The 72,089-nt window shown below is 38.1% G+C and overlaps 2 protein-coding genes and 3 pseudogenes across 2 annotated transcripts; 1 reads left to right on the top strand and 4 right to left on the bottom strand.

The window, feature by feature from the left end:
• On the top strand, positions 9,757 to 10,668 carry OR8D24P (olfactory receptor family 8 subfamily D member 24, pseudogene; annotated as a pseudogene).
• OR10D1M (olfactory receptor family 10 subfamily D member 1M) lies at positions 36,857 to 37,789 on the bottom strand. Its single transcript, NM_001390695.1, has one exon. The coding sequence runs from the start codon at positions 37,787 to 37,789 to the stop codon at positions 36,857 to 36,859; it is 933 nt and encodes a 310-aa protein (NP_001377624.1).
• Positions 37,790 to 57,297: 19,508 nt separating this feature from the next.
• On the bottom strand, positions 57,298 to 58,233 carry OR8G3M (olfactory receptor family 8 subfamily G member 3M). Its single transcript, NM_001390009.1, has one exon. It carries the CDS (start codon positions 58,231 to 58,233, stop codon positions 57,298 to 57,300), a length of 936 nt encoding a protein of 311 aa, NP_001376938.1.
• On the bottom strand, positions 63,488 to 63,904 carry OR8G59P (olfactory receptor family 8 subfamily G member 59, pseudogene; annotated as a pseudogene).
• On the bottom strand, positions 68,079 to 69,014 carry OR8G44P (olfactory receptor family 8 subfamily G member 44, pseudogene; annotated as a pseudogene).

The raw sequence follows: 72,089 nt of genomic DNA, 5'->3' as shown, positions 1-72,089 counted from the left end.
ATCCAGTATGAGTGAGAATTAGAACATACAAAACATAGACACATTAGCGCCTCAGCAATTTTTATTAGTAAAATATTAGTCTGTAAAAATAATTGTGGCATATAGAGGGGCTACTTGGACTCCAAGAACAGAAGATTAAGAGGATAGTTATACTCTGCTCTTGGAGTTTCCCTCAATATGGAGTAGGAGCTTTAGTGTAATCACCTTGCCTTTCTCTAGCCATTACCTGATTGGGAAGAATATATACCTTCTTCTCCTTTTTCATTTGTTGTTCAGTCACTCAGTGGTATCCAACTCTTTGAGACTCCACTGATTGCAGTATGCCAAGTTCTCTGTCCTTCACCATCTCCAGGAACTTGCTTAAACTAATGTCCATTGAGTAAATGATATCATCCAACCATCTCATCCTCTGTCATCCCCTTTTGCCCCTGCCTTTGACTTTCCCAGCATCAGGGTCTTTTCTAGTGAGTTGGCTCTTTGCAACAGATGGCCAAAGTATTGGAACTTCAGCTTTAGCATCATTCCTTCTAATGAATTTTCAGGATTGATTTCCTTTAGGATAGACAGGTTGATCTTGCAGTCCAAGGGACTCTCAAGAGTCTTCTCCAACACCACAGTTCAAAACCATCAGTTCTTTGGTGTTCATGTGCTCTGTTGTGATACTGTTTCCCAAACATAAAGCCTTCCCAACGGCAGGGAGAACTAAGCCTGGTGAATAGATTAACAACTATATAATCATGTATTTGGAAGTGTTATGAACTTAAAATTAGATACAATTTAAAAAATGCTGAAAATATGAATCAGTTCAGTCACTGAGTCATGTCCGACTCTTTACGACCCCACGAATCGCAGCATGCCAGGCCTCCCTGTCCATCACCAACTCCCAGAGTTCACCCAGACTCATTTCTTTTGAGTCGGTGATGCCATCCAGCCATCTCATCCTCTGTCGTCCCATTCTTCGCCTGCCCCCAATCCCTACCAGCATCAGAGTCTTTTCCAATGAGTCAACTCTTCACATGAGATGGCCAAACTACTGGAGTTTCAGTCTCAGCATCAGTCCTTCCAATGAACACCCAGGACTGATCTCCTTTAGAATGGACTGGTTGGACCTCCTTGCAGCTCAAGGGACTCTCAAGAGTCTTCTCCAACACCACAGTTCAAAAGCATCAATTCTTCGGCGCTCAGCTTTCTTCACAGTCCAATTCTAACATCCATACATGACCACTGGAAAAACAATAGCCGTGACTGGATGGACCTTTGTTGACAAAATAATATCTCTGTTTTTTAATATGCTATCTAGGTTGGTCATAACTTTTATTCCAAGGAGTAAGCGTCTTTTAATTTCATGGCTGCAATCACCATCTGCAGTGATTTTGGAGCCCCCCAAAATAAAATCTGACGCTGTTTGCAGTGTCTTCCCATCTATTTGCCATGAACTGATGGGACCAGATGCATGATCTTCGTTTTCTGAATGTTGAGCTTTAAGCCAACTTTTTCACTCTCCTCTTTAACTTTCATTAAGAGGCTTTTTAGTTCCTCTTCACTTTCTGCCGTAAGGGTGGTGTCCTCTGCATATCTGAGGTGATTGATATTTCTCCCAGCAATCTTGATTTCAGCTTGTGCTTCTTCCAGGCCAGTGTTTCTCATTATGTACTCTGCATATAAGTTAAATAAGCAGGGTGACAATACATAGGCTTGATGTCCTCCTTTTCCTATTTGGAACCAGTCTGTTGTTCCATGTCCAGTTCCAACTGTTGCTTCCTGACCTGCAACAAATTTCTCAAGAGGCAGGTCAGGTGGTCTTGTATTCCCATCTCTTTCAGAATTTTCCACAGTTTATTGTGATACACACCGTCAAAGGCTTTGGCATATTCAATAAAGCAGAAATAGATGTTTTTCTGGAACTCTCTTGCTTTTTCCATGATGCAGCGGATGTTGGCAATTTGATCTCTGGTTCCTCTGCCTTTTTTAAAACCAGCTTGAACATCTGGAAGTTCATGGTTCACGTATTGCTGGAGCCTGGCTTAGAGAATTTGAGCATTACTTTACTAGCGTGTGAGATGAGTGCAATTGTGTGGTAGTTTGAGCATTCTTTGGCATTGCTTTTCTTTGGGATTGGAATGAAAACTGACCTTTTCCAGTCCTGTGGCCACTGCTGAGTTTTCCAAATTTGCTGGCATATTAAGTGCAGCACTTTCACAGCATCATCTTTCAGGATTTGAAATAGCTCAACTGGAATGCCGTCACCTCCACTAGCTTTGTTCATAGTGATGCTTTCTAAGGCCCACTTGACTTCGCATTCCAGGATGTCTGGCTCTAGGTGAGTGATCACACCATCATTATTATCTGGGTCATGAAGCTCTTTTTTTGTACAATTCTTCTGTGTATTCTTGCCACATCTTCTTAATATCTTCTGCTTCTGTTAGGTCCATACCATTTCTGTCCTTTATCAAGCCCAAAGTGAAGTGAAGTGAAGTGAAGTCGCTCAGTCGTGTCCGACTCTTTGCGACCCCAAGGACTGCAGCCTACCAGGCTTCTCTGTCCATGGGATTTTCCAGGCAAGAGTACTGGAGTGGGTTGCCATTTCCTTCTCCAGGACATCTTCCCGACCCAGGGATTGAACCCAGGTCTCCCGAATTGCAAGCAGACCCTTTACCCTCTGAGCCACCAGGGAAGCCTATCGAGCCCATCTTTGCATGAAACGTTCCCTTGGTATCTCTAATTTTCTTGAGGAGGTCTCTAGTCTTTCCCATTCTGGTGTTTTTCTCTATTTCTTTGCATTGACCACTGAGGAAGGCTTTCTTATCTCTTCTTGCTATTCTTTGGAACTGTGCATTCAAATGGATATATCTTTCCTTTTCTGCTTTGCTTTTCACTTCTCTTCACAGCTATTTTTAAGGCCTCCTCAGATAGCCATTTTGCTTTTTTGCATTTCTTTTCCATGAGAATGTTCTTGATCCCTGTCTCCTGTACAATGTCACAAACTTCCATCCATAGTTCATCAGACACTCTGTCTATCAGATCTAGTCCCTTAAGTCTATTTCTCACTTCCACTGTATAATCATAAGGGATTTGGTTTAGGTCATACCTGAATGATCTAGTGGTTTTCCCTACTTCTTCAATTTCAGTCTGAATTTGGCAATAAAGAGTTCACTCTTTGAGCCACAGTCAGCTCCTGGTCTTGTTTTTGCTGACTGTATAGAGTTTGCATCTTTGGCTGCAAAGAATAGAATCAATCTGATTTTTGTGTTGACCACCTGGTGATGTCCATGTGTAGAGTCTTCTCTTGTGTTGTTGGAAGAGGGTGTTTGCTATGACCAGTGCGTTCTCTTGGCAAAACTCTATTAGCCTTTGCCCTGCTTCATTCCATACTCCAAGGCTCAGTTTGCCTGTTACTCCAGGTATTTCTTGACTTCCTACTTTTGCATTCCAGTCCCCTATAATGAAAAGGACATCTTTTTTGGGTGTTAGTTCTAAAAGGTCTTTTAGGTCTTCATAGAACCATTCAACTTCAGCTTCTTTAGCATTACTGGTTGGGGCATAGGCTTGGATCACCGTGATATTGAATGGTTTGCCTTGGAAACAAACAGATCATTCTTTCGTTTCTGAGACTGCATTTCAGACTCTTTTGTTGACCATGATGGCTACTCCATTTCTTCTAAAGGACTCCTGCCCACAGTATTTGATATAAGGGTCATCTGAGTTAAATTCACCCAGTCAGTCCATTTTAGTTCACTGATTCCTAGAAAGTTGAAGTTCACTCTTGCCATCTCTTGTTTGACCACTTCCAATTTGCCTTGATTCATGGACCTAACATTTCAGGTTCCTACGCAATATTGCTCTTTATAGCATCAGACCTTGCTTCTATCACCAGTCACATCCACAACTGGGTATTGTTTTTGCTTTGGCTCCATCCGTTCATTCTTTCTGGAGTTTTTTCTCCACTGATCTCCAGTAGCATATTGGGCACCTGCCGACCTAGGGAGTTCCTCTTTCAGTATCCTATCATTTTGCCTTTTCATACTGTTCATGGGGTTCTCAAGGCAAGAATCCTGAAGTGGTTTGCCATTCCCTTCCCTGGTGGACCACATTCTGTCAGACTTCTCCACCATGACTCGTCTGTCTTTGGTGGCCCCACATGGCCTGGCTTAGTTTCATTGAGTTAGGCAAGCTGTGGTCCGTGTGATCAGATTGACTAGTTTTCTGTGAGTATGGTTTCAGTGTGTCTGCCCTCTGATGCCCTCTTGCAACACCTACCATCTTGTTTGGGTTTCTCTTACCTTGGACGTGGGGTATCTCTTCACCACTGCTCCAGCAAGCACAGCCGCTGCTTTTTATCTCGGGTGAGGGGTATCTCCTCACGGCCGCCCCTCTTGACCTTGAACGTGGAGTAGCTCCTCTCGGCCCTCCTGCGCCCATTGCTAATACAGCTCCTTCTTAAATCTGAATCCTGACTTTCTCTTATTCACAGCCTCTAATAGCCTCAAACTCTTGACAATTCTTCCAAAGCCACTGTAGAAATGCCTGGAATCTCCTGACTGCTTTGCTTTTTAAATTATAATTTAAAAAGTATTTGCTTTTCATGGTTAAAGAGAGTGCCCTTCTTGATGAGACCCTAGAACAAACACTGGTTTTCTCAGTGAATACACTCCTCTACTTTCATTTTGTGGGTAAGGGTGCCTGTTACTTTGGGCAACATTGGTATATACAGGTAAAGTAAACTCAGAACATATTTTGTAAGTGTAAGAAATCACAAATGATAACCCAGTGGTATAAAGTTTTCAGATCTCTGTACAAGTCTTTATCTTCATAGCTACTTTTTTTTTCTAGTTGAGGAAACAAAGATTCAGAGAGAGTAAATGACTTGCTTTAGTCACACAAACTCTATGCAAAGTGCTCTTAGCCCATTCTTGAGACTCTGTGTGTTATCACACAATCATAGTATTTAAGATTTGAAATTGACAAAGATTTTGTTCTAAGTCATACAGATGTTTTATAACATTTGCTTTGGATAAAGAAACAAACAGGAATATCTTCTTTTCACAATATTTGAATTCTATGAAGAATTAAGCTTCATTCTCTACTCAAAAGATTAAACCTTATGAATTATACTTTCTTGACAAAAATACCCACTTCATCAGATCCCAAAGGGACAGACATCTGCTTTCCCAATATTATTTGAGATTTGGGTATCAAGCCAGTTTTTTTCTTCTCTCAAAGTTACATCCTAGAAAGAATAACAGGATTTCCCCCATAACTATAACTCTCTATTCCAGATCCTGCAACAAAGTAGTTTAGGAAAATATTATTAGTGTTATGTTATCTTTCAGTGAGAGAAAATAGAAAATCAACATCTGCCCTAGATTGTCCTACATTAAAAAATTAGGACTTGCAAGAAGAGTTTTCTTAGATTTGTATTGTTAAAGAAACAAAACTTTAGAATTAAAAAAAAAATTAATTAGGCATACGGACACATACACACAGACATATACATATGCAAACAGTACAGTCCATAGAATGTATGGACCCAGGGATGGAACCCAGGTCTCCCACATTGCAGGTAGATTCTTTGCCAGCTGAGCCACAAGGGAAGCCCCCACTTATACTGTTCAGTTCATTTTAGTTCCATTGCTCAGTCATGTCTGGCTCTTTGTGACCCCATGGACTGCAGCATGCCAGGCCTCCCCGTCCATCACCAACTCCTGGAGTTTACTCAAACTCACGTCCATTGAGTCAGTGATGCCATCCAACCATCTCATCCTCTGTTGTTCCCTTCTCCTCCCGCCTTCAATCTTCCCAGCATCAAGGTCTTTTCAAATAGTTTTCTGGAGGTCTCTTTTTTTTTTTTTGCTGTTAAGCTTCTCTACTTGCTATCCTGAACCTTCTTTCTCGTGTCTCCCCTCCTCTTTTAAAATTCTACCTTCATTCTGATCATGGAGAATGTTTGTTAGAAGTATTTCATAAGGAAAATAATAACAGGGCACTAAGAGAAACCTAAGTGTATTGGCAAAGGGATACATTTTATTAAATGACATTGTGACATTTATATTAGTGTCTTCAAGGTATTTTGGGCTTCCCCGATTGCTCAGTTGGTAAAGAATCTGCCTGTAATGCAGGAGACCCCATTGGATTCCTGGGTTGGGAAGATCCGCTTGGAGAAGGGATAGGCTACCCACTCCAGTATTCTTGGGCTTCCCTTGTGGCTCAGCTGGTAAAGAATGCGCCAGCAATGAGGGACATCTGCATTCAATCCCTGGGTTGGGAAGATCCCCTGGAGAAGGGAAAGGCTACCCACTCCAGTATCCTGGCCTAGAGAAATCCATGAAATACAGTCCCTGGGGTCACAAAGGGGACATGACTGAGCAACTTTCACTTTCACTTTTCAAGGTATTTTTACTTACATTAAGTTTCTTAGCAAATTGTAAGTCACTAGGTGGAGAAGGAAATGGTAACCCACTCCAGTATTCTTGCCTGGAGAATCCCAGGGACGGGGGAGCCTGGTGGGCTGCTGTCTATGGGGTCGCACAGAGTCGGACACGACTGAAGCAACTTAGCAGCAGCAGCAGCAGCAGCAGCAGATCAATATCTCCAAATAAGTGAAGAGTTACTGCATGTATATTGCTTTTCTTATTCTACTGGACTCCATCAAAGCATAATCTAATAATGGGCTTTGTTTACTTGACAGATCAGCAACTTGAGTCTCAACATCAACAGGAATATTTCGACAGGGAGATAAATCATTTTTGGTTCTGACCTCTGGACAACCTTTCCTACTGGTAATAATTTTAGTATTATTTTGGATTAAAAAAGGAATTTTAGTCAGTTTATGTGTGCACCTATTAAAAAAATGTGGTACTCAACCTAAAAGGAATATTGGTCTGAATAACAAAAACCTCCACGTTAGTCTTAATTCTGTTCAGACAAATTCAGAGCGTCTACTTGGAGATGCTTGAATTTCATGGTCTTTGCTAATCTGGTTACCTTGAGCTTTACCCTGGCAACTCTGATTCTCTTTTTTTTTAAGGTTTATCTAATTTTCTCAATTCAGAAACATTTTTTTTCTCATATGTTTTTTTATTTTTATTTTCCATTGTTGTTTACTACAGGGTATTAAATATAGTTCCCTGTTCTATACAGTATGGCCTTGTTGTTATTCTATTTTTTATTTAATAGTGAATGTCTGCTATCCCAAACTCCTAATTTATCCCTCCCCTACCTCCTTCCCCTTTGGAACCACAAGTTTGTTTTCTGTCTGGAGTGTGTTTACGTCTCACAAATAAGTTCATTTGTGTCATACTTTAGGTTCCACATCTAAGCGATTTCAAAACATATTTATTCTCATGTGCTCTCAAAGATAATGACCCTGTGTAATTAAGCCTTTTAATCAACACATATATTGAGCACCCTCAACATGTTGTGGAAGGTAGAGAGAGAAAATAAATTGAAACAAAGTTTCATAAATTTTTGTTTGTGATGAAACAGAATTTGTTTTTATTTTTCATGCAAAATAAAATCAAATTCTGTGTCACTCTATGTACAGATTTTTTTCTCCATTGATTTTATTTTCATTCAATGGAAAGTTATTAAGCTTGATTCCTTTAGGTAATAAAGAATGCATGCACTGAAAGCAGGAATCACTTTACCCTGATTCATCTTTAGGGGAAACTAAGTCAGTGAAGGAGAAACCCCCAGTTCTGATATAACAGCTTTGAGAGAGAAAGTTCAGTGCAAGTTTGGCCTCTGATTATGGACAGCAGGTAAGAGCCAGGATGAAACACTGATTTGCTGATGGCTCAGGAAATATTGCCTGGAGAATCCCATGGATGGAGGAGCCTGGTAGGCTGCAGTCCATGGGGTCGCTAAGAGTCGGACACGACTGAGTGACTTCACTTTCACTTTTCACTTTCATTCATTGGAAAAGAAAATGGCAACCCACTCCAGTGTTCTTGCCTGGAGAATCCCAGGGACAGGGGAGGCTGGTGGGCTGCCATCTATGGGGTCGCACAGAGTCAGACACAACTGAAGCGACTTAGCAGCAGCAGCAGCAGCAGGAAATATACCTGAAAGCTAATCTTACTTCTTTGCTGTTTCTTGAACAAGAAAGTTTTAAAATATAGTCTAAGAACAGCCTTTGGCACCATATTTCTGGTAATGACATCTGCTGACAGAAGATGAAAAAGGTTTCCTGGCTTAACTAAAGTCTTCCATCCAGAGAACAATAGAGAGATAAGTGGGAGTCTGAATTCATTAAAGCCATTGATTGAATTTCTTTTTGTATAATAAGCAATCTCTTTAATAAGTTTGTTATGTTTCTAAATTCCCTGTTTTAAAGAATATTATGAGAGGGTGGGATGATTTGGGAGAATGGCGTTGAAATATGTATAATATCACATGTGAAACGAGTTGCCAGTTCAGGTTTGATGCATGATACTGGATGCTTGGGGCTGGTGCACTGGGACGACCCAGAGGGATGGTATGAGGAGGGGGGAGGGAGGAGGGTTCAGGATGGGGAACACATGTATACCTGTGGCAGATTCATTTTGATATATGGCAAAACCAATACAATATTGTAAAGTTAAATAAAATAAAATTAAAAAAAATAAAATTAAATATTAAAAAAATAAAGAATATTATGCTGACTTATATAGATGGGTTGAGAAATCCAAAAAATAATAACTTTTATTTCATTAGAGCTAGATTAGAAGCCATGTTTCAACCATAATTGAAGGTTCTATTCATATATGTCAGAGAAAGGGATGAGCAATATTCCTTTAAGGATACTAAAGAAAAAATAATTAGGTCTTGAAAGTTTGTACTTTTTTTTTCCCCCCAAAGTGAGGTACTTATTGGCTTAAGCCTAGGAGTTAAATGAAAAAGCTATGAATTATGGGGGTTATTTGAGTGTTGGGTAGAACCAAGGCTCTGGGCTATACTTCTAGTCTTTGTCTTTGAGTATTTGTTTGTTTTTGTTTTTTGGTAGATTATTATGCCTTTTTAATTATTGTTTTTTAATTGGAGGATAATTGCTTTACAATATTGTGCTGGCTTCTGCCATAAAACAAATTGAATCAGTGATAGTTACATGTTTATCCCATCCCTTTTGAGACTCCTTCCCATCCCAATACTTTAGGTCATCACAGAGTGCCAGGCTGGGCTCTACAATGCTGGCTATACTAACTGAGAAAGTAGCATTGACATATATACACAACCATGTGTAAAATGGATAGCTTCCCACTAGCTATCTATTGTACACATGAAAGCAAAAATCGCTCAGTCATGTCTGACTCTTTGCAATCCCATGGACTAGACAGTCTATGGAATTCTCCAGGTCAGAAGGGAATGGGTAGCCATTCCCTTCTCCAGGCGATCTTCCCAAGCCAGGGATCGAACCCAGGTCTCCCACATTGCAGGCAGATTCTTCATCAGATGAGCCATCAGGGAAGCCCATTTTACACATGGTATTGTATATATGCCAGTGTTACTTTCTCAATTCATCCCACCCTCTGCTTCCCCAGCTGTGTCCACAAGTCCACTTTTTATGTCTGTATCTCTACTCCTGCCCTGCAAATAGGTTCATCAATACCGCGTCCTTGAGCTTTTAAGAGATCACTGGAAAGGATGAAGACAAGGGACAGATGAAAGATGGACCCAATCAAGACAGGACCTGTCATGTTGCTTTGGGAATCAGAAAATAACTCGAATGTACCTATTTTGTCTCACTTCTTTCTGCAGATAATATTTTGTAAGGAATGACTAAACCATTCTTCAGGGAGTGAATTTATCCTTGAAGGGATAACAAAATGCCCAGAGCTTCAATTGCCACTCTTCCTCCTGTTCCTTGGAATATATGTTGTCACAGTGGTGGGGGACCTGGGCATGATCCTCTTAATCTCTATCAGTTCTCAACTTCACTCTCCAATGTACTATTTTCTCAGACATTTGTTATTCACTGATCTCTGCTACTCCTCTGTCATTACTCCAAAGATGCTGGTGAACTTTGTGTTAGAAAATAATATTATTTCCTTCCTGGAATGCATGGCCCAGCTTTACTTCTTCCTTATTTTTGTAATAGTAGAAGGTTATCTTCTCACTGCCATGGTATATGTTCATTATGTTGCAATCTTCAGCCCACTGTTTTACAATATTATCATGTCCCATAGGGTCTGTTCCATAATGATGGGTGTAGTATATTCACTGGGCTTGTTTGGGGCCACAGTTGATACTACCCGCATGTCAATGTTGTCCTTCTGTGGGTCTCATATTATCAGTCATTATTTTTGTGATATTTTTTCCTTTGTTCAGTCTCTCTTGCTCTAGCACCCGCATTAATGAGATAGTGTCATTTATCATCTGAGGAGTTAATACCTTGTCACTGATACTGGCTGTACTCATTTCTTATTCTTTCATCCTCTCTAGCATCCTCTGTATTCACTCAAGGGATGGTTGAAAGCCTTTGGCACTTGTAGGTCTCATCTCATGGCTGTGGGTGTCTTTTTAGGGTCTATAACATTTATGCACTTCAGTTCCCCTTGTAGCAATACTATGGAGCAGGAGAATGTGTCCTCCGTGTTCTACACCACCGTGATCCCTGTGCTGAACCCCTTGATCTACAACTTAAGGAACAAGGACGTGAAGAATGCACTGAGGAAGTTGCTTGGGGAAAAGTAGTCACCCCAACAGAGGAGATTTTCACAGAGAGGACGATGAAGTGAACCAAATGAAAAGTTTTCATGAGCTCTGTGTTATTTCTTTCTCTCCTGTAGAGACAAAATTCACTGTTAATTATGAAATATATATTTGTACTTGAGAATGTTTGAGGCATTTTGGTCATTTTTTATCAAACAATAAGTAATAGCCAATATAATCTTTGGAAATTTTACTTGTATTCTAGGAATAGGATTTAACAGAAGAGGGAGGGCACATGAACAAGAAAAACAAAAAAGAATTTGTTGAAGATATTAATTTTGAAAGTGCTTGATAAATAAGGAATGGATTTAGGGTTGTCTTTGAAAAGAGATGATGTTAACTTATTCAACATCTTGAAGGGCAGGCATAGAGGTATCTTTAAACTTCCAAGGGAAGCTTTTTTTTTTTTTTCTGGCTGAAAACCATTATATTGAAATATTGAGAATATCGGTATCATGACAGAGCTGTGAGGGTTGCAGTACTTATAATAAAGAACCACACACAGGTGGTTTGTGGTGTGTGAGGGGAAAGCATGTTTAGGGTGAAGAGGTCAAGGTAACAGTTGTCAAAGTTAGCCTAGTCTTATCATATTCAGTTAAGATCAATTATAACTAACCTAAAATCTCACGTTGCCTTTCTTTGGAGGCTACCACTTAAGCCATAACTAATCCATTAAAAGTCTAGCAGAGTGTGGTTCCAGCTTGGGGAATTGAACTTACTTTATTTTGTATTAGAATAATCAGTTTAATGAGGGAAATGCTGTTTCTTTTCTCCTGGAATTGTATATAGCTCTTTCCCACCCACCCTCTGTATGAATCACAGTGGGTTTTTGTTTGTTTGTATTTATCACCTTGTGACTTTGCCTGTATCCACCATTTCCCTCTGGTGCAGGAATCTAGCCTTCTTCAAGATCAGAAGCACAACCTCCTTGGTGGTTCCTTGCCTTGCCACATCATTTTGGGCATCAGTGCATAACTTCCATTTTATTCTACTCTTAAGTAAGGGGATTTTAGAGGTATATGCATGAAGTGGCCGGGGTCAAGCTAAATGATTTTTTTTGTCCTTGTTCAATGACTTGAATAAGAATACTGAAAAACTTTTAATTGGGTTTGCGACTGGTATGAAGTTGAGATAACAACTAATTTAGTGGATGAAACTGATGATTCTCAAAGACCTCCAGAAGCTGGAATGATGAGCACAATTAATGAGATTAAAATGTACATGGATAATATAAAATTTATACTTTTACCAAAATGATGAGAGGAAAAGACTGGTTAATTGTAGAGAATCAAGAACTTTTAATGACAACAGAGTCAATAAATAAGAGTACAGCTTCTTTAAAAGTTCATGTTACCTTGGCTGCAATAGCTGCATTTTAGCAGAGTAAGAAAACTTAAAAAAAAAAAAAATCATTTGCATTATAATGATTAGAATACTTCCATTTGAATGTAATTCATTCAGTGGATATCACTTTTCAAAGGCCTATGGCTCGTTATGCATTCTGAGGACCATGGGACTGATGAATAATCATACATCCATTCCTATATTCATTCTCTTGGTTATTCATATAGCAAATGTTGCAGTACTTACCTAGCATTATTCCTCATACTGGTGATAAAGAGATGAATAAAAGCACAGAAGTCCTTATCTTCATTAGATCTAAGTTTTAATATCAAAGAAAGAAAATCAACAAGGAGACATATATGTAATGTAATAATAGGTCACAAAATAGTTTTAAAATAAAAACTAAATCAGGCAAAGCAAGAAAATATGGCGGAGGGATGGTTAGATTCAAAAAAAAAATTAAAAGGGTAGAAGTTTGGTTGGTTGTGAAACTTGTGTTAGTTTTTGCCACAGGGCATAACTAGGCTATGAGGAAGAAATTATAGATAGTCACACTTTTTTAACAATTTAAGAAAGCCTTTTCTCAAATATTTCATTTCCATACCATCACCACAAGTGTGTGTGCCTCCAGCCTCAGTATGCTCATTTCCTGGCCTGAACACAGCTCACATCTAAGAAGGTGAAATTTGGGGCGACATCTTTCTCTCAAGGAGCTATGGCAAATCTTTGTTTTGGGCCTTCTATTAGTTCTCTGAGGCAACTGTAATGACTCATTATGTGAAAAAGAAAGTGAAAATGTTAGTTGCTCTGCTGCTGCTGCTGCTAAGTCGCTTCTGTCGTGTCCGACTCTGTGCGACCCCAGAGGCGGCAGCCCACCAGGGTCCGCCATCCCTGGGATTCTCCAGGCAAGAACACTGGAGTGGGTTGCCATTTCCTTCTCCAATGCATGAAAGTGAAAAGTGAAAGTGAAGTCACTTAGTCGTGTCCGACTCTTAGCGACCCCATGGACTGCAGCCCACCAGGCTCCTCCGTCCATGAGATTTTCCAGGCAAGAGTACTGGAGTGGGTTGCCAATGCCTTCTCCGAGTTGCTCAGTCATGTCCTATTCTTTTGTCAACCCATGGACAGTAGCCCACCAGACTCCTCTGTCCATGAGATTTCCCAGGCAAGAGAACCGGAATGGGTTGCTATTTCCTTCTCCAGGGGATCCTTCCTGACCCAGGGATCCAACCCAGGTCTCCATCTGAGCCACCAGGGAAGCCCAATAGATTACCATAATGGAACTTTGGTTCTCTCACAGTTCTGCAGGTCAGACATCCAAAAATCAAACGAGTGAACAAGAGCCTACTCCCCGCTAGAAACTCTAGGGAGAATCCGATCCTTGTTTCTCCTGGCTTCCGTGGAATTCCTTGGTTTGTGGCTGCATCACCAGAAACTCTGCCTGACTGGTTACATCGCCTCCTCCTGTTTGTTGTGAAATCACCCTCTGCTTCCCTCCGATAAGCCTGTATTTGATTGTATTTAGGGCCCAAAGAAAGGCAATGCCAAAGAATGCTCAAACTCCCTCTCAATCGCACTCATCTCACACACTAGTAAAGTAATGCTCAGAATTCTTCAAGCCAGGCTTCAGCAATACATGAACCGTGAACTTCAGATGTTCAAGCTGGTTTTAGAAAAGGCAGAGGAACCAGAGATCAAATTGCCAACATCCGCTGGATCATCAAAAAAGCAAGAGAGTTCCAGAAAAAACATCTATTTCTGCTTTATTGACTATGCCAAAGCCTTTGACTGTGTGGATCACAATCAACTGTGGAAAATTCTGAAAGAGATGGGAATACCAGACCACCTGATCTGCCTCTTGAGAAATTTGTATGCAGGTCAGGCAGCAACGGTTAGAACTGGACATGGAACAACAGATTGGTTCCAAATAGGAAAAGGAGTTCGTCAAGGTTGTATATTGTCACCCTGTTTATTTAACTTCTATGCAGAGTACATCATGAGAAACGCTGGACTGGAAGAAACACAAACTGGAATCAAGATTGCTGGGAGAAATATCAATAACCTCAGATATGCAGATGACACCACCCTTGTGGCAGAAAGTGAAAAGGAACTAAAAAGCCTCTTGATGAAAGTGAAAGAGGAGATTAAAAAGTTGGCTTAAAGCTCAACATTCAGAAAACGAAGATCGTGGCATCTGGTCCTATCACTTCATGGGAAATAGATGGGGAAACAGTGGAAATAGTGTCAGACTTAATTTTTTGGGCTCCAAAATCACTGCAGATGGTGATTGCAGCCATGAGATTAAAAGACGCTTACTCCTTGGAAGGAAAGTTATGACCAACCTAGATAGCATATTCAAAAGCAAAGACACTACTTTGCCAACAAAGGTCTGTTTTTTCAGGGCTATGGTTTTTCCAGTGGTCATGTATGGATGTGAGAGTTGGACTCTGAAGAAAGCTGAGCGCTGAAGAATTGATGCTTTTGAACTGTGGTGTTGGAGAAGACTCTTGAGAGTCCCTTGGACTGCAAGGAGATCCAACCAGTCCATTCTGAAGGAGATCAGCCCTGGGATTTCTTTGGAAGGAATGATGCTAAAGCTGAAACTCCAGTACTTTGGCCACCTCATGCGAAGAGTTGACTCATTGGAAAAGACTGATGCTGGGAGGGATTGGGGGCAAGAGGAGAAGGGGACGACAGAGGATGAGATGGCTGGATGGCATCACTGACTCGATGGACGTGAGTCTGAGTGAACTCCTGGAGTTGGTGATGGACAGGGAGGCCTGGAGTGCTGCGATTCATGGGGTCACAAACAGTCGGATGCGACTGAGCAGCTGAACTGAACTGGACAAATCCAACTCTGAATCAACTGTATTGATACATCACTCATGTGTAAACTTTGCTAGAGATCCTTGGATGGTTTACAAATGGATTTCGTTAGAGAAGGGAGTTCAGTGGTAAAACCCTGGTATTTCTGGCAAGCCTAGAACAGAAAAGCTTAAGGGGCCTTTAAATGCTACAATTTTCTTTGATAGTGATGAGATGGTTGGATGCATCATCAACTCAATGGACATGAGTTTGAGCAAAGTCCAGGAGTTAGTGAAGGACAGGGAAGACTGGCATTCTGCATTCCATGTGGTTGCAAAGAGTCAGACATGATTGAGCGACTGAATAGCAACAATTAAGTCACCAAGAAAACATGCCACAATTATCCTAGAATAGGAAAAGTGCTTGAAAGGTATAATAAACAAAAATGGATCTAGGCTGCTGAAGCCATTTAATGATATAAACTCCTGTCACCGGAAACACTATAGGAGCAGACACAGAAATATCATTGCATTCTGGTAATTAAAGATGAGTTCAGAGGGAAAGATTCATGAAAAATATATCTTAGGGTCCCAGGAGATTTCTGACCTGTATAAGGCTCTGAGTCCTTAGATAGGAAAGGCAGAGAAGACTTTTGTCTATATTACCAAACTCTGCGGTTCACAGCATTTGACCTCTAGAAGACTGCCACATTTTTAGTTTGGCAGAAGTGCTGTGCTTACTCACTCAGTCGTGTCCCACTCTTTGCAACCCATGGACTTTAGTCTGCCAGGCTAAGTAAACAAAATGTGATATGTACATACAATGCAACATTATTTGGCCTTAAGAAAGAAATTATGACTCTCACCATAACATGGATGAACCTTGAGGAGATTATGTTCAGTGGAATAAACTGAACACAAAAGGAGAAAAACATTATGATTTTGCTTATATGTAGTATCTAGTGTTGTCAAATCCATAGAGACTGAAAGAAGTGTGTTACCAGGGCCTGGGAAGAGGAAGTATGGGGAGTTATTGTTTAATGAGTATAGTTTCAATTTCTGGGGATGATGGTGATGATGACTGAACAGCAATGTGAATGTACTTTATGGCACAGAACTGTACACTTTAAAGTGGTCAAAATAGTACATATGTATATTTTATTACAATCTTTAAAAAGAAAAATAAAGGACAGTCTTACATTGAATGTATTTACCTGTAAGGAACAATATATTTTATTAGTTTCCTCCATTTTATTCTACTGACTGATGAAATCGTAGTCAAGAACCAGCAACTGCCTTTCAGTAATCACTGATCTTATTTCACTGTGTTTCAGAATCCTCATAGGTGACATGAAAATATAAAATAAGAAGCTTATTTGGGGATCTTTATTACTCTTGGGAAATAATAGAAATAGGCAGGTACAGGGGATGATATGATTATTTTTGAAAAAAATAAATTATTAAATACTGAGCACTCTGATAATCTCTAGGCTCAATAGTTCTTGGGGGACCTGTGAATATATCTAATGATGTCCCTACGTTTAACAAGCTGCAAATAAATGTTGAATAATGTGACACCCTCTTTCTTTTTAAGACTAGGAAACTGAATATCATAAGGTTTTATTTAAAAGAGTTTGTTCTGTCAGATGAATTTTGATGTTTTACTTTTAGCCAAGTCAAATAATTCAGTCATTGATATATAAATGTGCATGTCAGCCAGTCGAAGGGGATTTGTTCTTTCTTGGTGATTACAAGAACCTGTTTCCTATGCAAAGCAAGCAATGCCAAAGAACTTCATTCTCTGAGCAGTATCAGGATAAGTGTCCAGTTTTATTCATGGCAGTTGTACCTAATCTAATAGAGGACAGTTGGTGATTAGCAATGCTGCTAACCATGTGCAACGTTTGTAATTTATCCAGAAGGAGACTTGCCCTACTGTTCTTTCCACTTGGTTATGTCCACCCTTCTCCTCTCTTATTAATCTCATCTTGTCACTTCCTCCTAACTTGGGGTACAACCTTCTGCAGGAGTGTTTCCAATCTGAGTTCACCTACGTCCGGTGCAGAAAGCATCAATGGGATTTCCATATGACTCTGAGCTTTCACTTCCCTGGAGTGCTTCTTCTGCTGCTGCTAAGTCACTTCACTTGTGTCCGACTCTGTGCGACCCCATAGAGAGCAGCCCACCAGGCTCTCCCATCCTTGGGATTCTCCAGGCAAGAACACTGGAGTGAGTTGCCATCACCTTCTCCAGGAGTGCTTCTAATTGATGTATTTATTACTTGTCCTTATCTTCTTGTACACCAGCCCACATAAGTCTCCACAAGATAAAAAATAAAAGCTTAGATATAAACCCAGGTAACACATTAATTATTGGAAAGAATATTAGACAAAAAAATCCTACTTCTCATTTATCTTGAAACATTGTTCTCAGGTCAGTAGGAGATAAAGAAGAGGTTTTTCAGCTCCTTAGCCCTGCTTTGTTTCCTTTTTGTCTCAGAAGCACTTGCCAAATGTACACCCTTTGGAATAAAGAGACTTCAATGCCAATAATGCTCAATACTTCCAATGACTCTCAAAATATACAAATCTGCAGACACAAGTGTTTAAAATCTAAGCCCCTCAAACATTTAAAATAATTTTATCACTCACACCAAGATGAAAAATCTAGAATGAATAAGAAATACACATCTGTTTTTTCTTCTTATAAAGGTAATATATACCCATTATTGTGTGTACTGTGTTCCTTTTGAAAAAAAAAAAAAAAGAAAATGTATTGGGCTAAAGCTGAAACTCCAATACTTTGGCCACCTCATGCGAAGAGTTGACTCATTGGAAAAGCTCTGATGCTGGGAAGGATTGAGGGCAGGAAGAGAAGGGGACGACAGAGGATGAGATGGCTGGATGGCATCACTGACTCGATGGACGTGAGTCTGGGTGAACTCCAGGAGTTGGTGATGGACAGGGAGGACTAGCGTGCTGCAATTCATGGGGTCACAAAGAGTCGGACACAACTGAGCGACTGAACTGAACTGATGATAGTGACTTTACAACATTGTGTAGTTTCTACTGTTCAACAAAGCTATATATATATATATATATATATATATATATATATATATACACATATACATATACATACAGATATTCCCTCTTTTTTGGATTTCTTTCTTATTTAGGTCACTACAGAGTGCTGAGTAGAGTTCCCTGAGCTACACAGTAGATTCTTATTACTTACCTATTGCATACATATTAATAGTACCAGTCAGTCAGTTTAGTCCCTCAGTCATGTCCGACTCTTTGCAATACTCTTTGCAACCCCATGGACTGCAGCACACCAAGCCTCCCTGTCCATCATTAGAAAAGACCCTGATGCTGGGAAAGACTGAAGGCAGGAGGAGAAGGGGATAACAGAGGATGAGATCGATGGTTGGACAGCATCAACGAGTCAATGGACATGAGCAACTTTAGGAGATGGTGAAGGACAGGGAAGTCTGGCATGTTGCAGTCAGTGGGGTTGCAAAGAGTTTGACATGACTGAGTGACTGAACAATAACAATGAAAAGACTACAAACAAATCCACACAATTACATTGTAATCAAGTTATCAAAAGTCAAAGATGATTTTCAAAGCAGCAAAGGAAATTCAACTTATATGTTGGAAAAAGTGAAAGTGTTAGTCACTCAGTTGTGTCTGACTTTTTGCGGCCCATGGACTGTAGCTTGCCAGGCTCCTCTGTCCATGAGATTCTTCATGCAAGAATACTCGAGTGGATAGCCATTCCCTTCTCCAGGGGATCTTCCCATCCCAGGGATGGAACACGAGTCTCCTGCATTGCAGGAAGATTCTTTACTAATTGAGCCACCAGGGAAGCCCTATATGATGGAACCTCCATTTAAATATGAGCAGACTTTTTGCAGAACTCAGTAGTTATAATAAAAAAGAAGTCTATATTTAAAAAGAAGAGAGACCGAATTCAACAGCTGACCTTTATACTTAAAGTAACTAGAAAAAGGACAAATAAGGCCCCAAATTAGAAGGCAGGAAATAGTAAAGATTTGATCACAAATATATCAATTAGTGAATAAAAAGTAATAAATCAATGAAACTAAGATCTTTTTGAAAATTGACAAATTGAAAACCCTTTAGCAATAAGGAAATAAGAGGACTCAGATAAAATCAGAAATCAAAGGCAACAATAAAACTGATGCAAAGAAATAAAAGTTAGTAAACTTATATGAACATTTGCACACCAAAAAAATGAATAGTCTATAACAAATGAATAAATTCTTATAAACATACAATCCATTTCATGCAGCCAGCATTGCTGTGATATTAAAGCCAGACAAAGATACTATAAGATTTATAGGCCCAACCCCTGAGGAATTCTGAATTCTTATTCATGTGAAGAATACATAGCATTTATTTGTTGTTCTTCAGTGACTAAGTCATGTCCAGTTCTATGCGACCCCATGGACTGTAGCCCAGCAGGCTCCTTGATCCATGAGATTCTCTAGGCAAGAAAACATGAGTGGGCTGCCATGTCCTTCTCCGGGCGACCTTCCTGACCCAGGGATAGAATCTCATTCTTTTGCATTGAAAGCAGATTCTTTACCAAATGAGCCCCCAGGGAAGCTCCAAACACATAATATATGCTCGAATTGTGAGTTTCATGGGATTAAGAATGATCTGATGGCTAACAAACACATGAAAAGATGCTCAACATCACTCATTATCAGAGAAATGCAAATCAAAACCACTATGAGCTACCATTTCACGCCAGTCAGAATGGCTGTGATCCAAAAGTCTACAAGCAATAAATGCTGGAGAGGGTGTGGAGAAAAGGGAACCCTCTTACACTGTTGGTGGGAATGCAAACTAGTACAGCCACTATGGAGAACAGTGTGGAGATTCCTTTAAAAACTGGAAATAAAACTACCTTATGATCCAGCAATCCCACTGTTGGGCATACACTCTGAGGAAACCAGAAGGGAAAGAGACACGTGTATCACAATGTTCACTGCAGCACTGTTTATAATAGCCAGGACATGGAAGCAACCTAGATGTCCATCAGCAGATGAATGGATAAGAAAGCAGTGGTACATATCCACAATGGAGTATTACTCAGCCATTAAAAAGAATACATTTGAATCAGTTCTAATGAGGTGGATGAAACTGGAGCCTATTATACAGAGTGAAGTAAGCCAGAAAGAAAAACACCAATACAGTATACTAACGCATATATATGGAATTTAGAAAGATGGTAACAATAACCCTGTGTAAGAGACAGCAAAAGAGACACTGATATATAGAACAGTCTTATGGACTCTGTGGGAGAGGAAGAGGGTGGGAAGATTTGGGAGACTGGCATTGAAGCATGTATAATATCATGTATGAAACGAGTCGCCAGTCCAGGTTCGATGCACGATACTGGATGCTTGGGGCTGGTGCACTGGGACGACCCAGAGGAATGGTATGGGAAGGGAGGAGGGAGGAGGGTTCAGGATGGGGAACACATGTATACCTGTGGCAGATTCATTTCGATATTTGGCAAAACTAACACAATATTGTAAAGTTTAAAAAGAAAATAAAATTTAAGGAAAAAAAAAAAAAAAAAAGAATGATCTGAGCTATGTCCTCACCACATATACAAATGGAAAGAATGAGCCTGCATCTGGTTAATTAAGATAAATTTATTGTTCCTGATTTGATAAATTTAGCCCTCTACATTCTCTCTTGAAATTCGTTGTGAGGCTCAAATAGTTTACCCTTCCATGTTGCTTGGGTGAACTTGTTTAGGAATTTCACCTTTCATTATGCACAGGGTAAAGTCTGCTCTGAGCACAGGGACTGCCCGACAGAATGTGATTTGCAGATTTCACTGTTTGTTTGTTTGTTTGTTTTTTTCTTTTTGCCAGTGGATTACATATCCAGAACATGCAGCCATTTGAAGCCCTGGCATCAAGCAATCCTTTTTCACTGTTGCATCTTGTCAGCATCAATAACAGCAATTTGAAACTTGTGTAAGGCATATTTATTACTAACACCATGAGAAAGGTTGATGCTACAAGATTTTGCCTTTCCTTTTCATGCAGTGACTTAGGAGGAATCAGTTTCATTTGGGAGGTGCTGGAGAAATCAGTCTAAATGGCATCTGTGTGTGTAGTCATTAAACGTATGTGTTGCACTGCTGCTCAGTTTTGCCTTGGAATACCACAAGAGAGAATTCAGCACCTCATCGTTTTAACAAAATTTCTAAATTGCTTCATTCAGTTCCCAAGGTGATCAATCGACTTTGTCACATTATGAAATCCTCAGTTGAGGGTGGGGAGGTAAAATAATCAGATATTATAATGAGGGCAGGGAGTCTGATCTCTACATGACTGGTGAATGAGGACCTTTGAGATTCATTAACTGAAAATTCTTTTCTAAGAGATTTCTTAATTCAAGGAGTTCTTGTAGGATGATGTAAATGGTAACAAAAGTTACTTTAAATTTCTCACTAAAAGTCATCATGGTGGTAATTTTAAGAAACAAGGACTTTTTCCTGAGTTTTCTTACTGAAATAGTGTTGATCTTCTTCTTCTAAAGTTGAATGCACATTTTCATGAGATACAACAATATATTTACCCTCAAAAATGAAAACATGTCTCAACAAAGATGTACATGCACATGCATAACAGTTTCATTTAGAACAGTAGAAAACTGGAAACAAGTGAAATATTCATCAATAAGTGAGTAAATAAATTGCGTTATTTCCATGAGATAGCATATTTCAACAATAAAAAAGACATAAATTCAAATACACATCAGAACAGGGATGAATATCAAAAGCATTATCTTAAGTGAAAAAGTCTAGACACCAAAGAGTTTACATTAGAGATCCCATTCATATAAAACTATTGAAAAAGCAAAACAAATATATAGTGAGAAAAAAGATTAATTCTTACCTGGGATGGACTGTTTGGGGATTGACTACAAAGGGGTGTGAGCAAATTTTTGTCTTTAATAATGGTAGGTACATCTTTAAATTTCACAATCTTCTTATAGTTACTAATGTATTATTTCACATAAAATTTAGAAACAGTAAACTATTATTGGCCAATATCTCCACCCACTGCCATACACATCTGTACTTTGTGGGATGGTTGTTACATACACAGAACTGAAACTTTGTTAAATTTGCTTTTTATTTTTAGTAGTTTCTTGGTAGATTCCCTAGGATTTATCACAAAAATGCTCCTATAGTCAGCAAATACTGAACATTATTTCCTCCTTTCAAGATGGATGCTTTTATTTCTTTTCCTTTTTGCTCTGGGTGGAGTCCTTAACTCAATACTGAATAAAAACGGTTAAAACAAACATCTTTGCTTTGTTCTTGACATTAGGTAGAAAATGTATTGGTCAAGACATAGAAACCACACAATGATGTGAATAGAGAAATTTTAATATAAACATTTTAAATTGAGGATTAGAGTAACAGGAATTTAGCTCATGAGAACATAAGACAATTCTAAAGAATATAGGAATAGTAGATATAAGGAGGAATATTCCATCTAGGATGTTACAGAGACTCGAGGAAGGGCACTCCTTCCTGGCATGAGATCCAAACCTCCATGGAGACAGTGTGTCTTTAGAACTTGGGCAATTTTTTTCATCATCCATATTTCTCATGATGCTTATGAGTTCTTTTATCTTTTGAACATATGATATGTAATTAAAGGACATTAATTACGTCCTTGTCTACTAATTCCAGCACTTGTCACTCTTCTGGGTCTTTGTATATTAACTTATTTTACCTTAATTATGGGTCTTATGTTTCAACTTCTTTATGTATCTGGATATTTTTGATTCTGTGATCCAGTTATTTGGGAAAGCTTGCTTCTTTCAAGGCTTGCTATTAAGTTTTATTTGACCTGATCAGCCTTTAATCAACTGATAGTTTTGCTCCACTACTGAGACAAAATCTTCATACCCTACTCAATGCTCTTTGTAATACAAAGGTTTTCTACTCTGGATGGTGGAACTATTTTGTAACAGTTCTTAGCTCTAGGGCCCTCATGGGAGTGCCACATTTTGGTATGCTTCTTTAAGGGGTTGGAGCTTGTTCTGACAGGTAGCTATGTGACTTTTGGATCATCTTGATTAATCAAAGCCTCGGTTTCAGACTTCTTTATTATGTGTCTGGAGTATTTTTCCTTGGGCGCTAATTCAGCCCCAATTTTGAATGTGACCACTCTTGCATCTCTATCAAACGTCCCATATCATCCCTATTGGAAAGGTCAGAACTTGAATAATTTCAGCTTTGAGTACTTGAAATATTTTTGCTTATAGCTTCTTACCAGTTATGATTGCTCCAGCATTTTACTTTGCCTTATCTTGGGGAATTTCACAAATTAGTAGTTAGTTATTTATTCAAGAGGACCCTGTGCTGATTTCTGGAGCACTTCTTCTGAATACCTCCTTCCTCTCTATGTTCCACCCCACAAACCCTAGCCATTCTAATATCTCTGAAATCTGAATTCTGTATCATTAGTTTAGCAAGACTTCTATGCAAGTTTTTTAATCACCTTTCCTGTGCCCACGTCCAAAAATTCCACAAAAGGAAAAAACCAGGGTGATCATAAGGCTAATTTGTTCATCTAGTTGGTTATTTTTTTTTTCTTGCATTCGTCATAAACTTGTGATTCCTATTAGTATATCAAAAGTGTGGTTTTCACCTTTCTAGTAGTTTAAAGAGGTTGAGCAAGTGTCGCAAGTTCTGTAGCAGTTATTCATTCATAAACAGATAGATCTTTTTCCTTTTATTCTGTGTAACATCACTGAGATTATGGTCACTAAAGTTCCATATAATGTCATTGATGCAGTTTTTAATTATTACATTTTTTTGTATTTTATTTTACTATTCATGTCTTCTAAATATGACCTTTGTCTTTAATAATAAACATATGACCTGCTCTTTTTTTTTTTTTGGTTATACATCTTTTTCTTTTTTAATTGAAGGATAATTGCTTTACAGAACTTTGTTGTTTTCTGTCAAACCTCCACATGAATTAGCCATAGGTGTACATAAATCCCTTCCCTTTTGAACCTCTTTTCCATCCCTTCCAGAGTTCCTGTTTGAGTTTCCTGAGTCATAGAACGAATTTCCGCTGGCTATCTATTTTACATATGGTAATATAAGTTTCCGTATTGCTCTTTCCATATAGCTTACCCTCTCGTGCCCTCTGCCCATGTCAATAAGTCTATTCTCTATGTCTGTTTCTCCATTGCTGCCACGTAAACAAATTCTTCAGTGCTATTCTTCTAGATTCAATGTATACGTGTTAGAATATGATATTTATCTTTCTCTTTCTGACTTACTTCACTCTGTATAATAGGTTCTAGATTCATCCACCTCATTAGAACTGACTCAAAGACATTCCTTTTTATGGCTGAGTAACATTCCATTGTGTATATGTACCACAACTTCTTTATCCACTCATCTGTTGGTGGACATCTGGGTTGCTTCCATGTTCTAGCTATTGTAAATAGTGCTGCAGTGAACAGTGGAATACATGTGTATTTTTCAATTTTGGTTTCCTCAGGGTATATGCCTAGCAGTGGGAGTGCTGGGTCATTCCTAGTTTTTTAAGGAATATCCATACCGTCTTCCACAGTAGCTGTTATCAGTGTACATTCCCACCAACAGTGCAAGAGCATTCCCTTTTCTCTACACCCTCTCCAGCATTTATTGTTTGTAGACTTTTTGATGATGGTCATTCTGACCAGTGTGAAGTGGTATCTCAGTGTAGTTTTGATTTGAATTTCTCTAATAACTAACAATGCTTAGCATCTTTTCATGTGTTTGTTATCCATCTGTATGTCTTCTGAGAAATGTCTGTTTAGGTCTTTATCCCACATTTTGATTGGGTTGTTTGTTTTTCTGATATTGAGTATTTTGGAAATTAATCCTTCATCAGTAGGTTCATTTGTTTTTATTTTCTCCCACTCTAAGGGGTGTCTTTTCACCTTGCTTATAGTTTTCTTTGCTGTGCAAAAGCTTTTAAGTTTAATCAGGTCCCGCTTGCTTACTTTTGTTTTTATTTCCATTACTCTAGGAGGTGGATCAGAGAGGACCTAGCTTTGACTGATGTCATCAAGTGTTCTGCTTATGTTTTCCTGTAAGAGTTTTATACTTTATAGTCTTACATTTAGGTCTGTAATCCATTTTGAGTTTAACTTTGTGTATGATGTGTTCTAATTTCATTCTTTACACATAGCTGTCCAGTTTTCACAGCACCATTTATTGGAGAGGCTGTGTTTGCCCCATTGTAGAGTCTTGCCTGCTTTGTCAAAAATAAGGTACCCATAGGTGCATGTTTTTTTTTTTCTTGATTTTCTATCCTGTTATATTGGTCTATATTTCTGTTTTTGTGCCAGTACCATCCTGTCTTGATGACTGTAGCTTTGTAATATAATCTGAAGTCAGGGAGGTTGATTCCTCCAGCTCTATTCTTTCTCCAGATTGCTTTGGCTGTTCAGGTCTTTTGTGTTTCAATATGAATTGTGAAATTTTTTTTCTAATTCTGTGAAAAATGCCATTGGTAATTTGATAGGGATTGCATTGAATCTGTAGATTGCATTTGGTAGTATAGTCATTTTCACAATATTGATTCTTCCTCCCTAAGAACATGGATAATCTCTCCATCTGTTTATGTCATCTTTGAATTCTTTCATTACTGTTTTTTTTTAAATTTTCTGTGTACAGCTCTTTTGTCTCCTTAAGTAAGTTTATTCCTAGATATTTTATTCTTTTTGTTGCAATGGTGAATGGGATTGATTCCTTAATTTCTCTTTCTGATTTTTCATTGTTAGTATGTAGAAATGCAAGCAATTTCTGTGTATTGGTTTTGTATCCTGCAACTTTGCTAAATTCATTGACTAGCTCAAGTAATTTTCTGAAACTATCTTTAGGGTTTTCTATATGCAGTATCATGTCATCTGCAAACAGTGAGAGCTTTACTTCTTTTCCAATCTGAATTCCTTTTATTTCTTTTTCTTCTCTGATTGCTGTAGCTAGGACTTCCAGAACTATGTTGAATAAGAGGGGTGAAATTGGGCACCCTTGTCTTATTCCTGATCTTGTTGCTTCATAGCAGAGTTTTAGAAGGATAGGCATTAGCTCTTCTCTAAATGTTTGCTAGAATTCTCCTTTGAAACCATCTGGTCCTGGGCTTTTGTTTTTTGGGAGAATTTTGATCACAGCTTCAATTTCAGTGCTTGTAATTAGGTTGCTAATTTCTATTTCTTCCTGGTTCAGTTTCTGAAGATTGAACTTTTCTAAGAATCAGTTCATTTCTTCCAGGCTATCTATTTTTTTGGTCATATAGTTGTTCATAATAGTCTCTTATAATCCTTTGTATTCCTGCATTGTCTCTTGTAACCTCTCCTTTTTCATTTCAAATTTTGTAGATTTGATTCTCTTTTTTTCTTGATGAGTCTGGTTAAAGATTTGTCAATTTTGTTTAACTTCTCAAAGAATCAGCTTTCAGTTTTATTGATCTTTAATATTCTTTCTTTCATTTCTTATTCATTTATTTCTCCTCTGATCTTTATGATTTCTTTCCTTCTACTAATTATGTGTGTGTGTGTGTGTGTGTGTGTGTGTGTGTGTTTTGTTTGGTTGTTGTTGTTGTTCTTTTTCAAGTTGTTTTAGATGTAAAGTTTGGTTTTCTAGTTGATGTTTTTCTTGTTTCTTGAGGTAGGATTGAATTCCTATAAACTTCCCTTTTAGAACTGCTTTTGTTGCATCCCAAAATTTTTGAGAGTTCGACTATAAAGAAGGCTGAGCACTGAAGAGTTGATACTTTTCAACAGTGGTGTTGGAGAAGAGTCTTGAGAATCCCTTGCATTAAAAGGAGATCAAATGAATCCATCCTAAAGGAAATCAGTCCTGAATATTCATTAGATGGAATGATGCTGAAGCTGAAACTCCAATACTTTGGCCACCTGATGTGATGAAATGACTCATTGGAAAAGACCCTGATGCTGGGAAAGATTGAAGGTGGGAGGAGAAGGGGAAGACAGGATGAGATGGTTTATGAATCACCGACTCTATGAACATGAGTTTGAATAAGTTCCAGGAGTTTGTGATGGGCATGGAAGCCTGGCGTGCTACAGTCCATGGGGTCACAAAGAGTCAGACATGACTGAGCAACTGAACTGAACTGAACTGACGAGTTTTGAGTTGTGTTTTGATTGTCATTTTTTTCTAGAAATTTTTTGATTTCCATTTTTATTTATTCAGTAACCTATTGGTTACTTAGAAATGTGTTCTTTAATCTCCATGTGTTTGTGTTTTTTACAGTTTTTTTTTCTTGTTATTGATATCTAGTCTCATGGTGTTGTGTTCAGAGAAGATACTTGATATGATTTCAAATTTCTTAAATTTACTGAGGCTTGATTTGTGACCTAAGATGTGGTCTATCCTGGAGAATATTCTATGTGCACTTTAGAAGAAGGTGTATTCTTCTGCATTTGGATGAAATGTCCTGAAGATTTCAATGAGATCCATCCCATCTAATGTATCATTTAAGACTTGCATTTTCTTATTAATTTTCAGTTTTTATGATCTGTCCATTGGTGTGAGTGGGATGTTAAAGTCTCCTGCTATTATTGTGTTACTGTCAGCTTCTACTTTTATGTCTGTTATTGTTTTTCTTATGTATTGAGGTGCTTCTATGTTGGGTGCATAGATATTTACAATTGTTATGTCTTCCTCTTGGATTGATCCCTTGATCATTACATAGTGTCTTTCCTTATCTCTTGTAATCATCTTTATTTTGAAGTTTATTTTGTTTGATATGAGAATTGCTACTCCAGCTTTCTTTTGCCTTCCATTTGCATGGAATATGTTTTTCCATCCTCTCACTCTCAGTCTAAATGTGTCTTTAGGTCGAATTTGGGTTTCTTGTAGACAGCATATATATGGGTTTTGTTTTTGTATCCATTCAGCTAGTCTGTGTCTTTTAGTTGGAGCATTTAATCTATTTATATTTAAAGTAATTATTGATATATATGTTCCTATTGCCATTTTCTTAATTGTGTGGGGTTGATTTTATAGACCTTTTTTCTTCTCCTGTGTTTCTTGACTATATAATTCCCTTTATTGTGTGTTGTAAAGCTGGTTTGGTGGTACGGAATTCTCTAAACTTTTGCTTGTCTGAAAAGCTTTTGATTTCTCCATCAATTTTGGTTCTGGATTTTTCCATTTCATTGCTTTAAATATATCCTGCCATTGCCTTCTGGCCTGCAGCATTCTGCTGAAAGATCAGGTGTTAAGCACATGGGGTTTCCTTGTACGTTACTTGTTGCTTTTCTCTTGCTTTTTAAAATATTCTTTCTTTGTGTTTAGCCTCTGTTAGTTTGATTAATATATGTGTAGTGTGTTTGTCCTTGAGTTTATCCTATATGGGACTCTTGTGCCTCTTGGTCTTGATTGACTATTTCCTTTTCCGCGTTGGGGAAATTTTCAACTATAATCTCTTCAAAAATATTATCATGTCCTTTCTTTTTCTCTTCTTCTTCTGGGACCCCTATAATTCGAATATTATTGTGTTTGATGTTATTCCAGAGGTCTCTGAGACTATCCTCAGATCTTTTCATTCTTTTCACTTTATTCTCCTCTTAAGAAGTTATTTCCACCTTTTATCTTCCAGCTCATTGATTCGTTCTTCTGCTTCAGATATTCTGCTATTGATTCCTTCTATAGTGTCTTTTAATTTCAACAATTGTGTTGTTTGTATGCATATGTTTATTCTTTAATTCTTCTAGGCCTTTGTTAATTCAATCTTGCATTTTCTCCATTCTGTTTTCTAGGTTTTTGATCATCTTTACTATCATTATTCTGATTTTTTTTTCAGGTGGTTTGCATATTTCCTCTTCATTTATTTGGAATTCTGTATTTCTAGTTTGTTCCTTCATTTGTGTAGTATTTCTCTGACTTTCCATTATTTTTTTAACTTATTGTTTGAGGTCTCCTTTTCCCAGGCTTCAAGGTTGAATACTTTCTTCCTTTTGTTTTCTGCCTTTCTAAAGTTGGTCCAGTGGTTTGTGTAAGTTTCATATAGGGTGAGATTTGTGATGAGGTTTTCTGTGTGTTTGTTTTTCTTCTGGTGGAAAAGGCTGAGTGAGGTAGTAAATTTGTCTTCTGATGACTGGGTTTGTACTTTTGTTTTGTCAGTTGTTTAGATGAGGAGTCTTGCACAGTGTGCTACTGGTGGTTGGGTGATGCCAGGTCTTTTACTCAAGTGGTTTCCTTAATGTGAGTTCTCACTATTTGATTCTCCCCAGTGTTAGTTCTCTGGTAGTCTAGGGTCTTAGAGTCAGTGCTTCCATTCCAAAGGCTCGGGACTTAATCTCTGGCCAGGAACGAAGATTCCACAAATGGTTTGTTATGGTATTAAGTGAGATAAAACAAATACCCAAAAATGATACACCAAAGATGAACTCCAGACAAATGGCAAATACAAAATTAGGCAAGTAATAATTGAAATAATGGAATATACTCATATACATATATACTAATGAGCAAAGTCAAATCAGTCCCCCCCAAAAAAAGTACCATAGACTGACCTGGTGAACAAAAGAAATAAAAAATTATATTTACCAGTTAAGAACAAAGCTAGCTAAAGCACATACTGGAAAACAAAACTAAAGCAATGTGCCAAGCGTGGAATAAAGCAATGAGAACAAAACTAACAAATATGTTGGGAGTAAAGGAAAGAAAGAAAACAAAGAAAGAATAGATATGCAAAGTTAAAGACAGATGAATAAGATTTATATACATTAAAGTTTAACTGCAAGGGGAAAATAGCAGAAAGGCAAACAAAGGAATAAATGTAGAAAAAATATGATAGGTTTAAAAAAGTTAAAAATTAAAGTTTTAAAAAAGAGGGGGGAAAAAGGGGGTAAGTAGAGGCAAAATAGAAAAAAAAAAAAAAGGAAAACTCCGCAGAACTGCAAATCCCCAATGTAGAGGCAGAGATTTATAACAACAATAGAAACTGTGACTGAATATACACATATGCATATACACCTGTAAACAAAATTGAGACAGCCCAATAAAAATAAAGTGCAATAGATTGACCCAGTGAACAAAGGAAACCAAAAATCATATATACCAAAACAAAACTAACTAAAGCACAAACTAGAAAACAAAAGTAAAGCAAGATTCCAGTTGGGGAATACAGCAATGAAAATAAAAGTAACATATATGTTGAGAGGAAAGGAAAGAAAGAAAAAAAAGAAAGAGTAGATATGCAAAGTTAAAGAAATAGAAAAGAAGATTTTTATACTTTAAAGATTAACTGCAAGGGGAATAGTACAGTAGGAAAAGCAAACAAAGGAATAAATATAGAAGAAATAATAAATTTATAAAGTTAAAAATTAAAATTAAGAAAGAGAAAAGAAAGAAAAAAAGAAAAAGTCCACAGAACTGCAAAAGACCATCGTAGAGGCAGAGGTTTATAATAATAATAATAAAAAAAATGTGAGAAGAGAAAAAGAAAAAAAAGCTCAAAAGCTTAATCGCATTTCATAGTGTCATAATACCAATAAAGTCGATAACTGCAACAGAGGGGGATAAAAAGAAAAAAAAAAAAAGAAGAAGAAAAAATTCAAAAGAATCTAAAGAACAAGTCAACACATAAGAATAATAAATGTTTTTCTTGAGTCACTAATGGCAGAGTTCTTTCCCTCACTGGGAATCACAGTTCACTTTACCTCCCTAGCATGCCCTCCAACACTGTGCTGACCTCTGGACCTGCTTTGCTGCTGCTGCTAAGTGCTTCAGTCGTGTCCAACTCTGTGTGACCCCCTAGATGGCAGCCCACCAGGCTTGCCCATCCCTGGGATTCTCCAGGCAAGAACACTGGAGTGGGTTGCCATTTCCTTCTCCAATGCATGAAAGTGAAAAGTGAAAGTGAAGTTGTTCAGTCGTGTCTGACTCTTAGCGACCCCATGGACTGCAGCCCACCAGGCTCCCCTGTTCATGGGATTTTCCAGGCAAGAGTACTGGAGTGGGGTGCCATTGCCTTCTCTGGACCTGCTCTGGGGCAGCTCAAATACTAATCTGGTCCTACTCCTATGTGTTCTTACCTCTAATGTTCACAGCTATCACAACTAGTGTGTTTTCTTTTGTGGGAGCTCTCAATGACCTTTTATATATTCAGACACAGAGTCTGCCTAGATGATCGTGTGGACTTAATCTGAAGCCTGCACAGCTGGTGGGAAGGTTTTGGTCTTCTTCCTTAGCCACACTGCCCCTGGGTTTCAATTGTTGTTTTATTTCCACCTCTGCACATGGGTTGTCCACTGGGGCTTGCTCCTGAGGCTGCCCTATAAGACTTGGGTTTGCTCCTGTGAAGGCCAGGTGTGGAGGTGGTGCAGCTGCTTGGGGCACAGGGGTTCTGGGATCACCAGGTATTCAGGGGAGTTGGTGTCTAGGGCAGCAGAAAATATAGTGCTCTAGAAGGGTATGGCAACCAGTATTGACCAATATGCTTTAGTATTATTGCCTGGAGAACCTCCCGGACAGAGAAGCCTGGCAGGCCACAGTCTATAGGATTGTAAAAAGTTGGACACAACCAAAGAAAAGCTGCGCACATAGACACTAGGCTTATTTATTTATTTATTTATTTATTTTTGCCTGGGGCACCACTGCCCCAGTGAGAGTTGAGTGTGAAGATAGTTCAGCTGCTTGCAGGAACCCTGGTGGTGCCAAATGTGCAGGCACATGGACTGCCTCCACCACAGGAGTTACGGCCCTATCAGAGTCTTTTTTTCGAGCCTCTTGTAGCTGGTGATCAGAAGCCTCTTTGACCAGTCTTCCTCTGTAGCTCTGCCCATTCCGGCACTTAAAGGGCTCCCTTGCCTGGGGTCCTTCTCTGTTGTTCGGCACATTAGACACAAAGTGGGGCCCCCCTGGCTGGGATCCTACTCTGTGGTTCATTGTGTCTGGTGTTTTATGGGCCAGCTTCTCTATTGTTCAGCTGCGATGCTGACCTATGGGGACAGAGAGAGTTTATCATGATGGTTCCACCCTCTACACGTGACTCAGCAGTATCCCCTTGCTTCCATGGCTGCCTGGCTCTCCTCTACAGCCGTCTCCCACCACAATCTCCTCCCTCACATCCCCTCAATCTGTCTGCAATCAACAGCAGCCCGCTCACCCTGGGATTGCTCCATAATCCCTAAATTCCAGCTCCCAGCTTATGTACCTTCCATGAGACCTGCATCCCTGTTCAGAGTATGTATGGCTGCATCAAGGGCTGTCTGATTCTTACTCCATTTAGGCTGCCACAGTTAAGCTGTTTCTCTCTTAACCTTAAATGTTTCTCCTCTGACTCAGACAATTGCCCCAATATGGTGATGGGACCCCTGTTTCAGTTCCCCCACCCACCAAGGGCAGGTCCAGTCCTACTAACACTCCCGTTTTTCTCCCTAGTTTCTTCATTCTACCGAGTTTTGCATGATTCTATATATTTTGTCCACTGGTCAAGTACTCCTGTCTTCTCTCAGCTGGTGTTTTGCATGCACTTCTGTGTCTGAAGGTGTATTCCTGATGTATCCGTGAAGAGAGATGTACTCCACATCCACCTACTCCTCTGCCGTCTTGTTCTTTCCTGACCTCCTTTAATATTCAAAGAAACAGTACAAAAGGAAGGTGATAATTTTCCTATCCAGCTTATTTAAAATCCATTATTTTGTAAGGAACACTATAGAATGTTGTCAAACATTATTAGACATACCTGTGTATGATAATTAGTTTTACACCTCCTATATTTGAGCACTGCTATGCTCTTTTTTAAAGTATTGCCTTAAATGTTGATACCCTAGCCATTTAAATGTTGAATAGTAACAATTGTCACTGCACAAAGTAATTATAAGAATTAAATGAAAAAAAAATAGAGTGGAATATTTAGTATATTAAATATATTTAATATTAATAAAATTAGTATATTTAATAAAATCAGAGATCAGATCAGATCAGTTGCTTAGTCGTGTCCGACTCTTTGCAGAGTGGAGTATTTAATATATGGATGACAAAGGCCCATATAGTCAAAGCTATGGTTTTTCCTGGAGTCATATATGGATGTGAGAGTTGGACTCTAAAGAAATCTGAGTGCCAAAGAATTGATGCTTTTGAATTGTGGTGTTGGAGAAGACTCTTGAGAGTCCCTTGGACTGCAAGGAGATCCAACCAGTCCATCTTAAAGGAAATCAGTCCTGAGTGTTCATTGGAAGGACTGATGTTGAAGCTGAAACTCTAATACTTTGGCCACCTGATACAAAGAACTGACTCATTAGAAAAGACCCTGATGCTGGGGAAGATTGAAAACATGAGGAGTAGGGGATGACAGAGGATGAGATGGTTGGATTAAATCACTGACTAGATGGACATAAGTTTGAGCAAGCTCTGGGTGTTGGTGATGAACAGGGAAGCCTGGCATGCTGCAGTCCATTGGATCACAAAGAGTCGGACAGGACTAAGCGACTGAACTGAACTGAATGGAACTGTTTTAATATATTGGCTGGTAGACAGTAAGTACTTGAAAATGTTACTTGTTTTTAAAATTATCAAATCATGAAATATTGTATATGTATTTTGTTGTATATATATGTGCATGTGTATATATATATACACACACATCAATACTAGGTCCTTGATGTAAATGACAAGTAACTCAATATTTTTTTAAATATCTATATTGTCTACTCACTTTGAAAACTCTCAAGTAGCTGATCTCACAGAACTACACAAATTAAAAATCATAGACAAAATTTATGTACTTCTTTCTGCTTCATCATGATTTTACTTATACCTTAATGTTTCATATACAATCCACAAAATATCTTGAATTTAGGGTATGATATATCCTACCTTCCCTGGTGGCTCAGATGGTAAAGAATCCACCTGCAATGCTGGAGACCTGGGTTCAGTCCCTGGGTTGGGAAGATCCCCTGGAGAAGGAAATGGCTACCTACTCCAGTATTCTTGCCTAGAGAATCCCCATGGACAGAGGATTCTGGCGTGATACAATCAATGGGGTCATAAAGAGTAAGAGATAACTGAGCTACTAAGAACACACATGCACACACAACACCTTCAATGACAATTTCTCTGATTCAATATGATTTTAAGGATGTTATTTACCCATTCTGGAGTTCAGTTTCTACATCTGGAAAAATGTGAATGATATTCAACATGTTGAGATGTTAATATAGCCAATTAATAATGTTGTATAAAATTTTTAAAGAGAATTTCTTGGCACATAGTCAGAAACTATACAATGTAACTTATTTTATTCCTTTTCTTTATAAAACTGATTCTGAGTCATGATATAATTCTGTCTCACATTGTACTTTTAGAGTTTAGCATGCCTCACTTAACAAGCTGTGCTAAATACCTCTGTTTTAACCAGAACAAGGGCTACACATAGGTAGGAATCTTTAGTGAAAGGCTAAGAGTAATCTATTGGTTTGGAGCAGGTATTTTAGATAATCCTGGGACTAAGCAACCAAAGACATTTCAAACAGATAGATGATCAATAACAGTGATAGCTGATAGCTTCCAAATGGATGTCTGAGATGAGAGGTGGCAATAGAGTTAGAAGAGTTTGGCTCCAGAGATGTAATTAAGCATGGTCAAGGCACAGAGTAGAATTAATGGAAAACAATGGAGTCTGGAGAAAAGGATCAGGACTCTATCTCCTTAAAGTCCTGAAACAAAGAGAGAAGTCCAGTTCAGGGAAGAATTCCAGTTGGCAATGAAGGCAAGCCACCTCATCTAGGAAAGCAAGGTAGGAATGTGGGATCCAAAAATTATTACTGAATGAGTAGAAAACATGACTTCTGCCGTATTTTCTCTTTTTGATAAAAACTCTTTAGGGAACAAGGGCTTGTTCCATTCCAGCTTCATCCCAAGAGCCAGAAGATGTATCTGCCCTTCTGACTCTTGAGATACTTTATAGATTAGAAATAACTGACAGGGGCTTCCCTGGTGATCCAGTGGCAAAGAATCCACCTGCCAATGCAGGATTCATGGGTTTGATCCCTGATCCAGGAAGAAACCACACACCATGGAGCAACTAAGCCCACAATAAGAGAAATCACCATGAGAGGCCCACACATCCCAACTGGGGAGTAAGTCCCACTCACTGCAACTAGAGAAAACCCCATGGAGCAACAAAGACCAGCACAGCCAAAAAATAAATAAGTAAAAGGAATAGCTGACAAATATGTTACTGAGGTTCTGTTTCCTAAAACAAACAAACAAACAAACAAAACTCATCTGGGACTCAGAATTCCTTCTATTCAACAAACAAACTGTTGATTCTATATAGTCAACCCCCACCTAACTCTTGTTTTCTCCTTAACTTTCCTGAACCTACTTTACTTTCAGTGTTGGAAAATGCTTTGCTAAAACTTATCCTGGCATGATGGAGGGATATTTTTGTTAAGTCTAATTTAAAACACAAAGAAATGAGAGCCTGACTTGCTTAGTATAAAATTTCACACAGGAAATATTTTAACGGGGTCTTTAGTGAGCTTCCCTGATGGCTCAGACGGTAAAGAATCTGCTTCCAGTGTAGGAGACAGTTTTGATCCCTGGGTAGGGAAGATCCCCTGGAGTAGAGAATGGCTACCCATTCCAGTATTCTTGTCTGGAGTTTTCCATGGACAGAGGAGCCTGGTGGGGTGCAGTCCATGGGGTCACAAAGAGTCAGACATGATTGAGCAACTAACAGTGATAAGAATTAATTTGTTCTACTAAAGATGCTGGAAGGAGCATTTCTGTTAGAAAGAATAAAAGGCACAGGGTTTAAGAGAAATGAGTGGGAGAAATGTTCTTCCCTTTAAAAACATGCATCACCTCATCACCCTGATATGAGCTTTTAAACACAATGTTGTGACTGGTTAAAGTGTGCGAGAATCCCTGACTGAACTCTGATCCTGAAAATAAATAAAGGGAGGGCTGACTGGCCTCTACCTCTTCTCTTCCCAGCATCCATTTATCTTCCCATCACATCTTTCTCTTCACATTACCCGCTTCTCTTTCAATCACCAATCACTCTCTTCTCTTCCAATAACTCCTTTCTCTTCCCATCATCATCTTCTCTTCTTATCTCACCCTTCACTTTCCTTCAAATCTCTGCCTGGACTAGAATAGCATGTATTTTATGCTGAGCTCATTAGACAAAGGAAAAAAGAAAGTTAGAGGGGCAGGACTAAAGTCACAGCTTTCTTGTAAGCAAAGTATCCAAAACCGTGGAACAATAGCAGCTTAGATTTTGCATGGATTGCTGTTGTGCTTGGGATTATAAAGACATACTAAAATTTCTAATACTGAAAAACAACAGAACTAGTCACCCCTTCACAGACTCCCCCTGGCTACCTTCTTCACATTCTCTTTCATCTACAACTTCAAATCACAGTCAAGGCTTGTTTTCATGTTAAACACCAATAGACAGGCTTTGTGGGTGATACAACACATTGATACCTATGATTCAGTCATTAGGAGACAAAGGTCCTGAGGTCTCACCCAGAAGTCATTTTCCTTTACACAATTTCTTTTTATTTCAGAAGTCACAGAGTACCACTAGAAGGCATATGGTTGAAACCTTCCCATTTTTCTACAATCCCTGGACCATCAAATGAGGACTTATCTGATGCAGGCTTTTGAGAGGTTAATCATATAATCATGTCAGCCAAGATGAGGAAGTGCTAGGGTAAGGGAGAAGGGAACAGGAGAGGATTAGGAGTAGAGGAAGATATAGAGGGAGGGACAGAAGGCCTAGGCATTTTTATTGCCAACTGGGAATAGTAGAATATTCTATTATCCCTCCTGAGTAGGATAATTTATTAGTGACCTGGAGCAATTCACTTCATATCGTCTAATCTTAGCTTCTTCATCTGTAAAAGAGAGCAGAGATAATATCTGTGCAAAGTCCTCTCATAAACAATATGGTATGACCTCTATCACTTTTCATGAATGAGGACCACCTGCTCTAGCACCTTCCTCAGAGAATATTTCACTTCCTTATTTCTCAAGCTGTATATCAAGGGGTTAAGCATGGGGGTGACAAGGTTATTCAGGACCTGAACAGTTGCATTAAGCCAGGGGTTAGGGGTGGGCTGCAGGTAGATGAGAACCACTGGCATAAAGGAGAGGAGGATGGCAGTGAGGTGGGCACTGCAGGTGGAGAAGGCACGCTGTTGGCCTTCAGTTGATCGAATTTGAAGAATGGAGTAAACGATGCAGCTGTAGGAGGTAAGGATGAGAAGGAAGCAGCTGAGGGGCATGAGACCCACACTGATGAATCCCACCATCTCTAGGGCCGAGGTGTCTGCACAAGCCAGCTTTAGCATCACTGGGATATCACAAAAGTAATAGTCAACCCCACTGGGGCCACAGTAGGGCAATTGGAAGGTGAGTGTAGTTAGAAAGATGGCCTGAATGCACCCAAAAAATGAGGTGCCCATGGCCAGGATGGCACACAGTCTGTGACTCATGATTATTGTGTAGCGCAGAGGGTAACATACGGCAACAAAGCGATCATAGGCCATTACTGTGTACAGGAAACACTCGGTACAACCCAGGAAGTGGTAGAAGAAGAGCTGGGACACGCAACCTGAATAGGAGATGGCTCGGCTGTTCCCTGCTAGGTAGAAGAGCATCTTGGGGGAACTCACAGAGGGAAAAAATATGTCACACACAGACAGTTTACACAGGAAAAAGTACATGGGAGTGTGCAGCCGAGTGGAGGAGACAATTGCCAGTAGGATGAGCAGGTTCCCCATAAGGGTGAGGATGTAGAAGGACAGAAACAGGACAAAGAGCATGGTCTCCAGGTCCTCTGTGTGCGGTATACCCAGCAGAATAAACTCAGTCACCTCTGAGGTGTTCCTCATCTGTGTTAGAATGTTGGACTTCAAAATAGAATACAGGTCTCCAAGTGTCAGCACTGATGTCAAACCAAGAAGCTATTTAATAAAGGATAAGCAATTATTTAATTATCTCATTATGTGTCCTTCTAGCAAGTGTAATTTACAAAACAACATTAATAAACTAAATACTTTTAAAGGAACATTATAAATATATAAAGTGACTTTATTGAAATTATTCCATTTAAATGAAATTATTCCATATGAAAATGGTTAAATTAAAATAATAGCTTTTGACTATTTGCAAGTGTTATGCTAATTTCTTTTATTTTTAAATTTAAGTCTCAGAAACAACCTTATTAAGTGAAAGAAGACATACGAGCACAGGAGTTTTTAGTAACCTGATCATGTAGCTAGAAAATAACTGATGTGAGATTAAAACTCCTGTCTGTTCGCAGAGTCAAACTTCTAACCTTTTTACCGTGAAAGCTCCTAGGAATTTTTACTTAGAGAAGCTGAGACCTGCTTTTCATCTTCAAATAATTGAAGAGCTGCTATGTAGATGTGGCTGTGTGCTCATCCATAGCAAATGATGTGTACAAAAGTGGAACTAGTAAAAGTTAGATTTTATTTCAGTCTAGGAAAAAATTAACGGCTAAGTTGCCTTATTAAGTGTTGTGTTCTCATCATGACAAGGGTTTGATTATTTGTATGATGATATTCTTTCAGATATGAAGAACTTGCATTCCCAATTTAAATGCAATTATTTCCTACTTGCACCTTTAATATCCTCTGAAATTCTTTGCCTTTATTACTTTGTTCATTTTCTCAAATATATCTGAAGAGGCACAAATTTAACAAGTGATTCTCCTAGTAAGCAGATGGCTTTGATTTAAATATGATAAATCTATCTGCCTCTATAACAATAAGCATTATGAATATAGTTATAAAAGTTACAATAACAGCTTGATACCATTCTTAATGTATCTTAATAAAAGATAGACACGTGCCATGGAGAAGGCCAGAATGCCACTGAGCAAGAGTCCTTTAAAATGACAGAAACTCTTTGGGACGCTTTTGTGTTTGGTGCGTAGTTTTTTATTTTTCTTTAAAGCAAGTAGGAACCTGCTATAAAGCACAGGGAGTTCAGGTTGGTGCTCTGTGATGACTTACAGGTGTGGGATGGGAAGATAGGAGGGAGGCTCAAGAGGGGAGGAATATGTGTATGAATCTGATTCATGCCATTATAGAGCAGAAAATAACACAACATGCTTGTAAAATAATTGTAATTCAATTTTTAATATAAAAATGAATTAATTAAAAGAGACAAAACCTGAGTTATGTTAATAGAAATATGTCCAGGCACTACTGAATACTTCATGTACATTAACACCTTTAGTTCTTACTACAATTCTCTGAGGTGGGTAGGGTTAATTCCTGTTTACATTAGGAAACTGAGGCACAAAGAGTTTTAAAAAATTGACCAAGTTCCTACATCTGTTAGGTGGTAGAGTTGGCTCTCCCACAAAGAACAATAGGAACATCTGCTGAGTTACTAATTCTGCCTTTCTAACATTCATGCAAAATAATAACCTTAAAATAAAGATATGTTTATATTTCTTATTTGTTATCATGTAATTTTATGATCTCTTAATTCTCACAAAATCCTTGTGAAGTAGTGGTAATGAACCCCAATTTCTAAAAAAGAACACTGACATTCAGAGAGCTGGAAACTTTGCTAAAACTAAAAAGTGAAGAGCAAGTCATACTCAAATCTTCTGATTCCAAGTTTAGTGTCCCCCACCCCCCCAAAAAAAAGACAATACAGAAGCAAATTGCCCCTTTATGACTGAAAATCCACTCACAGATTCATTCTTATGATTTAGAGAAGTCTTCCAGGCTCCCCCTCAACCATTAATTGTCTTTATTTACTATTCACTGAAACATTTATGGTACTAGATTGTAGCTCCAGAGAGGGAGGTGAGTCTCAATATCATATTATATTTCAATAGGTCCCATAGCTACAGAGAAATTTCATTTCCTGAGGACGATTCCCAAGGGAATATCTCAGATTATGGTGCAACATCAATGAAAATTTTCATCATTAAGAAATACCAGCCTATTTCTTTATTTCACTTCTATTTATAAGTTCCAATATTCTTTAAGTTTTGCAGATATTTTCCCCACCCAACTGGCCTGAAATGGTCTCACTCAGAAATAAATCCTACCTCTATACCTGGGAATTGAAGTTTCACTTTTGCAAGTCTGTGCATTTATATTAACACAAAAGCATTTATATAAAATAAGTATTCACATTTTACTTTATAAGTGCATATGTGGGTGGTAGAAATTGGTCAAGAAAATCAAAGAGGACAAAGTCAAGCATGGTTCTTTGAACCCTGATACTTCAAAGACTGATGAATTAAATGTGTATCAGAAGGGAAGGATACTTTTTTCATATGATTCATACATGTGAAAGGTTATACATATGAAAAAAACAAATCCAAGTTTGGAAAGGAAAATCTAGGGTTCACTCTAGGTATTGTGGATGATGCTATAGATTTGTATGTTATCCTCTCCAGGATAAGAGCTGAAACTCTGAATGAGCATGTTGCAGAATTAATACCAACTAATGCCATAGTTCTTCATCCCTTGGTTTATAGAAATCAAGCATTCCTGAAAAGCAAAAAGAAGATAAGCTGATCTGGCTAAGTCTTCATAAGAAAAGGTATATGGCAAAACCAATACAATATTGTAAACTAATTAGCCTCCAATTAAAATAAATAAATTTAAACAAACAAACAAAAGAGATAGTATATCCTTATGATCCTAACCAACATCACAAGAACAGTTGAGTGTAGTGTCTCTTGCACAAATCAGAAAAGGAAACTTTCACAAACATTTAAGTACAAAACTTTATTAATTATTATAATACCTATATTCCCTAAATGTCTCTCATTTTGTCATTGTAAAAAATCATTTACAGTAATAAATGTCTAATTTCATCAACAAAAGAGGCTGCAGGGGCAAACACTGGTATTTGCCATTGTAACCCATCTTCTTTCCACATTTCATAAACTATAACATCTCAAATGTTATACAACATTTCCAACAATTCCTGAGACACCATTGGCCCATAACAACTAGTCTTAGTGTGCTGATGTTAGAGTGTAGCGTCTATTACAAATCATATTATTTTCATATACCAACTAGGCAGCAATCAAGTTATTTTCATGAGCCTATAGATCTGTCTTCTAGATCTACACAGAGTACATTCTGTCTTCTAGATCTATACAGAGTACATTTTGTATGGATCTTCATTATATTCTCCTATGCGTTTTGAAGATCACAGAAGTTATGCTATGTAATAAAGTGTTTAAGGATTTGTATGACTGACCTAACAAACCCTTCTTAGAATATGAGAAAGCTGAAGGAAGAAGACTTCTGCTCATAAATGCATTTCAGTCCAAATGTATCAGAATATTAACTTTCTCTGTTTCTGATTAAATTTCTGAAGCCACTTTCCAGTGGTTTTGGGTACCTTGAATTATCAGGTAACAAAGAAAGTACAGAAGTGAGTGTGTCTGGTTCTCACATTCTAACAGACTTGACTGAATCCATGATGATTTATGAATCATGAGTATAAACATTGAAATACCCTAAATCCAGCAACAGGAAATAAATTTTCACAAATAATTTATACTAATTAACTTCCTTCAGGTATTAAAATGACCTTCAAAATCCACTTGTAATTCAATTCTCTCTCATCAGCATAAATGCTTGTGAGAAAGAAATTGAAACTATTATTAAGTCAAATAGAATGATAGATTTGATGCTTCTCTTTTGGGAGCCATGGAAGACGTGGGTTGGATCCTAGATTTGGAATATTCCCTGGAGTAAGAAATGGCACTCCACTCCAGTATTATTGCCTGAAAAATTCCATGGGCACAGGAACTTGGTAGGCTACAGTCTATGGGGCCTCAAAGAGTTGGACATGCCTGAACAACTGAGCACACACACACACACATCCAGTGACAGCATCTTCAATTTGTAACCCTGAGTTGCCTGGATTAGCAACCCATTGACTTGGTAATGGTAAGCCTGACATGACCAGTATACAGAGTAAGTATTCACATATTATTTCTTTTATAAGCACATGGGAGGGTGGTAGAAATTGGTCAAGAAAATCAAAGAGGAGAAAGTTAAGCATGGTTCTTTGATACCTCAAAGATGTTGAATTGAATGTGACTCAGAAGGGAAGAATACTTTTTCATATGATTCATAAATATGAAAAGTTATACATATGTAAGAAATATCCTAGTTTGGAAAGGAAGATCTAGGGTTCGCTCTAGGTATTGTGGCTGATGTGGCTTCTAGTATAGTGCCAGAAGTATGCAATAGATTCACACTTGTTTTCTAGAGTCCAGTCACACAACTAAAACAAGGTAAACTCTAGGATTCTTTAGTATCACCTAACACTAACAACGGAGAAGGCAATGGCACCCCACTCCATTACTCTTGCCTGGAAAATCCCATGGACGGAGGAGCCTGGTAGGCTACATTCCATGGGGTCGCTAAGAGTCGGACACGACTGAGCGACTTCACTTTCACTTTTCACTTTTCACTTTCATGCATTGGAGAAGGAAATGGCAACCCACTACAGTGTTCTTACCTGGAGAATCCCAGGGACAGGGGAGCCTGGTAGGCTACCGTCTATGGGGTCACACAGAGTCGGACATGACTGAAGTGACTTAGGGTAGCTTAACACTAACATAAAAGGATATTGTAAAAAGACTTAAAGAGAATACATCAGATCAGATCAGTCGCTCAGTTGTGTCCAACTCTTTGCGACCCCATGAATCGCAGCACTCCAGGCCTCCCTGTCCATCACCAACTCCCGGAGTTCACTCAGATTCACCTCCATCGAGTCAGTGATGCCATCCAGCCATCTCATCCTCTGTCGTCCCCTTCTCCTCTTGCCCCCAATCCCTCCCAGCATCAGAGTCTTTTCCAATGAGTCAACTCTTCGCATGAGGTGGCCAAAGTATGGGAGTTTCAGCTTCAGCATCATTCCTTCCAAAGAAATCCCAGGGCTGATCTCCTTCAGAATGGGCTGGTTGGATCTCCTTGCAGTCCAAGGGACTCTCAAGAGTCTTCTCCAACACCACAGTTCAAAAGCATCAATTCTTCGGCGCTCAGCCTTCTTCACAGTCCAACTCTCACATCCATACATAACCACAGGAAAAACCATAGCCTTGACTAGACGAACCTTTGTTGGCAAAGTAATGTCTCTGCTTTTGAATATGCTATCTAGGTTGGTCATAACTTTCCTTCCAAGGAGTAAGTGTCTTTTAATTTCATGGCTGCAGTCACCATTTGCAGTGATTTTGGAGCCCAGAAAAATAAAGTCTGACACTGTTTCCACTGTTTCCCCATCTATTTGCCATGAAGTGGTGGGACCGGATGCCATGATCTTCGTTTTCTGAATGTTGAGCTTTAAGCCAACCATTTCACTCTCCACTTTCACTTTCATCAAGAGGCTTTTTAGTTCCTCTTCACTTTCTGCCATAAGGGTGGTGTCATCTGCATATCTGAGGTTATTGATATTTCTCCCAGCAATCTTGATTCCAGCTTGTGTTTCTTCCAGTCCAGCGTTTCTCATGAAGAGAATACATGATGCACTAAAAAAGATAATGCATTATAGCAGGTCAGATGGCTTTCATGTATTATAAAAAAAAGTGCAATATAAGAATGCACAGAAACACACACACACAGACAGAGAGACACATGCAAACTGAGAGACACCAACACACAAACATAGAGACAGAGAGACACACACACTGAGAGAGAATCATAAACACTGAAAGATAGAAACACACACACACTGATAGACACAAACATACAGAGACACATACACACACTGAAAGACATAGACACACACACCGAGAGACACATACTGTGAAGAGACACACACGCATGCTCAGTGAGAGAGAGGCACAGAACGAGAGAAAGCACACACACACTGACACATATACATACACAGACACACACTGAGAGAGAGACATACACACTGACACAGACACACACACACACTGAGAGACATACACACTGAGAGAGACAGACATACACACGGAGAGAGAGGCCACACTCACACAGACACACAGACACTGGGAGAGAGACACACATACATAAAACCTGAGAGACACACACACACATAGACACACACAATGAGATAGAGAAACACCCAATGAGACAGAGACACACGAACACACTGAGAGAGCCACATGCACACAAACTGAGAGAAAGAGAGACCCACACATACAGTGTGAGACACACACATACTGAAATAGACACACCCAGTGAGACACACACACACACACACACACACACACACACAGAAACACACAGGAAAAAAAAAAAGCAAAATATGAAACTTTGAAATTACTGTTTATCTATCTATCTATGAAAATATGTGTATGCACTTACCTAAAACCATTTTTTATTCACTTAACATTCTCTTTGAAAAGCAAAATATTTTAATTTTGATGAAATCCACACTATCAATTCTTATGAATTATGCTTTCAGGGTTATATCTAGAAATTTTTTCCAAGTCCAGTGTTGGTTCTCAAAGCAACTTAATGACTTAAGAAGTCAGATATTCACAAGTTGGGAATATAAAGTTTGGGAAAAATACTTTTCCAGATTAGATGTGCAAAAGGTAGAGATTACAGTCATTATACTGCTATTGGTTTTGTTGTTTTTTATCAAACAGAAGAAAGAACATTAGTGATAACTGCTAGAAGATATTTAATCAACTGAGGGTTTTTATCAATTGTAGAGAAGAACAGAGGGAGAGATGGTGTTGATGACTTTAGTGGGTCCATGGATCCAGATCATCCTTAGTATTTCTTTTAATCTGTGTCTCAGTGATGTTTATGAGAGAAAAAACTCAGAGACAAATGGCATCACAGGCCATATGAATATGAAATACTGTCAATATAATGCCACTAAATGTATGGGTATATGTTGATAAATATATATTGACATGTGGGCTAAAATTAAATATCAACTTACACAATAAAATAGCTAGTCATGTAGACTAAACAATCATTCTCATATTATTTCTGATCAAAAGAATATTCCTTTCTCTAGCATTTTCTTTAGGGCAACATTGACATCTCTGTTCTGTCGGCTATAAATCAGGGGATTCAGTATGGACACAACAATAGTGTAAAACAGAGAGGACACTTTTCCTTCGTCCATGAAACTGACCAATGATGGCTGCAGATACATGAATGCTGCAGATTCATAGAAAACAGCAACAGCTAAGATGTGGGAGCTGCATGTGCTGAAGGTTTTGAACCATGGAAGACTCCGGGATGCTTGGCCTCCGAAGGAGAAGAATTCAATCCGGGGCCAGAGACAAGGCTTGATCACTCAGAGCTTTTGTGTAATAAAGTTTCATTAACGTATAAAAGAGATCGAGATATACCTGTGGCAGATTCATTTCGATATTTGGCAAAACTAATACAATATTGTAAACTTTAAAAATAAAATAAAAGTTAAAAAAAAAAAACAAAAAACAAAAAAAAAGAGATCGAGAAAGCTTCTGACATAGACATCAGAAGAGGGCAGAAAGAGTGCCCCCTTGCTAGTGTTAGCAATGGAGTTATATACGTTTTAATTAGTTATTACAATGAATCAAAAGAATGTTTAGACGTTGTAAAAATCTTACTAGACATGCTCCCACAATTTACATTTTTAAGATAACAGGATGAGCCAGAAGGTGTTCAGGAAGGAGAAACTGTCCTCAAGCAGAATATGTTGTTGTTATGTAATCCTTAGTACAGAGTTTAAACTGAGTTGTTTGTTGTGTAATCATCAGTTCAAGGCTTAAAGATAAAAATGTTTTATGTGCCTAAGACTAAGGAATGAAGAGGGAAAAAAAAAAAAGTCCTTTCCTCTTCCTTGAGAATTCCAGATCCCTATCTCCTTGGGGACCCCTGGCCTTCTTATCATCCTGCCTAGGAACTGACTCAAAATTCTTCAAGCCAGGCTTCAGCAATACGTGAACTGTGATGTTCAAGCTGGTTTTAGAAAAGGCAGAGGAATCAGAGATCAAATTGCCAACATCTGCTGGATCATGGAAAAAGCAAGAGAGTTCCAGAAAAACATCTATTTCTGCTTTATTGACTATACCAAAGCCTTTGACTGTGTGGATCACAATAAAGTGTGGAAAATTCTCAAAGAGATGGGAATATCAGACCACATGACCTGCCTCTTGAGAAATCCATATGCAGGCCAGGAAGCAACAGTTAGAACTGGACATGGAACAACAGACTGGTTCCAAATAGGAAAAAGAGTTCGTCAAGGCTGTATATTGTCACCCAGCTTATTTAATTTATATGCAGAGTACATCATGAGAAACGCTGGGCTGAAAGAAGCACAAGCTGGAATCAAGATTGCTGGGATAAATATCAATAACCTCAGATATGCAGATGACACCACCCTTATGGCAGAAAGTGAAGAGGAACTAAAAAGCCTCTTGATGAAAGTGAAAGTGGAGAGTGAAATGGTTGGCTTAAAGCTCAACATTCAGAAAATGAAGATCATGGCATCCGGTCCCATCACTTCAAGGGAAATAGATGGGGAAATAGGGGAAATAGTGTCAGACTTTATTTTCTTTGGGCTCCAAAATCACTGCAGATGGTGATTGCAGCCATGAAATTAAAAGATGCTTACTCTTTGGAAGGGAAGTTATGACCAACCTAGATAGCATATGCAAAAGCAGAGACATTACTTTGCCAACAAAGGTCCGTCTACTCAAGGCTATGGTTTTTCCAGTGGTCATGTATGGATGTGAGAGTTGGACTGTGAAGAAGGCTGAGCGCTGAAGAATTGATGCCTTTAAACTGTGGTGTTGGAGAAGACTCTTGAGAGTCCCTTGGACTGCAAGGAGATCCAACCAGCCCATTCTGAAGGAGATCAGCCCTGGGATTTCTTTGGAAGGAATGATGCTGAAGCTGAAACTCCCGTACTTTGGCCACCTCATGCGAAGTGTTGACTCATTGGAAAAGAGTCTGATGCTGGGAGGGATTGGGAGCAGGAGAAGAAGGAGACAACAGAGGATGAGATGGCTGGATGGCATTACTGACTCAATGGACATGAGTCTGAATTAACTCCAGGAGTTGGTGATGGACAGGGAGGCCTGGCATGCTGCGATTCATGGGGTCACAAAGAGTCGGACACGACTGAGCGACTGAACTGAACTGAGGAATTGAACCTTTCAATTGAAAGTTAAAGGAGAAGCAGGCAGTACAAGATGAGATGGTTGGAGAGTATCACTGACTCAGTTGACATGAATTTGAGCAAACTCAGGGAGACAGTGGAGGAAAAAGGAGCCTGGTGTGCTGTAGTCAATGAGTTTGCAAAGAATTGAACACGACTTAGTGACTGAAGAACAATAAGAACATGTGTGCCATGAGATTTGGAAGCACTGTACTGGACTTATATCTGGAGTTCTGTATTTAGTTATAGATATCTTTTTGAAGGAGAGGTAAGTGAGAAGACATACAAACATCTATAAAAAGCTTGGAAAATATTTGAAGGTAATGGGATAACTTGCAGACGTCATCATATATGCTAAGAAAAGCAAAAAGAAAAGATTTTTTTTTTTTTTTGGTGCAGGGTGTTTGAAAAAATTAAAACATTCTCTTTAATCAAAGTAAGAAAAATATTTTAACATTTGAATGCCTAGAACTGGAATGAACTATTAATTCCCATCACAAAATGCACTAAACCCTAAACCAGATAATGATTCACATTCAGGGACACTGGAGAAAAGATTTCCTTTAAAGATTTTAGAACAAAATAAAAAATGCCACACTCTTTTGCCCCTCTCCATCCTTAGTTTTTGTAATCAAATTCCTCTGGTACACAACTTTTGATTATTTCAATTTGGGGACCATGTCATGTTTTCTCAGTTGTCTGTCTTTTTGTTTTTTCACATGAAATAATCTTACCAACTCTCTTTATTTATGTTCGTTTGTAAATATGTTCTATTTTCTTTTCAAATCTTCTTTAAGATAGAAGTAATCATGAAACCATTCTCCAACACCTTGCAATTTATTTAACCTTCCTACTTCAAGTTCAGAAAACTTTCATTTCTAAACAGCACATTTTTAAACTTCAGTTCAGTTCAGTCCAGTTCAGTTTCTCAGTAGTTTCCGACTCTTTGCGACCCCATGAACTGCAGCACACCAGGCCTCCCTGTCCATCACCAACTCCCGGAGTTCACCCAAACTCATATCCATTGAGTCGGTGATGCCATCCAGCCATCTCATCCTCTGTTGTCCCCTTCTCCTCCTGCCCCCAATCCCTCCCAGCATCAGGGTCTTTTCCAATGAGTCAACTCTTCGCATGAGGTGGCCAAAATATTGGAGTTTCAGCCTCAGCATCAGTCCTTCCAAAGAACACCCAGGATTGGTCTCCTTTAGGATGTACTGGTTGGATCTCCTTGAAGTCCAAGGGACTCACAAGAGTCTTCTCCAACACCACAGTTCAAAAGCATCAATTCTTTGGCGCTCAGCTTTCTTCACAGTCCAACTCTCACATCCATACATGACCACTGGAAAAACCATAGCCTTGACTAGATGGACCTTGGTTGGCAAAGTAATGTCTCTGCTTTTGAATATGCCATCTAGGTTGGTCATAACTTTCCTTCCAAGAAGTAAGCATCTTTTAATTTCATGGCTGCAATCACCATCTGCAGTGATTTTGGAGCCCCAAAAATAAAGTCTGACACTGTTTCCCCATCTATTTGCCATGAAGCAATGGGAGCAGATGCCATGATCTTAGTTTTCTGAATGCTGAGCTTTAAGCCAACTTTTTCAATCTCCTCTTTCACTTTCATCAAGAGGCTTTTTAGTTCCTCTTCACTTTCATATACCATAAGTCAGATGATGCCCTGAATCAGACTTGTCCACCTCTGTATAACAAGTAAATTACATAGTGTTGAAGACATAGGAAGATATAAATGGGATTTTATAAGTAATTCCATGCATGAATATATGGTGAATATTTGCCTGAATTTTCAGGGTATTATTTCCAGTCTTAATAGTCTCAAGTCACAAATGTGCGATGAATACGCTCACCTTTATTCTTGCTGGAAATCACAACACCAAATTTTATTTGCAACAGGCTTCCTTTGACTCAGAAGATAACTCTGTGTTGGTGTCAGGAATGATAGGTACCCAGCATTCTGCTGTCTTTAGTGTCGAGAGGGCCGACCTAGCCCAGATCTCAGAACCCCTTTTGAAGCTGGTCTGCATCACAGGTCAGCATCTCTAATTTTAAATCTTCAGTGTGTATTTCTTCAGCTTCAAGGTAGCAAATATCTGTACCTTTCTCAGTTCTTCCCTGAGCTGTTGTGATCACTGTGCTATGAAGGTGTGTCCTGGATTTCCTATATGTCAGGCAATAAAAAACATGGACTCAAATACTCTGCAAGGATTTCCATTTCTCAGGAGACAAGCTCTTGAGAAAAGAAGCAGTTGCAGTTGACATGTGCCCAGTTGTCTAACTTTTTCCTTTAAGAGGGATTCTCTGTCAATCCTGAACTCATCAATTAGTGATCAAGATTTCTTCACAGGATCTTCTGGAGATTTTTTCAAAATCATATCCTCAACCAGAAGTTCTGAGGAGCATTTGAGATTTTGAGATTCTGAATCTTTTTTTTTAAATTAATTAATTTTAATTGGAGGCTAATTACTTTAAAATATTGTAGTGGTTTTTACCATACATTCAGATGAATCAGCCATGGGTATACATGTGTCCCCCATCCTGAACCACCCCCCCACTTCCCTCCCCATCCCATCCCTCAGGGTCTTCCCAGTAATACTAGCCTTGAGCACCCTGTCTCATGCATCAAACCTGGACTGGTGATCTATTTCACATATGGTAATATATATGTTTCAATGCTATACTCTCAGATCATCCCAACCTCGCCTTCTTGCACAGAGTCCAAAAGTCTGTTCTTTACATCTATGTCTCTTTTGCTGTCTCGCATATAGGGTCATCTTTACTATCTTTCTAAATTCCATAAATATGTGTTATTATACTGTATTAGTGTTTTTCTTTTTTACTTACTTCACTCTGTATAATAGGCTCCAGTTTCATCCCCCTCATTAGAACCTATTCAATTGCATTCTTTTTAATAGCTGAGTAATACTCCATTGTGTATATGTACTACAGCTTTATTATCCATTAGACTGCTGATGGACATCTAGGTTGCTTCCATATCCTAGCTTATTGTAAACAGTGCTGCAATGAACATTGGGTCTCATTTGTCTCTTTCAATTCTGCTTTCCTTGGTATGTATGCCCAGCAGTGGGATTGCTGGGTTGTATGGCAGCTCTATTTCCAGTTTTCCTAAGGAATCTCCACACTGTTCTCCATAGTGGATGTACTAGTTTGCCTTCCCACCAACACTGTAAGAAGTTTCCCTCTTCTCTGCACCCTCTCCAGCATTTATTGTTTGTAGATTTTTTGATAGCAGCCATTCTGACTGGCGTGAGATGGTACATCATTGTGGTTTTGATTTACATTTCTCTGATAATGAGTGATGTTGAACATCTTTTCATGTGTTTGTTTGCCATCTGTAGATCTTCTTTAGAGAAATGTCTGTGTAGTTCTTTGTCCCATTTTTTGATTGGGTTGTTTATTTTTCTGGAATTGAGCTGAATGAGCTGCTTATATATTTTTGAAATGAATTCTTTGTCAGTTGCTTCGTTTGCTATTGTTTTCTCCCATTCTAAAGGCTGTCTTTTCACCTTGCTTATAGTTTACTTCTTTGTGCAAAAGCTTTTGAGTTTAATTAGGTCACATTTATTTTTGCTTTTATTTTCATTACTCTGGGAAGTGGGTCATAGAAGATCCTGCTGTGATTTATGTCAGAGTGTTTTGCCTAGAAGAGCTAACACCTATCTACTGAAATTGTTCTAGAAAATTGCAGAGGAACATAAACTGCCAAGCTCATTCTATGAGGCCACCATTACCCTAATACCAATACCAGACAAAGATACTACAGGAAAAAACAAAACAAAAAACTACTGGCCAATATCACTGATGAACATGATGCAAAAATCCTCAACAAAATTCAGCAAACAGAATCCCACAACATATTAAAAAGAGCATACATCATGACCAAATGGTCTTTATCCCAGGGATGCAAGGATTCTTCAATATTCACAAATCAATCAATGTGATGCACCACATTCACAAATTGAAAGATAAAAACCATATGATTATCTCAATAGATGCAGAGAAAGCCTTTGACAAAATTTAATATCCATTTATGATAAAAACTCTCCAGAAAGCAGGCATAGAGGGAACATACCTCAACATAATAAAGCAATACATGATAAACCCCAGGAAATATTATCCTCACTGGTGAAAAATTGAAACCATTTCCCCTAAAGTCAGGAAAAAGGCCAGGGTGCCCACTTTCACCACTACTATTCAACATAGTTTCGGAAGTTCTAGCTACATCAATCAGAGAAGAAAAAGAAATAAATGGAATCCAGATTGGAAAAGAAGAAGTAAAATTCTCACTGTTTGCAGATGACATGATCCTCTACATAGAAAACCCCAAAGACACCACCAGAAAATTACTAGGGCTAATCAGTGAATATAGTAAAGTTGCAGGATATAAAATCAACACACAGAAATCCCTTGCATTCCTATAAACTAACAATGAGAAAACAGAAAGAGAAATTAAGGAAACAATTCCATTCACCATTGCAATGAAAAGAATAAAATACTTAGGAATAAATCTACCTAAAGAAACTAAAGACCTATATATAGAAAACTATAAAACACTGAAAGAAATCAAAGATGACACAAATAGATGGAGAAATATACCATGTTCATGGATCGGAAGAATCAATATAGTGAAAATGAGTATACCACCCAAAGCAATCTATAGACTCAATACATGCCCTATGAAGCTACCAATGGTATTTTTCAGAGAATTAGAACAAATAATTTCACAATTTGTATGGAAATGCAAAAAACTTGAATATCCAAGGCAATCTTGAGAACGAAAAATGGAACAGGAGGAATCAACCTGCCTGAATTCAGGCTATACTACAAAGCTACAGTCATCAGGACAGTATGGTTCTGGCACAAAGAGAAATATAAATCAATGGAACAAATAGAAAGCCCAGAGATAAATCCACACACCTATGGACACCTTATCTTTGACAAAGGAGGCAAGAATATACAATGGAGAAAAGACAATCTCTTTAACAAGTGGTGCTGCGAAAACTGGTCAAACACTAATAAAATAATGAAAATCAAACACTTTCTAACACCATACACAAAAATAAACTCAAAATGGATTAAAGATCTAAATGTAAGATGAGAAACTATAAAACTCCTAGAGATTCTGCATCTTTACAGGCTCCTAGCCAGAGCTACCAGTTTCCAGTTCACTGTGTGAATAAAAGGTTTTAGAGGATAAGCAACATTCTGATAAATTATCTTAATGTTAATGTGGCAACAGATTTTAAAATGATGAACAAATCATTTATCTTGTACAAAACTATATTTAATCCATTTTATGTGTAAATACATAATATACATATTAATTCAAAGTAAAATCTATATGTTATTGGATTTAAAGTTATGGGGTACGAATTCAGAATATTGACTTAATTTTTTTTATATTTTAGGGGCTTACTATTAATGATTCTAGTTTCTAAATTGCATATATAAACTGTTTTAATAGACACTTATGTTTCATGCTTCTTCTATTCTTATATATTAGATTTTCAATTTTTATTCTAAAATAGGAAATTTGGAAGTATACATAAAATGATTGATTCAAGATAAATTGCACATTCAAGTTGAGAGATCTTATAGTTAAATATAAGAGGATTCAGTTATTTATTTATTTTTCTGGATAGGCATAATTTTTTTTAATTTAATTTAATTTTATTTTATAACTTTACAATATTGTATTGGTTTTGCCATATATCAGAATGAATCTGCCACAGGTATACATGTGTTCCCCATCCTGAACCCTCCTCCCTCCTCCCTCTCCATATCAGTCCTCTGGGTCATCCCAGTGCACCAGCCCCAAGGATCCAGTATCGTGCATCGAACCTGGACTGGCAACTCGTTTCATATATGATATTATACATGTTTCAATGCCATGCTCCCAAATCATCCCACCCTCTCCCTCTTCCACAGAGTCCAAAAGACTGTTCTATACATCAGTGTCTCTTTTGCTGTCTCGTATATGGGGTTATTGTTATCATCTTTCTAAATTCCATATATATGCATTAGTATACTGTAGTGGTGTTTTTCTTTCTGGCTTACTTCACTCTGTATAATAGGCTCCAGTTTCATCCACCTCATTAGAACTGATTCAAATGTATTCTTTTTAATGGCTGAGTAATACTCCATTGTGGATATGTATCACAGCTTTCTTACTCATTCATCTGCCGATGGACATCTAGGTTGCTTCCATGTCCTGGCTATTATAAACAGTGCTGCGGTGAACATTGGGATACACGTGTCTCTTTCAATTCTGGTTTCTTCAGTGTGTATGCCCAGCAGTGGGATTGCTGGATCATAAGACAGTTCTATTTCCAGTTTTTTAAGGAATCTCCACACTGTTCTCCATAGTGGCTGTACTAGTTTGCATTCCCACCAACAGTGTAAGAGAGTTCCCTTTTCTCCACACCCTCTCCAGCATTTATTGCTTGTAGACTTTTGGATCGCAGCCATTCTGACTGGCATGAAATGGTACCTCATAGTGGTTTTGATTTGCATTTCTCTGATTGAGCATCTTTTCATGTGTTTGTTAGCCATCTGTATGTCTTCTTTGGAGAAATGTCTATTTAGTTCTTTGGCCCATTTTTTGATTGGGTCATTTATTTTTCTGGAGTTGAGCTGTAGGAGTTGCTTGTATATTTTTGAGATTAGTTGTTTGTCTGTTGCTTCATTTGCTATTATTTTCTCCCATTATGAAGGCTGTCTTTTCACCTTGCGAATAGTTTCCTTTGTTGTGCAGAAGTTTTAAGTTTAATTAGGTCCCATTTGTTTATGTTTTCTTTTATTTCCAATATTCTGGGAGGTGGGTCATAGAGGATCCGGCAGTGATATATGTCAGAGAGTGTTTTGCCTATGTTCTCCTCTAGGAGTTTTATAGTTTCTGGTCTTACATTTAGATCTTTATTCCATTTTGAGTTTATTTTTGTGTATGGTGTTAGAAAGTGTTCTAACAGTGTATATTCTTGCCTCCTTTGTCAAAGATAAGGTGTCCATAGGTGCATGGATTTATCTCTGGGCTTTCTATTTTGTTCCATGGATCTATATTTTGGTCTTTGTGCCACTACCATACTGTCTTGATGACTGTGGCTTTGTAGTAGAGCCTGAAGTCAGACAGATTGATTCCTCCATTACCATTCTTCTTTCTCAAGATTGCTTTGGCTATTCGAGGTTTTTTGTATTTCCATACAAATTGTGAAATTATTTGTTCTTAGCTCTGTGAAGAATACCCTTGGTAGCTTGATAGGGATTGCATTGAATCTATAAATTGCTTTGGGTAGTATACTCATTTTCACTATATTGATTCTTCTAATCCATGAACATGGTATATTTCTCCATCTATTAGTGTCCTCTTTGATTTCTTTCACCAGTGTTTTATAGTTTTCTATATATAGGTCTTTAGTTTCTTTAGGTAGATATATTCCTAAGTATTTTATTCTTTTCGTTGCAATGGTGAATGGAATTGTTTCCTTAATTTCTCTTTCTATTTTCTCATTATCAGTGTATAGGAATGCAAGTAATTTCTGTGTGTTGATTTTATATCATGCAACTTTACTATATTCATTGATTAGTTCTAGTAATTTTCTGGTGGAGTCTTTAGGGTTTTCTATGTAGAGGATTTTAAAGTTTATACTTGTGTTACATTGAAAGTGAAAGTCACTCAGTTGTGTCTGACTCTTTGTGACCCTATGAACTATAGAGTCCATGGAATTCTCCAGGCCAGAATACTGGAGTGGGTAGCCTTTCCCTTCTGCTTGGGATCTTTCCAACCCAGGCATCAAACCGAGGTCTCCCGCAAGGCAGGTAGATTCCTACCTGCTGAGCCACAAGTGAAGCTAGTCCTTCTGAATTTTAGATACTCATTTAAACTCATTAAAATATCAGGGGAGTTTTTTTTTTTAATTGTCCTTAATATCAATACCGATGGTGAACACTATACCAATTAAGTCAAAATTTTAGCATGTGAGGTCATATATCAATATTTTTCAAAAGCTTCTCAACTTTTAATGTGCATAGAAATAACCTAAGCATCTTGATCAAAAGCAGATTCTGATAGTAAGTCTCATGTATGGCTTGAGAGTATACATTTTAAATAAAATCTCTCAGATGTTTCCACTATTTCTCATCTATAGATCACTCTGAGAAACAAGGTGCTAGAGAATCTCTTGTTTTGAATACCTTCCACTGGAGTTCTTTCAGTTTCAAGGAAAATCCACCATACCTATGCACCAAAAATCTTTTAGCTAAAGGTTTGCTGTGGCTGCAAGATTCTGATATGTTTGGAAAAGAGTACTATGTGTCTGAAATGCCACCTTATAAGGGAACAGACTACCTTTGAAGTTGATTTAGTGTGCCAAAAAGAAGAAGTGAGAAAGAGACTTGGAGTTTAGTAAAGGTCAGATATAGAAAGAATGTAAACAGGAAGTAAACAGAAACATTCCTATAATTATTCAGAAATTAAAAATTTGAAGAAACCCATAGAAGCCATTCTTTCAGTTCAGACATGGTATATGTGCTGATTTGGCTGATTTATATATACATACATATATATATATATATATATATATATATATATATATATATATATATTCTGAACTATATATAGCAGACTAGGAATCATACCTAAGATAGAAGTTGTAATTGTAGCCATTTTACCTTCTTTTTATAGTACTGATGAAAATTCAGTCAAATAATATGAAAATATAAATAACATGAAAATTAAGTCAAATAATATAAAATAATTGAAAATGAATGCTTGACTTTGATGAAAGAATGGATAATAAAATACATGGGTGGTAAATAAAATTATGCTTTATATATTTGTGGTATATTTGGACACTACAGGTGAATAAGGCATCACACTACCCAAAGAACGTTGATCTGTCAGTAATGAGTAAGACACTTTGAACTAAGAAGAGGGAGAAGACAACTAAATATTTAGAGTTTCATGTGAATTTATACTTACCAGATGTTAATGCCCAGAAGCTAAAAAAGACAAATATGAGGGGAGAGAAAAGATATTTCCAAGATAAAACTGTCAAAAAAATAGCAATTTTTCTAACTTCCATGGCAAAAGTGCATGAACCTCATGAAAGTGATACAACTTGTATAGTTTTGGTTTATTATGAGCAGTTGTTAACATAAATTTACTGTTGTAGTTTAGTGGCAAGGTTGTGTTGGATGGACGCTCTGTGACCCTATGGACTGTAGCCCACAAGGCTCCTCTCTTCATGGGAATTCCCAAGCAAGAATACTGGAGTGGGTGGCCATTTCCCTCTCCAGGGTATCTTCCTCACCCAAGGACTGAATCCACATCCCCTGCATTGGCAGCTGTATTCTTTACCTTTGAACTGCCAGGGAAGCCCCTGTTACATAAACAGGATAGCACTAATGATTTAAAGATAGAAATGTATTGGGCTATTTTTATAAAAATTGTCAGTATTGAACATGATAATTTGAATCTCATTGATGAGTCTTATCTTAAGATTCTGTATTAACTCTGCATTTGGTCTTTTAGCTTGATCAACACAAGTTTGAAATATTTTTATTATTTTCATTAAATCAAATGAAATAAAAGTGAAAATTGCATTGGACAGGTCTAGGGAAAGCAATACAGTCTCACAGGAAAAGTAGAAGTTTAATGTGTAGAAGGAAATTATTGGGAAGGCCTTACACTTATCCACAATTACCTGGGGGCAATAGATTGCTTTGAGTAAAATCACAGTTCCTGGAGCCAGACATTCTAGCCTCTGTCTTTATTAAGTGTGGGACTATGGGGACATTTACTCAAAGTAAACAAACTTCAATTTAATCATCTTTCAAATGGAAATAGTATTAGGACTTGCCTTGAGAGATATCATAAATATTAAAGAAAGTTGTCTGATATGAAGTGCTGGGTACAGTGTTTGATATTTTATACTATCTCAATAATAATACGTTATTACATTATGATGATCATCATAGTTATTCTTGTTATTTGTGTTTTTTATGTTAACTGGAGCTTCTTTAATTCTCAAGAGTGTCTGACATTATTCTTGATATTTCTCCATACATAATCAATATAACACAAATTCCAAAGAAATGTATTGTATGGGGAAATGATCCTGAATTTCCAAAAATTTGAACAATAAAACTAAAACATTGCATATCTCAGCAAAGCAAACAGTTATTTCTGATATGACACCAACGGTGAGTCTATTCATCTATATTTTCCAAGGTTCAGAATATTCTTCAGGGCCAATTTGACATCCTTATTCCGCAAACTGTAGATCAAAGGATTCAGCATGGGCACAATGCAGGTATAAAACACAGAGGACACTTTCCCTTGGTCCATGGGGCTCACAGATGATGGCTGCAGGTACATGAATGCTGCAGATCCATAGAAAACAGCAACGGCCAAGATGTGGGAACTGCAAGTGCTGAAGGCTTTGGACCTGCCCTCAGTGGAGTGGATGTGGAAGATTTTATAGAGGATGAAGATATAGGAAATAAGAATAGTCAAGGCAGGAATCAGGACGTTGAAAGAACTGCAGACTAGAGCCAATAACTCATTGAAATAGATGCTAGAACAGGATAGCTCCATGAGTGGAAAAACATCACAGAAATAATGGTTAATCACATTGGCCTTGCAGAAATAGAGTCTCAACATAAGGCAAGTATGGAATGTCGATTGAATGATGCACAAGATATAACCTGCTGCTGTGAGCTGGAAGCACCAATAATAAGACATGATGGCATTATAAAGCAAGGGGTTACAGATGGCAACATAGCGGTCATATGCCATTTCAGCCAACATATAGCTCTCTGAAATAATAAAAAGAAGAAAGAAATATAGCTGAGTCATGCATTCAGGATAGGAGATGATGTTTTTCTCTGTCACAAAGTTCATCAGCATTTTGGGGGTAATGACGGTGGACTGACAGAGATCAATAAGGGATAAGTTGCTGAGGAAATAGTACATAGGTGTATGTAGGTGAGAACTGAGCCCAACCAGTGTGATAATGCCCAGATTCCCCACCACTGTGACCACATAGATTCCTAGGAAGAGGAGGAAAAGGGGCAGCTGGAGTCGTGGCTGTTCTGTGAGCCCAGTGAGGATGAACTCAGTCACTGAGGAGTGATTTCCTGGGTCCATTTTCTTCTTAGTAGGTTCTAAGTTTAAAAAACAAACAAACAAAGAAAATGAGTATGTGTGTGTGTGTGTGTGTGTGAGAAAGAGAGAGGTTTATGCGTGTGTGTATGTTTGTGTGTGTGTGAGAGAGAGGCAGAGAGTAATTCTGCAGAGATCATTCTTTATTTTTCAGCAGAGGACACACATAATGTAGGGAATTCTCCAGTATATCCTGCTACTCTAGGACAAACAATTAATTTTGTTGAACTAGAATAGAAATTATAAACATCAAGAACTTTACAATTAAGAAATTGCATAAAGTTTAAGAGAAACAACAATTTATGGATTTTTTTATAACAGAAGTATTTTTTTTTAAAGTCAGTCAACACTAACATTTCTAGTATTATTTCTGAGTACTCTTCCTTCCTCCAAGTTTCTATGTTTATATATTAATTTCATGCTTGTTGAATGGCATAGTATTTTTATTTCATTTATAATAAGTAATAGTTGTATACGGTATCTATAATTAATACAGAGAGGATTCATAAGTCTGTGCAAAGTAGTTATATTAGTTGGGGTTGTCTTCTTTAGTAACTTCTCAACTGAAATTATCTGAAATGTGATGACCAGTATCATTTCATCTGAGTTCTGATGCTTTAATGTCCCAGCTTCCTTCTCCCTGGACTTTGACTCCAGAGGGCATAAATGAAACTGCTTGACAGACATCATGCTTATACCTTTTCCACCCCAGGAATCATTCTTCTTATAATTTGGATAATCTTAGGGGTGAGAGTATAATGGCCTAAATATAAGTCACATACTCCACCACTGTGACTAGGGCATTAATGTACCAAGATTGATCTGTGAAATTTGGACCTCATGATTTAAATGGGGGAGGTAAGAAAATGATTTTATTCTCCAAGTCATAAAATGCCTTTGAACACAAATGCTAGGTGTTTGATATGCCAAACTTTTTAAAGTATAATCATGCATTTTACATGTGCTAGCAATAGAATTCGGAGAAGGCAATGGCAATCCTTCCAGTTCTCTTGCCTGGGAAGTCCTATGGACAGAGGAGCCTGGTGGGCTACAGTCCATGGGGTCGCGAAAAGTTGGACACAACTGAGCGACTTCACTTTCACTTTTCACTTTCATGCATTGGAGAAGGAAATGGCAACCCACTCCAGTATTCTTGCCTGGAGAATCCCAGGGATGGGAGCCTAGTGGAGTGCCATCTATGGGTTCACACAGAGTCGGACACGACTGACATGACTTAGCAGCAGCAGCAGCAATAGAATTCAAAGATGGGAGAGATGTGGATTCATAAAGTACATGCAAAATAAAATAAGTGATTTTCATATCAATTAAATACTAGTCAACAGTGTGATGTCTTTTTTAAAGACCAATGTATCTTTAGTCAAGATTTGTAAAGGAAATGAGTAGGTTCTAGAAAATAGAAATTTATATTCTTAACACTCAAGTAATATTTGGCTATTGTGTTCAGTTTGAAGTGAAATACTGTGTGTGATATAGGTAAAGCTGCACAGTTTCACAAATATCTAAAAATCAGTTATTTTAAGATGGCTAAAACAACTAAGGATATTTTTTTCTAGCAAGGCAAAAATTCATGTGGCACAGGAAAGTTATCTCAATGTTCATCATATGGCAGTGGGAGGTACTGAACTTATTGTATACATACAAGAGATTGAGTAAAATTAACTGCTTCAAACCATGGGAAGAAATATTTGAGTTTCACAGCAAAGACAAACATCCCTATCACCAGACACACCCGAGCTGACAGTCATAAAAGTTGGAAAAAGACTGAATAACCATGTGCATACAGATATTCTTTAAGGACAAATCTAATGGGTAGTTGGATTAGGTGTACTTCTATTATCTTCATTCTAATGGATCCTGATTATGGATCCTATTATTACCCCATTTCCTGTGTGATCTTGAGATAACATGTCTACTTTCCAACTCTCTGAAAAACAGAAACACTAAAATCTACCTCCTGTGTAAATTCACAATACTGATTCCTATGAGATGTTTAGCACAGTCCCATACCCTTGGAAAGACCCTGATACTGTCATTGTTATTTTAATTTTATTCTATTGACTTGCTTTCCATTTTATCTTTTGTTTTAGTGTTATTTTCATTCCTAGTGTCATTTTCATTTCCCTTTCATTGGAGAAGGAAATGGCAGCCCACTCCAGTATTCTTGCCTGGAGAGTACTGTGGATGGAAGAGCCTGGTGGGCTGCTGTCCATAGGGTCGCACAGAGTCGGACACGACTGAAGCGACTTAGCATGCGTCATTCCTACGATGATGGCGGGGATTTTTTTTTTTTCCTTAAGACATTTTCTTGTTCCTCCTTTCTACCTAAATATATAAAATGATACTGAAATTTGAAATTTTTACTCAATATTAACTCCTAAATATTTTCCAAGGTCTCCAAATAAAGTTTGAATAGATTTCTGTAATTCAATGATTTATATCACCTAACAACAAAATCTTTTATTTTTATGTCCCACCAGGTATCACATGATTTAACTATTACACAAAACAGCATTTGGTAGAATCTTTTTTTTTTTTTGACTCATTATATATCTTTATCTTCTCTCACACATTCCCAGTGTATCTGATGAAATTTATTCAATAGTTAGTGTCCTTAAGTTAAGGGCTTTAATAATGGAAACCCTAGGTAATAAGACCATTTTCTATGTGCTGAGGAATACCTTTCTCATGTTTACATTTAGCACATGCTTGATTCTGCATCAGTTATTATGAGTTACTTATTGGCTTTACTTCTATACTAGACTGTACACTCAATACAGTGCTTGGCACAATGCCTTATATACAAGTATCAATAAATATGATTTTTTAATAAAATTATTGAAAGGATTGTAGTAATAAGTTAACATAGACGCCAACACAAGTGAACGAAGCTCTCACACTGCCTGAGTGGAGGTGAGTAAACAAAGAAATACTGGCCATAACTTTCTCCAGCAGGGACAAAGAGATGATAAGAGAACCTTTGCTCCTCATGGAGTGTGAATATTAGAGTGAGGACAGATAGAGACAGAAAAATAGCTACTCACATCTATTAATGCACCGTGAGGGAGCTAGAATAGAAGATCTAACTTTTTAAAGTCCAGGACTGGGATTCAAATACATCCCTCTTGCTCCCCAGCACACCAGTGCTGTGTATTCTTCTTCTCTATTTCTCTGAAGGGAAAAATGGTTCTGGTGATGCTGGTGGATAGTTCTGAGTACTAACCTTGCAGGACTTCTCGTTCTTGTAGTGTCATAACCTAGAAGATACTGTTGTAATAATTTTGAGTCAATGGTCCTGACTTCCGTTGAAGTCAGTGGCCCTCTGCAAAGGTTGGTTGATATGAATGGTGATTAATACTCTGAGTATAGATGCTAAGAGTCAGATGAGGAACAGATAATGCTAATGATCTCCCATTAGGATCATATCCCACAAGTATCAACTCTTGGGATAAGTTACAATTAGCAATTCCCTTTTCTTCCTTTGACTCTCAAATGTTTAATAGTGTCATATAATTATAATTTATTATTTTTTATTAGACTATAGGTTGGAAGCAAGGCTGTGATAGATCTTATTAGAACTCTGGTGAACTTCATGTCAAGCTATACAAAAATTCAAAATTTTAGGAAATATTTAAGACCTGCATTAAAGGAACATTCTAAAGTGATTTCACACAGGAGATAAAGAAAAAATTGAAAAAAATCTTTGTGTGCAATAGTTGAATGATTTTTTTCTCATTGACCTATATTTAACTATATTTAGATAACATGATGTATTTATAAAACAGTAGTACTTGAAATATTTTAACATGCAGGCTGCAGGAAGGTTTCACCTGGCTACTTTCATTACCCATGAAAAGTCCCTAACAAGTAGAATAAGTTAATGACACTATCTAATTCTATAAATAAAAGAAATATTGAGGAATAATATAGAGATCTGTCAATGTTTAAAAATTTGCTTAAAATATAGAGTAATTAAAAAAAATCACATTCTGGTTTAAGGTGGCAATCTAGGAAGATCCACAACTCAGATTGCAACAGTATAATTCATATTTTTTAAAAATCTTTAAACTAAATTCATTGAACTATAATTTACATGGATAAAATTCTACATACTAAGAATTTTCTCAATGTCAGTATAGGTGAAGTTTTTTTCCAATCTAGGTATGGGAAACCATAGTATTTTAGACTGGAGTGTTCAAGTTCCAGGTACCACTGTATCTCCAGATTTGCTGTGTTGACCCATCAGATAACAAATATACATATTATTTTTTAATGCATATATGTTGTATGCTTGATAACCAAGAGTTTTGCTTCAAGTATTTTGGGTTTTTGACTTTATTTAATGACTTAAGAAATCAGGTGTTCACAAGTTATCTTACCTGCACTTGGGTTTGATACAGAAGTTACTCAAGTTCGTGCTTCTAAAAATTTGTATAGAAATAATTTAGGATGTCATCAGTTTTATTGCAGATTTTTTTTTAATTTTTAAATTTATTTTAATTGGAGGCTAATTACTTTACAATATTGTACTTGTTCTGCCACACATCCACATGAATCCGCCACTGGTTCATGTTGCTCCCCATCCTGAACCCCCCTCCCACCACCCTCCCCGTACCATCCCTCTGGGTCATCCCAGTGCACCAGCCCCAAGGATCCTGTATCGAACCTGGACTGGTGATTCGTTTCTTATATTACTATACATGTTTCCATGCCAATCCCCCAAATCATCCCACCCTCTCCCTCTCCCACAGAGCCCAAAAGACTGTTCTATATTTTTGAAGAACTCTTCAAACATAAATTTAATTGATTTTAACTGTTAGAAGTCATATGTAGATAATTGGAGAAAGTAATGAAAAAAGACAGTATGAAATATATATGGCTTCCCATAAATATTTTTTAAAAGAAAATAAGAAAATTGTCAAGGTGTTTCTAGTGGCAGGAACTATCTTATGTCCTGCATATATGGCAATGAAATACATGAATGGGGATAATCTTCATGAACATTACAGTACATTTTGGACAATAAGCACGCAAGTACACACCCAAAACAATAAATGGCATAGTAGGAGGCATACAGGTTTGAGCAATGTTACAAAGTATGAAGGAGATCTTAACTCAGATTGTAAGCTCTGGTAAGGATTTTGAAGTAAGAGAACCATATATCCATACAATATAATAAGCAAAGACTAGCTCTAAAATATCATGTTCATGTTATGTCTGATCACAAAAATATTCTTCTCTCAAGTATTTTTATCAGGAAAACATTGACATCTTTATACCTGAGGCTGTTGATCAGGGGATTCAGCATGGGCAAAACAATAGTATAAAACACAGAGGACAGTTTCCCTTGGTCCATGGATCTCACAGGTGATGGTTTCAGGCACATGAATGCTGTAGACCCATAGAAAACAGCAACATCTGAGATGTGGAAGCTGCATGTGCTCAAGTCTTTGGATCTGCCCTCCGTGGAATGAATGTGGATGCTGCTGGAAATGATGAAGATGTAGGAGCTGAAAATGATCAGGATGGAGACAAAGATGTTAAGTACAGCAAAACGTAGAACCAGTAATTCATTGAGATAGGTGCTAGAGCAGGAGAGCTTGAGGAAGGGAAGAAGATCATAGCAACAATGGTTGAGTGCAGTTCAACTCTGTTCAGTTGCTCAGTCATGTCTAACTCTTTGTGACCCCATAAATGGGGGCAGGCCAGTTTTCCATGTCCAAAACCAACTCCAGCATCTTACTCAAAGTCATGTCCATCGACTTGGTGATGCGATTCAAAAATCTCATACTCTGTCATCCCCTTCTTCTGAATTCAATCTTTACCAGCATCAGGGTCTTTTCCGATGAGTCACTTCTTCACATCAGGTGGCCAAAGTATTGGAATTTCAGCTTCAGCAACAGTCCTTCCAATGAATATTCAGGTCTGATTTCCTTTAGGATGGACTGATTGGATCTCTTTGCAGTCCAAGGGACTCTCAAGAGTCTTCTCCAACACCACAGTTCAAAAGCATCAATTCTTTGGCCTTCAGCTTTCTTTATAGCCCAACTCTCACATCCATGAATGACTATGGAAAAACCATAGCTTTGACTAGACAGACATTTGTTGGCAAAGTAATGTCTCTGCTTTTTAGTATGCTGTCTAGGTTGGTCACAGCTTTTCTTCCATAGAGCAAGAGACTTCTAATGTCATGACTACAGTCACCATCTGCAGTGACTTTCGAGCCCCCAAAAGTAAAGTCTGTCACTGTTTCCCCATCTATTTTCCATGAAGTGATAGGGCCAGAGGCCATTATCTTAGTTTTCTGATTGTTGAGCTGTAAGCCAACATTTTCACTCTCCTCTTTTACTTTCATCAAGAGGCTCTTTAGTTCTTCGCTTTCCACCATAAGGATGGTGTCTTCTGCATATCTGAGGTTATTGATATTTCCCCCAGCAAACTTGTTTCCAACTTGTGCTTCATTCAGCCCAGCATTTCTCTTGATGTACTCTGCATATAAGTGAAATAAGCAGGCTGACAATATACAGTCTTGATGTACTCCTTCCTATTTGGAACCAGTCTGTTGTTCCATGTCCAGTTCTCACTGTTGCTTCCTGACCTGCATATAGGTTTGTCAAGAGGCAGGTCAGGTGGTCTGGTATTCCCATCTCTTGAGAATTTTCCACAGTTTTTTGTGATCCACACAGTCAAAGGCTTTGGCATAGTCAATAAAGCAGAAATAGATGTTTTTCTGGAACTCCCTTGCTTTTTCAATAATCCAACAGATATTTATCAGTTTGATCTCTGGTTCCTTTGACTTTTCTAAATCCAACTTGAACATCTGGAAGTTCATGGTTGACATACTGTTGAAGCCTGACTTGGAGAATTTTGAGCATTACTTTACTAGTGTGTTAGACAAGTCCAGTTGTTTGGTAGTTAGAGCATTTTTGGCATGTGTGATACTATTAACATTTAAAACTGTGTCACTTCCCTATTAAAAAAAATTAGCAGCTCCCTTTACACACATACAAAAAGTAAATAAATAAAAATTGATGTCTCACAGTGATCCACACGTGATTCATGAACTGTCTGCTATCTATTTTGCTGCTGCTGCTGCTTTTCTAGTCTGTTAGAATGATCATTTCATGTGAAGTATGATCTGTTTTTTTCTGGATCTACATAGGCTTTTCTTGTCTAGTGGTCTAGTGGGACCATTTCCTGTCACTTATCTATGTTTTATTTAGGAGCCTAAGCCCTAGTAATTCAAGGATTTTCCATCAGAACTCCTATTATCTGTCCTCTGTTAATCCATTTGTGCTTGTTGGGAAAAGCACTGGACTAGGAATCTTGCCTATGACAGGAGTTGTGATTGTAACCATCTCCCTTCCTTTATACCCCAGGCTTCCCAGGTGGCTCTAGGGGTAAAGCATCCCCCTGCCAATGCAGGAGATAGAGGTGTGGGTTTGGGAAGATCCTTTGAAGTAGGAAATGGCATTCCACCACACTATTCTCACCTGGAAAATTCCATCAGGAGAGGAGCCTGGTGGGCTACAGTCCATTGGGCTGCAAAGAGTTGGACACGACTGAGCAAATAAGACTGATGAAAATTAAGTCAAATGATAAATATGAGTGTTCTTTGAAAATGATTATCTGCTATTGAATTAGTTTTAATGAAATACAAGGAGGTAAAGTTATATTATGTGGTTCCCTTGTGGCTCAGCAGTAAAGAATCCACTTGCAAATGCAGGAGTCATGCATCTTCCACTGCATTGGGACAATCCTTTGGGAAGATCCTTAGAGAAGGAAATAGAAACCCACTCCAGTATTCCCACTTGGAAAATCCCATAGACAGAAAAGCCTGGCAGGCTACAATCCATGGGGTTGGAAAGAGTTGGATAGAATTTAGTGAGTAAAAAGCAACAAAGTTATATTATGTATTTGTCCAATATTTGGATACTATAAGTAAATACTGCAACTTGTTATATTAGGTGAATAGACAGCACACTATTTAAAGGACATTGATATGGCAATAATGAATAGGATGGTTTGAATTAGGAAAAGACAGAAAACAACTGAGCATTTATAATAATATGAGAATTTATAATTATAAGATATTTAAGACCTACAATCAAAAAGCAATAGTATGAGGGAAAAGAAGAGATGTTTTAAAGAGAACATAACATGAAATGGCAACTATATAAATTATGGCACAAAAGAGCATTAACATATATCAAGGCTGTATATCATCACCCTGCTTATTTAATTTATGTGCAAAGTACATCATGCAAAATGCTAGGCTGGATGAAGCACAAGCTGGAATCAAGATTGCCAAGATCACTGAAGGTGGTGACTGCAACCATGAAATTAAAAGATGCTTGCTCCTTGGAAGAAAAGCTATGACCAACCTAGAAAGCATATTAAAAAGTAGAGATATTATTTTGCCAACATTGTCAAACTATGTTTTTTCCAGTAGTCATGTATGGGTGTGAGAGTTGGAGTATAAAGAAAGCTGAGCGCTGAAGAATTGAAGCTTTTGAACTTTGGTGTTGGAGAAGACTCTTGAGAGTCCCTTGGACTGCAAGGGGATCAAACCAGTCAATCCTAAAGGAAATCATTGTTGGATATTCATTGGAAGGAATGATGCTGAAACTGAAGCACGAATACTTTGGACACCTGATGCAAAGAACTGACTCCTTGGAATAGACTCTGATGCTGGGTAAGATTGAAGGCAGCAGGAGAAAGGGACGACAGAGGATGAGATGGTTGGATGGCATCACCGACTCAATGGACATGAGTTTGAGCAAGCTCCAGGAGTTTGAGCAAGCTCCAGGAGTTGGTGATGGACAGGGAAGCCTGGTGTGCTGCAGTCCATGGGGTTGCAAAGAGTCAGACACAACTGAGAGACTGAACTGAACATGAATACACAATTCAATAAAGTATGGAACAGAAGAGCATTAACAACATGAAAGTGATATAATTCAGCAGGATTTTTTCTTTTATGAACGGCTGCTTCATAAATAGTTATAGTGTTATTGGTATAAAGATAAGACAATGTTGTTTGGGCTGCTTTTATAAATATTTACATTTCAATTATAATTGGAATCTCTTTAATGACTGTCTACTGTGAAACCCTGCAATAAATCTCCATCCTTGCAATTGTTGCTTTGACCAATACTGTTTGAAAGATTTTGATTATTTTCATTTTATCAAAGGAAATAAAAGTGAAAATAGCATAGAAGATATCTAGAGAAAAGAAACACAGTCTTATAGGAAAGTGATGATGCTTGACATATAGAAGGGAATTCTCAGGGGGGCATTGGACTTATTCACTATCTTCTTGTGCAAAAGTATCACTTATGTTTTCTCTATCATTTATTATGTTTGGGACCATGGCAAATACACAAATTAAATAACCTTCCATTTATTCTTTTCAAAGGAAAATAATACTAGAATTTGTCCTGAAGGAATATAGTAAATAAAGATATCCATTTAAAGTACTGGGCATAGTGCTTTATATTTCATAAATCTTGATAATATGCGTTACTGTGATTTTCACCATAATCATCATAAGCATTGTTGGTCTTCCTAGATATATTATTATTAAAAAATAAAAGTAAGCTCCTTTAATATTCAAGATTTTAAAAAATTCTATTATTGTATTTTTGCTTATATAATCATTGTAATGTATGTTCAAAGAAGTAGCCAGGAGAATTTTGGAGATGAGTTATACAGAGAAGTATCAGTAAATTTCCAAAAATTTGAACAATATATCTAACACACTGCATAGTTCAGCAAACCAAATGACTTCTATGACATCATGCTATTGATTCTATTCATATACATTTTCCTCTTTCCAGAATTTTCTTCAGGACAAATTTGACATCCTTATTCCACAGACTGTAAATCAGAGGATTTAGCATGGGAACAATGCAGGTATAAAACACAGAGGACACTTTTCCTTGATCCATGGAACTCACAGATGATGGCTTCAGGTATATGAATGCTGCAGATCCAAAGAAAACAGCAACAGCTAAGATGTGAGAGCTGCAGGTGCTGAAGGCTTTGGACCTGCCCTCAAGGGAGTTGATTTGGAGGATGCTGGAGAGGATGAAGAGGTAGCATGTAAGGATGATTAAGTCAGGAGTCAGGATGTTAAATGCACTCAAGACTAGAACCAATAATTCATTGACATAGATGCTAGAACAGGATAGCTCCAAGAGTGGAAAGAGATCACAGAAATAATGGTTAACCACATTGTTCTCACAGAAAAGGAGTCTCAACACAAATCCTTTATGGATCGTGGATCCAATGATGGCCAAAATATAAACTCCCACTGTGAGGCAGAGGCAGATGTGGTAAGACATGATAACATTTTAAAGCAAGGGATTGCAGATGGCAACATAGTGGTCATATGCTATTGCAGCCAACATGTGACACTCTGAAATAGCTAAAATGCAGAAGAAGTAGAGCTGAATAATGCATTCAGAGTAAGAAATGATGTTCTGCTTTGTCATAAAGTTCACCAGCATTTTGGGGGTAATGACAGTGGGCTGACAGAAGTCAATACAGGACAAATTGCTGAGGAAATAGTACATGGGGGTGTGCAGGTGAGAACTGAGCCCTATCAGTGTGATCATGTCCAGGTTCTCCACCACCATGACCACATAGATTCCTAGGAAGAGGAGGAAAAGTGACAGCTGGAGTTGTGGCTATTCTGTGACCTCAGAGAGGATGAACTCAGTCACTGAAGAGTGACTTCTAGGGTCCATTATCCTAAGTATAAAAAGAGTAGATGAGTGTACTTTTGTGTTCCTCTATGTGTGTATGTACATGTTTATGTGTGAGGAAGAGTAATTCTGGGGAGATCATTAATTTATTCCTCATCAGAAGAAGTTCATAATGTGCTTTATTCCACCTGAGATCTGCTGCTTTAGTGCTCACCTTCTTCCAGCCTGGATCATGATCCAGTAGTTTAGAAACACAACTGCTTAGCAGGCATCATATTTATATCTCAGCAGATTTTCCAAGTCCCAGGAAAACCCTGCTCCTATTTCTAATTTGAATACTCTAAGGGAACATAATGGGATGGCATATATTTAAGTCATATATTCCACCCCTGTGACCCTGGGAACAGTGCACTAAGAATGGTATAGGCAATTTGAGCTTCATGGCTGAAGTACTGGAGGTCAAATAATTATTCATATTTCTAAAATATAATAATGTTTTTTGAAGACAAACTAAGGGTCATTTATGATGTGCTTATTTATTTATTATTATTATTATTTTACTTTACAATATTGTATTGGTTTTGCCATACATCAACATGCATCCGCCACGGGTGTACACGTGTACACCATGGGGTCGCAAAGAGTCGACACGACTGAGCGACTTCACTTTCACTTTCTTACTTGCTGTGTGACCTGGGGATAATCCCTTCTATTCTCCAGCTCTCTGAAAAACAAAACTTAAATATCTGCTTTGTTTGAAAACTAAATTAAATGCTGCCTACTTGTTTCTTAGCACAGTTCCTGGTTCTTGGTAATAGGGAGAACAAGATGGCAGAGGAGTAGGTGGATGTGGAGTACTTCTCTCTCCACAGATACATCAGGAATATGACTTCAGACAGAGTGTATGCAGAACACCAGGTGAGAGCCGACAGGAGTACCTGACCAGTGGTAAATAACATGTAGAATCATGCAAAACTTGGTAGGATGAAGAAACTAGGAAGAAAAACAACAGTGTTAGTAGGACTGGATCTGCCCCCTGCAGGTGGGGGAACTGAAGCAGGGGTCTGATCCCCACATTGGGGCAACTGTCTGAGTCAGAGGAGAAACATTTAAGGCTGAGAGTGAAACAGCTGATCTGTGGCAGCCTAAATGGAGACAGTCCTTGTTGTAGCCATACATACCCTAGATGGGGACACAGGTCCCCTAGAAGGTGAAGAAGCTGGGAGCTGGAGTTTAGGAACTGGGGAAATATCCCAGGGCAAAGGCTGCTGTTGACTGTGGAGAAATGGATCGAGGGGATATGATGGAAGATATTGTGCTGGGAAATGACTGTGGAGGAAAGCCAAGCAGCCATGGAAGCAAGGCCATACTGCTGAGTCATGTGTAGAGGGTGAAGCCATCACCATAGCCTCTCTATCCCCACAGGCCAGCATCCACAGGTGAAAAATAGAGAGGCTGGCTCATTATACCCTGAGGCACTGAACTACAAGAGTAGGACCCCACCCAGAGTGCTTCTTTAAGTGCCTGACAGGCTGAACAACAGAGAAAGACCCAGGCAATGAAGGCCTCTAAGTGCCTGAATGGGCAGAGCTACAGAGAAAGACTGGCCAAAGAGGCCTTCTGATCGCCAGCTACCAGAGGCTTTAAAAAAGACTCTCATAGGGCCATAACTCCTGAATCAGAGACTGTCCATGTCCCTGCACACTTGGCACCACCACGGTCCCTGCAAGCCAAGCAGCTGTACCACGTTCATGCCCAAACTTCACCCCCTGCCCCGTAATTGTCAATTTTATTGGCACTATGAAATCTAATCACGTTTTTGAGCTTTTTTTTTTTTTTTCTCAGCCATATATTTTATTGTTATTACAATTCTCTGCCTCTACATTGGACATTTGCAATTCTGTGGAATTTTTTTTAACTTAATTTTTCATTTTTTAAAACTTATTATTATTTTTTCTACATGTATTCCTTTGCTTTTCATACTGCTCTTTTCCTCTTGCAGTTAATCTTTAATGTATATAAATCTTTCTTATCTACTTCTATTTAACTTTGCATATCTATTCTTTCTTTTCTTTCTTTCCTTTCCTCTCAGCGTATTTGTTAGTTTCTCTTTCATTGCTGTAGTCCCAACTTGGCACCTTGTTTTAGTTTTGTTTACCAGTTTGTGCTTTAGTTAGATTTGCTCTTAACTGGTAGCTATAACTTTTTATTTCCTTTGTTCACCACGTCAATCTACTGTACTTTAGTTGGACCATTTTGATTTTGCTTATGGGTGTATATTCTATTAATTTAATCATTATTTGCCTGATTTTGTAACTGCAATTTGCCTGGGATTGATCTTTGGTTTCTCACTTTTGGGTATTTGCTTTAATCTCACATAATACTCCATCCCAGGTATGGAGGAGACTGGTTGGCTGCCGTCTATGGGGTCACACAGAGTCAGACACGACAGAAGTGTCTTAGCAGCAGCAATGCCATAACAAAGCACTTGGGGAATCTTCATTCCTGACTGAAGATAAAGCCCTGAGACTTTGGAGTGGGAGCACTGACTCCAAGACCCTAGATTACCAAAGACCTAATGCTAGGAAGTATCAAATAATGAGAACTCACACTAAGGAAACCTCTAGAATACGAGACCCAGCATCACTAAGCCACCAGTAGCACCCTGTGCAGGACTCCTCATTTAAACAAAAAAAAACCAAAAACAAAACAAAAATACAAACCCAGCAATCAACAGACAGGATTATCACCTCATTCAGCCTTGCCCATCAGAGGAAAAACAAGCAAACAAAAAGAAAAGTCAGCACAAATCTCACCCTATACAAAGCTTACATAAACCACTGGAAGGTGGTTATTTAGAAGGGCAGAAACCAAAAGGAAGAACAAACTCAAACTTGAAGCCTGGGAAAAAGGAGACCTAAAATGCAATAAGTTAAAAAAAAAAAAAAGTAAAATGAAAAGACAGAGAAATACTACACAAATGAAGGAACAAATTAGACACAGAAGTTCAAATAAATGAAGAGTAAATAGGCAAACTACCTGAAAAAGAATTCAGAATAATTATACTAAAGATGATCAAAAACCTTGAAAACAGAATGGAGAAAATACAAGAATCAA

The sequence above is a fragment of the Bos taurus genome, chromosome 9 (genome assembly GCF_002263795.3).
Source record: "Bos taurus isolate L1 Dominette 01449 registration number 42190680 breed Hereford chromosome 9, ARS-UCD2.0, whole genome shotgun sequence".
In the NCBI taxonomy this organism is placed as follows: Eukaryota; Metazoa; Chordata; class Mammalia; order Artiodactyla; family Bovidae; genus Bos; species Bos taurus.
Note: the sequence above shows the minus strand (reverse complement) of the source record. Positions and strands in the feature narration are given on the sequence as shown.

Excerpts from the sequence above, each read along its gene's own strand:
- OR10D1M (NM_001390695.1), bottom strand. The coding sequence starts at position 37,789 with ATGAGGAACACCTCAGAGGTGACTGAGTTTATTCTGCTGGGTATACCG.
- OR8G3M (NM_001390009.1), bottom strand. The coding sequence starts at position 58,233 with ATGGACCCAGGAAATCACTCCTCAGTGACTGAGTTCATCCTCACTGGG.